Raw genomic sequence first — 72,089 nt, 5'->3', positions numbered from 1 at the left:
AAAAAAAAAGTTCAAGTTGGATAGGAGTTAATGGGAATATTATCTAACAACTTTGGGGTATATTTAATAAAAAGTGAAGTTAGAGATGGCCACAGTCCTCTACTCTGCCACTCTCCATTCATTTCTATGGGATTTTTAAAGGAGTATTTATCTATGGGTGAAAGTGCAAATTCATAATTTGATAAATACGTCTTTCAAAATCCCATAGAAATGAATGGTGAAATTAGCAGACTGTGGCGGGTTTTTTTTTAACTTCACTCTTTGATAAATATACCCCTTTATTTTTGTTTTAAAGTTTACTGGGAAAAAATGAAACAGAAATAAAAAACACATATATTATTATAGAAAAACTGATCCTTGCAGACTTTGCTAATGGATGGGAATAACACAGCATGCGATATTTTTTAGCCTCATTGAAATAGAATGGGGGGTCGCAATATGTCATGAAATCTAGGGGTGTGTTTGGAGGTGTGGCCACAAAGTGGGTGTGGTAACAGATGTTGCACATCTGTTAGGGGCATATTTATCAAGGGTCGAATTTAGAGTTTATGGGAGTTTATAAAAACTCCCATAAACTCAAAATTCTAAAAAAAAAACGACCAATCAAAATTTATTAAAAAATTCGAATTTTTTAAATTCGGGTGAATAGGATTGACCCGCAAACTCTAATCGAATTTGAATTAAATTCGATTCTAGTTTTTTCACCAAAAAAAAACTACCATGACTCCAAATTGATTGTAGTAGGTCCCCCATAGGCTAAAATGCTAATTCGGCATCAGTCAAATTTGAATTCTTTGAAATTTTGAAATTCGAATTTTGATTTTTTTTATAACTCAAATCGAATTTGGACTATTCCCTAGCTGAATTACACTTAAATAAACTAGAAATTCGAATTTAAAAATTCAAATTTTCAATTCGACCTTTGATAAATCTGCCCCTTAATTGTGTTCATCTTTCTGCTGTTCAAGTGTTGGGAGGTGTGCAACAATGTCCTGGAGAAATTTATACTACTTACACTTCCAGTGCGACCGTAATTGCCTTTTATGGAAATAACACACATAAATACAAAATAACTGACATCTATTCGTTAAATATTCCTTGTCATTACAGACCCAGAGAACCCAACAAATAATTCCATAACCCCTCTAGGAGTAGCTGTGATTGTGCTTGTGATTGTGATATTACTTTTACTGGGGCTTTTCATCTACTGGAAAACTTGTTTGAAGAAAAGTAAGTAATGTATCAGCATTTTATGTTTCCAGAATTCAAGTACACAAACTATACATTGTATTTCATTTTATATGAGTGTAGCATGGATATTAGAAAGCATGGAAATGGAAATATTATGATATTTAGTATTAAGTGATATTTAGTGATTCCGCAAGGAATTCGATTCAAAGGAACTAGAAAATTAATGGTAGGAGTTTCAAAAAAGTTGTTGCTCTAAAGATTGGTACTACCAAGATTACTAAGATTGTGCTACCGTATGTACTCGAGTATAAGCCGACCCGAGTATAAGCCGAGGTACCTAATTTTAACTACAAAAACTGGGAAAACTTATTGACTCGAGTATAAGCCTAGACACAACTACAGCCCTGTCTCCCAGCAGCGCACATTCCGCCAAAGCGACCCCCCCCATCGATCAACCGGACTTCTTTGCAAAGTTGATGGTGACAGAGAATTGCCAAACGGATTACTGTGTGCATTGTCCCACTGTCCCACTACCATGTGCAGAGGGTGCTGTGTGATATTTCCATCACTGTTAATCTTTCATATAACCAACAGAGGGCGCTGTGTGATATTGCAGTCACTGTTATTCTTTCATATAACCAACAGAGGGCGCTGTGTGATATTGCAGTTACTGTTATTCTTTCATATAACCAACAGAGGGCGCTGTGTGATATTGCAGTCACTGTTATTCTTTCATATAACCAACAGAGGGCGCTGTGTGATATTGCAGTTACTGTTATTCTTTCATATAACCAACAGAGGGCGCTGTGTGATATTGCAGTCACTGTTATTCTTTCATAAAACCAACAGAGGGCGCTGTGTGATATTGCAGTCTCTCCCCAAGTGAACTGTTGGTATATAAATGATTAAAAGTGACTGCAATCTCAGCTACTGCCCACTGACTCGAGTATAAGCCGAGGTAGACTTTTTCAGCACATTTTGGATGCTGAAAAACTCGACTTATACTCGAGTATATAAGGTAATTGAAAAAATGGAATTTATCCTTCACTATCACTGGTACTTTATAGTAATTCCTAAAAATGTGTTTATTTGTTACAGAGCCCCCAAGACTCTCTCCCATTACGGGAGCAGAACATTTGGTGCATATGAACAGGGCGACTCTGTCCTGCCAGATCTCTGGGTTCCGACCCAAACCCATCAGAATTACATTGTGGTTGAAAAGAAAAGGGGGAGAAGAGATGGAAATTGACTCCTGGGATTCTGAGTCTGCAAAGACAAAGGAACCATCTGTGGATACTGAGACAGAGAGACAAGGGTTAATGAGTAATGTGAATGTGAGGATGGTTCCTGTAATAACAAGAAGTAAATTACTAATATCCAACTGTCAGTGCACAATCCATATAACTCCCGACATGCACAAAGATAATGGGGCAGAACTGACAGTGCAGGTCACTCACATTACTCTGATCTCTCCCATCTCTGAGTCCTGTCGGCTGCAGGTCACAAGAGGTACATTTTATCTTGATTTTTGTCATTTATCATTGCTTTTCATTCATTCCTGAGTGGCCTCTATTTGTTGTTATTCTAAAACACCCATATTTATTTTAATTGCCTCCTATTTCTCTTCTCTTATGGTATTGTAATAGGCAGACGAATGAAGACCATGTAAAGGAGACCTCCAGCCTACAGATGGCTGCCTATTATATTATTTATTCTCAAACAATGTAATAGACCCACTACAGACTATCAACAGAATCCCACATCCCCTTTAATGACAATTTACCAGTGGCACAGCCATTGGCCAGAAGTTACTGTGCCCTGAAAACTTACAGAAATTAAAAATTCAGCTAAGATTCCATTCTTTTCTCAATCTGTTTGGTGGAGCTATGAGAAATAATCATAGATTCTTTCCCCCCTCTGTGAGACACTATGGGGCTGATTCACTATGGGTCGAATATCGAGGGTTAATTAACCCTCGATATTCGACTAGGAATTGAAATCCTTCGACTTCGAATATCGAAGTCGAAGGATTTAGCGCAGATAGTACGATCGAACGATTCGAAGGATTTTAATCCAACGATCGAAGGAATATCCTTCGATCAAAAAAACTTAGGAAAGCCTATGGGGACCTTCCCCATAGACTAACATTGACTTCGGTAGCTTTTAGATGGCGAACTAGGGGGTCGAAGTTTTTTCTTAAAGAGACAGTACTTCGACTATCGAATGGTCGAATAGTCGAACGATTTTTAGTTCGAATCCTTCGATTCAAAGTTGTAGTCGAAGGTCGAAGTAGCCCATTCGATGGTCGAAGTAGCCCAAAAAAACCTTCGAAATTCTAAGTTTTTTTACTTCGAATCCTTCACTCGAATTTAGTGAATCAGCCCCTAAATCTACATGCATAACAAAGAAAATCATAGGCTGTAAAAAGGAACACTTTGCCCAAGGGTAATCTAGTGACTGTGTCAGAAAAAAGAATTATCTGAAGTGTTCAGTTCATTTCACACAATCATGTAGCTTCCAGTGGCCCCTAAAATAGACCTTTTCAAACTTTTTGCCCTCATGTTCCCGTTTGTGCTTCAGCATGTGATAGTAGCCCTCCCTAGCTCATGTTACGCTTATACATAATGCTGCCAATATGCAGATTTCGGGGTGAGTGCCCATCTGTGCCCTGTGTACCCCTGGAACTATAGCAGGGTGACACCCCAATGTTTCTATATATCTGTAACCTTGTTATGAGCTAAGGGGGCCCAGTCTGAAGGTCAGTTAGGGGGAGATTTGGGGTGAGTGTTTATTTGTGTCCTGGGTACCCCTGGAACTATAGCAGGGTGACTGTTACCCCAATGTTTCTATATATCTGTAACCTTGTTATGAGCTAAGGGGGCCCAGTCTGAAGGTCAGTTAGGAGGAGATTTGGGGTGAGTGCTTATTTGTACCCTGGGTACCCCTGGAACTATAGCAGGGTGACACCCCAATGTTTCTATATATCTGTAACCTTGTTATGAGCTAAGGGGGCCCAGTCTGAAGGTCAGTTAGGGGGAGATTTGGGGTGAGTGCTTATTTGTACCCTGGGTACCCCTGGAACTATAGCAGGGTGACACCCCAATGTTTCTATATATCTGTAACCTTGTTATGAGCTAAGGGGGCCCAGTCTGAAGGTCAGTTAGGGGGAGATTTGTGGTTAGTGCTTATTTGTACCCTGGGTACCCCTGGAACTATAGCAGGGTGACACCCCAATCTTTGTATATATCTGTAACCTTGTTAAGAGGTAAGAGGGCCCAGTCTGAAGGTCAGTTAGGGGGAGATTTGGGGTGAATGCTTATTTGTACCCTGGGTACCCCTGGAACTATAGCAGGGTGACACCCCAATGTTTCTATATATCTGTAACCTTGTTATGAGCTAAGGGGGCCCAGTCTGAAGGTCAGTTAGGGGGAGATTTGGGGTGAGTGTTTATTTGTACCCTGGGTACCCCTGGAACTATAGCAGGGTGACTGTTACCCCAATGTTTCTATATATCTGTAACCTTGTTATGAGCTAAGGGGGCCCAGTCTGAAGGTCAGTTAGGGGGAGATTTGGGGTGAGTGTTTATTTGTACCCTGGGTACCCCTGGAACTATAGCAGGGTGACTGTTACCCCAATGTTTCTATATATCTGTAACCTTGTTATGAGCTAAGGGGGCCCAGTCTGAAGGTCAGTTAGGGGGAGATTTGGGGTGAGTGATTATTTGTACCCTGGGTACCCCTGGAACTATAGCAGGATGACTCCCCAATGTTTCTATATATCTGTAACCTTGTTATGAGCTAAGGGGGCCCAGTCTGAAGGTCAGTTAGGGGGAGATTTGGGGTGAGTGCTTATTTGTACCCTGGGTACCCCTGGAACTATAGCAGGGTGACACCCCAATGTTTCTATATATCTGTAACCTTGTTATGAGCTAAGGGGGCCCAGTCTGAAGGTCAGTTAGGGGGAGATTTGGGGTGAGTGTTTATTTGTACCCTGGGTACCCCTGGAACTATAGCAGGGTGATACCCCAATGTTTCTATATATCTGTAACCTTGTTATGAGCTAAGGGGCCCAGTCTGAAGGTCAGTTAGGGGGAGATTTGGGGTGAGTGCTTATTTGTACCCTGGTTACCCCTGGAACTATAGCAGGGTGACACCCCAATGTTTCTATATATCTGTAACCTTGTTATGAGCTAAGGGGGCCCAGTCTGAAGGTCAGTTAGGGGGAGATTTGGGGTGAGTGTTTATTTGTGCCCTGGGTACCCCTGGAACTATAGCAGGGTGACACCCCAATGTTTCTATATATCTGTAACCTTGTTATGAGCTAAGGGGGTCCAGTCTGAAGGTCAGTTAGGGGGAGATTTGGGGTACCCTGGGTACCCCTGGAACTATAGCAGGGTGACACCCCAATGTTTCTATATATCTGTAACCTTGTTATGAGCTAAGGGGGCCCAGTCTGAAGGTCAGTTAGGGGGAGATTTGGGGTGAGTGTTTATTTGTACCCTGGGTACCCCTGGAACTATAGCAGGGTGACTGTTACCCCAATGTTTCTATATATCTGTAACCTTGTTATGAGCTAAGGGGGCCCAGTCTGAAGGTCAGTTAGGGGGAGATTTGGGGTGAGTGTTTATTTGTACCCTGGGTACCCCTGGAACTATAGCAGGGTGACTGTTACCCCAATGTTTCTATATATCTGTAACCTTGTTATGAGCTAAGGGGGCCCAGTCTGAAGGTCAGTTAGGGGAGATTTGGGGTGAGTGATTATTTGTACCCTGGGTACCCCTGGAACTATAGCAGGATGACTCCCCAATGTTTCTATATATCTGTAACCTTGTTATGAGCTAAGGGGGCCCAGTCTGAAGGTCAGTTAGGGGGAGATTTGGGGTGAGTGCTTATTTGTACCCTGGGTACCCCTGGAACTATAGCAGGGTGACACCCCAATGTTTCTATATATCTGTAACCTTGTTATGAGCTAAGGGGGCCCAGTCTGAAGGTCAGTTAGGGGGAGATTTGGGGTGAGTGTTTATTTGTACCCTGGGTACCCCTGGAACTATAGCAGGGTGATACCCCAATGTTTCTATATATCTGTAACCTTGTTATGAGCTAAGGGGGCCCAGTCTGAAGGTCAGTTAGGGGGAGATTTGGGGTGAGTGCTTATTTGTACCCTGGTTACCCCTGGAACTATAGCAGGGTGACACCCCAATGTTTCTATATATCTGTAACCTTGTTATGAGCTAAGGGGGCCCAGTCTGAAGGTCAGTTAGGGGGAGATTTGGGGTGAGTGTTTATTTGTGCCCTGGGTACCCCTGGAACTATAGCAGGGTGACACCCCAATGTTTCTATATATCTGTAACCTTGTTATGAGCTAAGGGGGTCCAGTCTGAAGGTCAGTTAGGGGGAGATTTGGGGTACCCTGGGTACCCCTGGAACTATAGCAGGGTGACACCCCAATGTTTCTATATATCTGTAACCTTGTTATGAGCTAAGGGGGCCCAGTCTGAAGGTCAGTTAGGGGGAGATTTGGGGTGAGTGATTATTTGTACCCTGGGTACCCCTGGAACTATAGCAGGGTGACTGTTACCCCAATGTTTCTATATATCTGTAACCTTGTTATGAGCTAAGGGGGCCCAGTCTGAAGGTCAGTTAGGGGGAGATTTGGGGTGAGTGCTTATTTGTACACATTTTCTCCAGAATCTTGTTAAAATTTTAATTTCTTTGATTTATTTAAATACATAAAAGTTGTCAGTATTGGTTCTTCATATCAAACAAGTACTGACGCGTTTTGTGCCTCATTTCTTGGCACTTCCTCAGAGTATGACACAACAATTTAATCCATCCGAGTTTCAAAAATTTGATATTTTTTTATAAATGTTGATTGGTCAAATTTCGAATTTTTGGGAGTTTTTAAAAACTCACATGAATTCAAATTTGACCTTTGATAAATATGCCTCCCCGTGTCCCAGCTTGCTCATTATGTGCATGAGAGACCCCACAGCTCTCCAGGGCCACGGGCTGGAATAAATGAAGAGCCAGTTCACCCTCTCTCATATCAGTGCCCACATGCTTGAAAAATATTCTAAGATTAGATTTCCCTGTAAACATGAAGATTTACTTTCTGACATTTCCCCAATATTCAGTCTCTTCTTCATTAAAAAAAAACTCACCATCAATGTGATTGTTTCTATTATCCAGCCATGTTCCATCAATGTATAATTGTACACTATTTGTTTGTCTATTAAGTTCCCCCTAGTTTGTGCAAAATCAGATCTCCGCTCCGTATCCTCCATGGAGAACCCCTGACTCTGATCTGTCCCATCAATGGGTTCAAGCCAAAGCCGCTCCGTGTTACTTGGCTGAAAGTGGATCCGAGGGGTCGGGAAACAGAACTTCTCAGCTGGGATCAAGGTACCATCAACATCAATGATACCAAATATTCCCATGAACTGCAGGAGACTGAGAATGAACATCATTCCAACAGTTTTTCTAGTTTGTTGACAATAAGACCAACAATAAAAGAAGATCATGGAGCAAAATATATCTGCAGAACGTATCATTATGCAACTGATTCCCGAGTAGAGGAAACAATGGAAATGCTGGTTTCAGGTAATCCTAAAATCTATTTATAATCATAATAAATCACAATGTTTGACATGGGGAATACACGGTTCTTTGTTGCTCTCCATAAGTCAGAAAAGGACTTGATGTCTAAAAGCATAAACAACACATGGAGCTTCTTGTAAGAGTTTGGGATTTCAGCCTGGGGATCTTGATTGAAATCAGTGCGCAAACTATGCACCATAGTTAAAATGCGGCCCAACTAGTTATTTATGCATTGACAGAAATATATATATCATTTGACTAAAACCGTCTATACTTGTTAGCATTTGCTTCGTCTGCCCATATATCATTACTAATATGTATTATGTGATACTTATCTCATTGTATAGCCCACCCAGTGCTGGATCCGATACAAAAATCTCCAAAAACTCTGTTTTTTGGGGAAGCAATGACGTTATCCTGCAGAATCCATTCCTTCCACCCAGAGAACCTGATTGTTTCCTGGTATAAAGAAGATGAGCTCTTGCCATCAAACCATGGCCTAATACTCACTGATCCCAATGAATTGTTTTATTTAACCAGTCATGTCACATATAATCCACATGAGGAAGACCGTGGTAAAATCTTCAGGTGTGAGGTCAGTCATCAAAGTTTTGAACACCCTAAAAGCGTTTCCTGGGAACTGCAAAAGCAGAGTAAGTACAAAGCTATCGGCCGTGTGTATTAAGTCAGATCCGCAGCAATTCTGGGTGAAGGCATCACTGTCTATTCTTTAATAGAGAACATTCTACTTAATGTTTCCCTGAATAGTTCAGCTATACATTGTATCCTACCTTCTGACTCCAACCAGGTTGGTGTTTCACTTTGATACTCTAGACCAGTGATCCCCAACCAGTAGCTCATGAGTAACATGTTGCTCTCCGACCCCTTGGATGTTGCTCCCAGTGGCCTCAAAGCAGGTGCTTATTTTTGAATTCCAGGCTTGGAGGCAAATTTTTATTGCATAAAAACTAGTATAGTGCCAAGTAGAGCCTTCTGCATGCTGCTACTCCACATAGGGGCCACCAAGTAGCCAATCACAACCCCTATTTTGCATCCTCTGGGACTTACTTCATGCTCATGTTGCTCCCCAACTTATTTTACATTTGGCTCACGGGTAAAGGTTGGAAACCCCTGCTTTAGATACTGCTTGTATATTGTAGTTATCAGACCTGAATATGAATATTCTCTTTCAGACTTTGTAGTTGTTAAAGAAATCGTTTGCAAGCCAGATCCCATGGAATATGGCGAACCTCTAACCCTAAGCTGTGAAGTGATTGGTTGTGAAGATGATGACATCACAGCAAAATGGTGGGAGAATGATAAGCCAATAAAGAGACAAATGAAAGCAGAAACTCTAACCAACACAGAAGCAGTCTTCTTTCTCCTTACACTAACACCTACTGCTGAGCATTGTGGGAAATTATTCACCTGCCTGGTATTCCATAGGAAAAAACGGCGAGAAATTAAGAGAAATATCTCTCTGAAACTGCCAGGTAATGTTTTATAATGCAGAAACCTCTCTTTTCTTTATTTACCCACTAAAGTGGCCTGATAAGGGTGATTCTGTTGTTGTAAAATGCAAGACAATGTAAGGAGCTGTATGATAGTTCTCTACAGAGGTGGAGAAGAGTTTGAGGAGGCCTCGGGGACACTAGATTCCCACTCAAATTGAAAATTTCATTTTGCATTTTGGTATTGTCAAACTCAATGTGGAATTGTTTGAGTCTCACGCTCATTCAGTTAACCTTACACCTTATGCCCTCTATTATTACTATTCTTAGGGTGGAATCATGCAGTATGCAGAGCTTTTTTTTGCTCTTACAAGGTAGAAAAACCCAAACTAATGATTCCCAATTCTATTTTAAATATGTAAAAGTGCAGTGTAAATAGTAGAATATAGAATACACACACTCTCATCACTGTTGACCTCATGGATAGTGTTTCTGTAGAATGCAATGTCTTCTATTTGGTTCCTCAGGCTTTTCAGTGGGAGGCTCATGATTGTTGTGATCAAAATCCATCCATTTTCTTGCTGGTCTTCCTTTTGTTCCATTCAATTCTTTCAGACCTACTGTAATTGTAGGGTTGCCACCTTTGCTGGTGGCTAAACCAGAACACAGGGGATGGGCAGATAGCACTGGGGGTGGGGCGGTGATGTAAGAACAGACATGATGACATCAGAGGTGGGCACGATGATGTTGGTGGAATTATGACACCAGGGCGAGGCTATTGCATCAGTTTTCTCAATGTTGTAAACCGGACATACAGTTTTGATGTCCAGTTCAAAACCACACAGGTGGTTACCCTATCTCTTATCTATATTCTTCAATCCTTTAATTAGAGGTATGAGATCTATTATACAGAAATCAGTTATCCAGAAAGCTCTGAAATACAGCAATGCTAAAAACCGAACTGTTTGGATCAAAGTGGCAACTCTATGTTAATGTCTGTTGTGAATTGTGTCTTCTCATAGAGGTGAGTTTTTTTTAACTCCCTTAAATTTGAATGAATTCAAAATTCGACTTGGTGAAATTAGTTAATAAAATTGGATTATTAAAACTCGGACAAATTTAAATGACCCGAAAAATTCGATTCGAATTTGATCAAACTCGATTCGAGTTTTTTCTCCAAAAAAAACTTGAATGTCAGGAAGGCTGCATCTCCAAACATCTCCAAATTGATCCCTGGACCTCTCCATTGACTTAAACAGTAATTCGGCAGGTTTTAGGGATGAATAGTCGAACTTAGAATTCTTAAAGGGCCAGAGTATGATAAATCTTGAAAATCTAATTTGACTTAAATCGAGTTTGGGTAATTCCCTAGTCAAATTAGACAGTTTTGACAACAAAAAAAAAAATTAAATTTGAATTTTCAATTCGACCCTTAATAAAACTGCCCAATAATGTTGCACAACCTCAATAATTCCCACTTCTTCCCTTTCAGACAAATTACCCGTTTTATCAGAAATCACAGCATGGCCAACATTTTTTGAGATCAAAAAGGAGGCTACTTTCAAGATAACAATCTCTGGATTCTCATCTAAAGTCCTCCAAGTGAGATGGCTAAAATCCTTCACAGCTCTTACAGAGAATATAGTGACCACAGAGCCACAAATAGGAAAGGACGGGTTATATTGTTGTACCAGCAAAATTAAATACACTCCGACCGATGCAGATCTCAACATGTCTATCCGATGTGAAGTCACTGCCAGTGGGGAGACAAAGAGAAAGGAGTATCTGTTTACTCTTAAAGGTAAGTTTTTCTTTTATTACTATTGGAGAGGAATTAATAAATAGGGTAAGTATGGAGAGAGACGATTGTAAGAGAACAAGATTAGACCAACCAATGACACATCATTTTTACTTGCAATATAAAATAGTAAGTTAATAACCAAAAATATCAACTGTTGCAAAGTCATCTATGCAACGTCCAATTTATAAAGTGTGTGTGTTTTTGCAGATATATGATAGACAATCAATACGATTGATCTCTATGTATGGTATCTATTATACTGTATCTTTCAGGCTCTGTACATGTTAAGGATATAGAGTGCAGCACACATTCCCCTACATATGGAGAACCCCTAACCCTAAGCTGCGAGGTGATTGGAAGCAACGCCCAAGACATCACAGAGGAATGGCAAATGGACAACAATCCCATTAAGGAAGAAATGAGAGCAGAAACCCAAACAAATGAAGATTTAGTCACATACCTTCTCTCATTGACGCCTACAGCAGAGCATTGTGGGAAATTATTCACCTGCCTGATAAATGCCAAGGATCTGGCTCAGCCGATTAAGAAAAGCATATGGCTGAAGCTGCCGGGTAAGATTTTTAAGACCAGAATACGTGTTGAGTTTTATTTTTCTTGTTGACGAAAAACAATGGAATTTCCACTCACAATGTAAAAAGCAACTTCATCAAAGGTGGCAAGTAGAAGTCAGAGTTTCAATGAGTGTTGGATACGTTGTATATATTCTATATATTCTTTTCCAGACAAACTACCTGATCTATCAGAGGTGGAGATCTACCCAAGAAGACTGACAATCCACAAGGAATCCAGTTTTCAAATAACCATCTCTGGTTTCTCTCAGAAGAACCTGAAAGTCAATTGGTTCATTTCTTCTACTCCTCTCACTGCAAATATAGAGACCACTGAGCCACAGATTGGAGAGGACATGTTATATTGTTGCACCAGCACCCTGAGGCACACCCCGACTGCCATGGACCTCAACACATCAATCCGATGTAAAGTTACAGCCAATGGGGAGACTAGGGAAAAAAACATTCGGTTAAATGCAGAAGGTAAGTTGTTCCCTTGACACCTGCAAGAAGCACCAGTAACATCCTTAAATCTGCCACTTACATTATTATAAGTTTAGCAGCACATAATGAATTATGTTGCCAAGAAACAATTGGGGGCTGATTCACTATGGGTTGAATATCGAGGGTTAATTAACCCTCGATATTCGACTAGGAATTGAAATCCTTCGACTTCGAATATCGAAGTCGAAGGATTTAACGCAAATACTACGATCGTACGATCGAAGGATAATTCCTTCGATCGAACGATAAAATCCTTCGAATCGAAGGATTTTAATCCAACGATCAAAGGAATATCCTTCGATCAAAAAAAGTTAGCCAAGCCTATGGGGACCTTCCCCATAGGCTAACATTGACTTCGGTAGCTTTTAGATGGCGAACTAGGGGGTCGAAGTTTTTTTTAAAGAGACAGTACTTCAACTATCGAATAGTCGAACAATTTTTACTTCGAATCCTTCGATTCGAAGTCGTAGTCGAAGGTCGAAGTAGCCCATTCGATGGTCGAGGTAGCCCAAAAAAACCTTCGAAATTCGACGTTTTTTTACTTCGAATCCTTCACTCGAATTTAGTGAATCAGCCCCCAAGTTACAAAATACATTTTAGAATTAATTCTGTGGACAAAAAAATTATTTGGTGGAGAAAAAATAATTTTATTGATGCAAAGTGCAATATTTTAGGTTTACAGACCCTCATATGTAATAAAAGGCACTAAGTTTGCCTAGGAGCAGTAACCCATAGCAACCAATAAGCTGTTTGCTTACAGGTGACCTGTAAAATCCTACCTGCTGATTGGTTGATATGGGTACCTGCTCCTGGGTAAACTTAGTGCCTTTTATTACATAACCCCCAAAGTGTTCTAGATGCAAAATTTCATCCCTACGCAATGACTTAATTGGTGGAAATGTGATTATTAATAATCCCAATTTGTAACCCCTCAGCCAGTTATGAGACCCCATCCTACATGTAGGGATACCAAAGCTTACTGTGCTGTGATGTCTGTACACCAGAAACATCATTTACCACCTACTCCCTGCTCTTCATGTTCATGTTCATGTATGGCTTGGAATTCCATCTCGGGCCTTTGTTTGCAGGAACCTGTGGCCTTTAAACCGTGGTTCTGGCAATACAAAGTTCATAAACCTTGTTACCATAGTAAGAGCACATAATTCCCAAGATACACCACAAAGCATGCATGTCATTTGAGCCGAATTACTAGTGGCAGAGTTTTCATCTTTGTCTCAACAATTCCACTTCCAAGCCACGCTAGCTTGGTGTTTCCTATGGACTCAATCAAGTAGAGTAGATATTTTTCAAGGACAAACAACAACAAAAAACACACGATGTCCAATGTACAAGAAGCCCATCAACCACACAAACTACAAATATTACCTGTAAAGAGAGAGTTAATACCTCTTTTACCTGGACAACAACCACCATAGGGTTACTTTGTACCTACAATCCTGCAGAACATGAACTCAATGTAGAAGTGATACTGATCTCCTTCCAGCAAGTCTCTGTTTTCATTAACCTTTAACCTTAGAAATCCCTTTTTGAGAGTTTCTAAATTATTTAAGTTTTTCCCATAACTTTTTAAGATCAGTGTCATTGTTATCAGTTTTTATTCTAGGTTTTTAAGAACATGATATGGAATCAATGAATTACAATTCTTTCCTTTTGGAATTCCCAAATAGAGCGCCCAACTAGATGAAATCTGAATCCATTGTCAGACGTGTTTCTTGGCTTTAGAGCCTTATCAATTGGTTTATATTTGTATTGTAAAGCGTAGAAAGAAATATGGAGGCCCTCTGATCTCTTCTCAGCCGGTCCATCATGGCCATCTGCTGTTCTTCTCATAACGCAGAATTCAGTTCAGTGGCCCAGAACATGCCATTCTCACATTCAGCCCTCTGACTACTGGCCCCTGCCTCAGTCTAAACGGTCAGACTGGGGAAGATAGAAAGACTCACTCGCTGTTTGTCTCTTTTCTGCAGGTTGGAATACTACAGAGATGCTACAGATATTTGATAATAAATATGTGTCATGTGATTTGTTATCTTTTAGACTTTATTTCCGTTAAAGAAATCACTTGTAATCAGGAGTCCCCAAAATATGGAGAAACACTAACTCTGAGCTGTACTGTGACCAACTGCAATATCCAGGATCTCACAGGGGACTGGCAACTGAACAAGCAACCAATCAAGGGGGCAACGACAAGCAAAACCCGAAACAGCACAGATTCAGTCTCGTTCATGCTTGTGCTAAATGTGACAGCCGAGCATTTTGGAAAATTTACTTGTGAAGTGAAACACAAGGATCTGCCACTGCCGGTCCAGAAATCAAAATATCTTCATTTACCAGGTAGGAGTGTTGGCCTTGGAAATTTCTCTCCTTTTAAAGCAAATGGTGAGGGAGGATCAAGCCTTTGACTGAGACCAATGCCCACGTAGGAGACACTTTCCCCAAGTAATTCCCCCATGCAGAGAGTTGCATGTAACATGTTACTCACCAAGCCCTTGGATGTTGCTCCCAGTGGCCTCAAAGCAGGTTCTTAATTTTGAATATCTGGTTTGGAGGCAAGTTTTGGATAAAAAAACATTTCTACTGCCAAACAGAGACTCCTGTAAGCTGCCAGTCCACATAGGGGCCACCAATTGCCCATCACATCACTTATATGTTACCCAGGGAACTTTGTGCATGCTTATGTTGCCTAACTCCTGTAACTACACTAAACTTGAAACTGGTACTGGGGAATGTTCATTGATCAAACCCCTTTCTTGTGTTTGCTCTAACAACCGTTCTTTTCATGGAATATATCCCAATTTTCTCTCCTAGAAAAAGTACCGACCTTATCAGAGATCACAATGTACCCAGAACAATTCGTAGCTGACAAAGAGAGACGATTTAACATCTTCATTTCTGGGTTCTCTGACAAGAATCTACGAGTTAAATGGTTCAAATCATTCACCCCACTTACAGCAAATATAGAGACATCAGAGCCACAGATTGGAGCGGACGGGTTATATTTTTGCTCCAGCACATTGAGCTACACTCCAGTCGGCATGGACCTCAGCATGTCCATCAGATGTCACGTTACTGCCAGTAATAGAAATTGGGAAAAGGAGTATACGTTCACGGCCAAAGGTAAGATATTCCATCGTTACTGATTTTGTATCAGGATAAAATTTATTGGCTGCCGGGTTTTGTTCTTACAGGCTGTTTAATATGACAAAGCCACTTGTTTGTATTTATACGGTACCATACGTATGTTTGGTATGTCATTTAGGGATTTAGTTGCCGATTAAAAGAATTTGCTTAGTTTTATAAAAATGTATTTAACCAGACACCATCCTCTCACTTTATAGACTCCTTATATGATAAACCTATTTGGGGATTTCATTTGTACAATCTGAGATTCTTTTCCAATTTAGACATTCAATAAAAAGCGTGATCTCATTGTACATTTTGTGCTTTGGTCTGAGCAAACCTTGTGTTTCGGTGCATGGGGTGAGCTCTAGTTCTGACTCATGACCATGTGGTGAAGTGTTCATTATAGACTTGTTCATTTTTATTCTATAAAATTACTCCTTTACAAGCAGATTTTTTTTTTTTAAAGGGATTCCATTGATAATAAAGCCAAAATGAACAAATCCAATAGTAAAAAAGTTAGAATTGTTCATAAAGTCACTATTTTCTTGGCTATAAAAAAAGAATGTTGGGCATTAAATCTGCCAATAAGAAACATTATTGTGTACTACAAAGGCTTTATGTTTTAACTAATCCAAGAAATGTCTCTGCACTATTTTATTTTAGGACCTGCACCTGAAGCTGCTTCTGATGAAGGAATAAAGGCAGAACCAAGAGAATAACTGGGAGAACATTAATGCACTGCCCTGTATCCTAATCCCAGTGATACTTGCTCTTTACTCAGATGATGGTGCTAAGAGGGAACCTGTAGCATTCATTTTTTTTAATGGTCAGAAAACAGGTCAAAATGGTCCCTGGCATTTCAAGTACAAAGAGGCCCAAACAGCCCCCCACAGGCCCAATAAATAGTGAATGTCTATGGGATCTTACAGCAGCCCCTCTGGCATTAGCCAAAACCACATATTGCCAGTCCGGGCCTGGCAGAACACTAAAAATGGACAGAATACATTTCAGGCCCACTTGCCCAATGAACTTGCAAAAAAAGTATTATTTATGTTTTTTTTTTATTATTATGTCATTTAATTTCTTGCATGCTACCCCCCCATAGCTTCTACTTATACTCACACACAAGTGGGCACTTGTATATACAACTTTTCTTTGCCTTCATTATAGTCTCTTCACAATCACGTTGGTGTAGGCAGTAGTGATGGGTGAATTTGTGCCGTTTCGCTTCGCTGAAAAATTCGCGAATTTAGCGCAAAATTCGCGAAATGGTGAAAAATTCGCGAAACAGCGCCGGCGTCTCATTTTTGACGCCAGCGCCCGTTTTTTAGGCCGGCATCCGTTTTTCGAAAAAAATAATTTTTGACGCTGGCGAATTTTTGCCGCGATTTTTTGCAGGCATTTCGCGAATTTATTCGCTGGTGGCAAATCACGCAAATTCGCCGCGAATTTGCGCCTGGCGAATAAATTCACCCATCACTACTAGGCAGTCTCCCCTTCAAATGCCACATATGCAGGTGACGGGGGAGGATCTAGTCCACGGATTGAAACCAAGCTTTTATATTTTGATCATAGGTAAACAAGTTAGGGACCGCCGTATGGGGTTTACCTTGACGTGTTATGGCGGCTTATCAATTTTATGATCATAACTTTGTAACTAACAACCATGTTTTTTTTATTTTGTTAGAGAGGGGATTATTGTGTTTAAATATGTTTTTATCCCAATAAAAGTCAGAGGATAAGCTTTAATACCTTACAACGCTCAGTTACAGCAGGAGCTTTAGCACTGCCCAACATGTATTACTATTATCTTATCAAGGGCTTAATATTATACTCACACTCCACTGTGGTGCAACAAGACTCTTCCTCACCTTGTAGGTCTACCAGATTTTCACTTAAGGTCTTAAATTTGTAAAAGACTTATACCCTTAAGGTCAACTTTTAACGATGGATCAAATACGAGCGACGTATGAATCAAAGCATTTAATTCAATGATAAGAGCAAGGGCAAATTCCCATTCTGCACCTTCAAATACCTCCTAAAGCCCAAATTGAAACACGCCCACACCAATTTAATTTCGAATGGAAATAAATTTATTGGCCACAGCTTTATTAAACATACATAAATAAAACAGTGTATTAAACAATCGAACATTACATGACAATAAAATGACATGCACATATTAATACATGAAAAACATTTTAACTGTTCGACCCTGAGTCCCTGGCAAGTTAACCCAGAAAATGCCCACTATAATGTACCGGCCACCATCCACCAAATTCTCCCAACATGGTGGGTACGCAAATTAATTTCGGGCCATACACCCAATAAACAGAACTACCTCCCAGAGACCCCTTTGCTCTTAGAGAGGACTTTAATAACAACTTCCATAACATTACCATCCGGATTAACATCAGTTTATTACTCAACATCCCATTCACCTGCCAGGGACCCGCCAAAGTATACGGACTTGATCCCCCTCAAGTCCGCATACCCCGCCACACCTCTAGAGCAATTTCCAACCCTTCCCGCAGGCCAAAATTAAATACATCCATACCCAAATCTGTCAGATGTATCCCATCTTGATGAAGCTAATCCGTTCCTTCCTCCAACAACCTATGCCGCACTGCAATTCCCCCTTGCTGCCTCACGAATTTCGAAATGGCCATATTGACCTTCACCCGGACTCTCTCTATCGCCGTATGTGACCGCTCATATCTCCAATACCTCCTCGGCACCATCTGGGACCATAGGATAATCAACTCAGGGGCCCTCACCAATAACCATAACAAATCCCTTTTCATTGCATGGATGATTTCCCTCATGGGAACTGAACCTAGGTCGTTACCCCCTACGTGTAATGTTAAAATATCCGGAGGCCCCCAAACCTGCAGGAGCTCCTCTACCTGTGGAACAAGTTGACTCGACAGCATGCCTCCGCGGCCATGCCAATAAACATCCACATCTTCCTGTGGCATTCCCAAATAGCTGCCACCCGCTCGACACAATGCTCTATTCTCTGCTCTCACCACATAAGAATGCCCCAGCAGCCAAATGATGCAGCGCCGTCCACCTGAAAAGAAGAAATGTAACATAACATGCCCTAAAACAGATAAATTCACATCACCAAAAACAAATAGAAAAAACCATTAGATCATACCAAATGCGGTCTAATGTACGACCTGAATCTGTTGGATTCCCACCTCCCGATTCTTTTTATTGTTGCCTCACCCAAGCCACAACGTGCTGCCTCAGTGGCCGCCCCGATCCTGAAAGAATGTGAAGGGTACCCCTTTCCTTGCAACCCCAAACCCACCAAACACTTCCGAAAAACCGCCACAAACTGAAATTTAGAAAGTACTGAATCATCCTCATGCACCAACAAAGACTTCCGTGATGAACGACGAACCCGCAAAAAATTCTGACAACAGTGCACAGGACATGTATCACAGCCCTGATCTCTATACAAATGAACCGATAACCCCTTACCAAACTTGTCGGTTTTGGAGTCAAATATGGTTTAGTGCAAACTGTCCTCCAACAAAACAACCTTGTCAATTTGAATACCCCCTTCACTACTTCTCGAAGCACTCACAATCTCGCCCAACCTAAAAGCCCCATAAAAGGCTAAAGAAAAAGCCAACTGAAAAAGCTTGATCTCATAAACCGAACTCCCCACCACCCCCAGCTGCCCGAACAAACCCCCGAGCAATCCGAACGTGACCGGCTTTCTCCTGTCCCCTTGCATTCTTCTCCATCGCAGGCCCTTAATCACTTGCCGCACAATAAAGCACTTCGTAACATCCACCCAACCTCTCAACTTAAATAAAAATGATAAGGCAGCCAAAACCTTACTGACTTTCGAGAAAGAGCAATCCTCCCCCAAATTGGCCAAAAACCATAACAATAAATCCAATTTTACCCCATCCTCCAACGGACCTGATACATACCTTTCAATCCACCCATTGGTTCCAAACCCCATTATAATAATCCCAAGTAGAGGGCGCTAAAGAGTTCTTCACCCAACTAGCCAATCGCCGAATGGAATTTTCCATAGATCCTCCAAAAACTGCGAGGGGTTCCGTTGTGCCCCCGGAACCAGTTGCCAAAAGCGATCCATCTGCAAACGAGAGAGGGCATCGGCAATTCCATTACTTTCTCCTGGCACATGACAAGCCCGAAACCAAATGTTAAAACCCAAGCATTTCAATACTAAGTAACGCAAAAGGTTAATAACTGGTACTGAATTAGCCGTGATATTGTTTATTGCCAAGACTTTTTTATTCGCCAACTTCTCCCCCCAGGTTTCAACTGCCACCACAATTGGGAATAATTCCAAACAAGCCAAATTTTTGGTTAAACCTGCCTCAACCCAATCTTGAGGCCATTGCCCCACACACCAAAAACCTTGGAAGAAGGCTCCGAAACCAATTGCACCAGAAGCATCGGTATAAAGCTCAAGCTCCCTACTGGACCTTGACTCCTCAAGCCAAAGGGAGCAACCATTGAACTCAGCCAAAAATTTCTGCCACACCCGCAAATCTGCCTTATGATCCCTGTTTAGCCGTATAAAATGATGCGGCTGCTTAATTCCCGCCGTTGCAAGGGCCAACCGACGACTAAACACTCTGCCCATGGGAATGATCCTGCAGGCAAAGTTTAATTTACCTAGCAAAGATTGCAGCTGTCTCAAAGTCACCTTCTTGGCATGTAACATGTACTCCACCAAACTAAAAAGATCATCCACTTTTTCCTTCGGTAGCCTACACTGCATGGCCTGAGAATCAATTTCAATTCCCAGAAATTTTAATATGCTTGCTGGACCCTCCGTCTTCTCCGCAGCCACCGGAACCCCGAACTGAGCAAAAACCGACAAAATGATCTGAAGAGTAACTAAACACTCCCTCGAATGGGCTTTCCCTACGCAAAAGAAATCACCCAAATAGTGTATGATGGAATTGGACCCCGCTTCCTCTCTAACCACCCACTCCAAAAAAGTGCTAAAAGCTTCAAAATGGGCACATGAAATGGAACATCCCATAGGAAGACATCTATCAATGTAAATCCTATCCTCAAATTTACAACCCAAAAGATGCAAGCAGTCAGAATGCACTGGGAGCAAACGAAAAGCAGACTCAATGTCCACTTTGGCCATCAGTGCCCCTGCGCCGTATTTCTGAACCAGTCCAATTGCATCATCAAACGATGCATAGCACACGCTCGACAACTCCGGTGCTATACCATCGTTGACCGACGAACCCTTAGGGTAGGAAAGGTGGTGTATGAGCCGAAACTTGCCAGCCTCCCTCTTTGGAACAACCCCCAACGGTGAGAACCTTAAATTAGTTAAGGGTGAAACTAAAAACGGGCCCGCCATCCTACCCAACTGAACCTCCTTAACCAACTTCTCCCTCACCACCTCTGGATATTGTGATGCCGACTTAAGGTTTTTACAACCCCCCCCCCCCAATTCACCAACTTTAAAAGGTATCCTGAAACCAAACAAAAAACCCTCCTCAATAAACAATGCCTTATCCCTGCTGGGATATCTCGCCAACCATGGACCCAGCTCACTTACTCTGATTGGGCTCATCCCTTTTTCCACCACTATCCCCTTGTTTGAACCCACCTTGACGCTGTCTTTTAAAACACCTGGCCGCTGGATGGTTGGAGCCCCCGCAAACTGAACATTCATGCCGAAATTTACACCCAGTTCCCCATTTGCACTGGCCTTCATTAAACTGCCAACACACACCTTTTTTAAGGGGGGCTGTCGTGTTGGCGGCGCCCTGACCGCCGACGCTTGTAAGAAAAGGCTGATGACCCACATTCCCCGCATTAGACCCGGGTTGCGCCTTCTGTGCTGCCATAACCCTTAACCACACACCAATATCCTTGTGATCCCATTGTAAACTTGGCCTGACTGACATCCGCTGCCGAAATTGTTCATCATACTTCAGCCAGGCCGTACCACCATAAACCCTATAAGCCTCCCAAATGGAATTCAAATAACAAAAAAGACCCGAACAGTGCTCAGGGTGTTTTTCACCTATGACACTCACCATGATCGAAAACGCCTGCAGCCAATTCCCAAATGTACGTGGAATTAGCCTATAACGTCTCCTATCCTCATCCTCTTCCTTTCTATGTTCCTTTCCCTTTTCCCACTTCTCAACATTAAAACGTTCCAACGGTAACAATGTGAATATATCAATATTCTCCCTCTTCCAAATCTTTTCTCTCACCTCGGTTTTTAAATGCGCACCAAGAGGACCCTCAAAGCAAATATAAGTATGCCCTTTTGCCGCATCCGAAACTGGCAATGCTTTTGGAACTCCCTCTTTTTTCTTCTCCTCCTCTTTATTACCAGCCTCTCCACCTGCTGTCACGACTCCGTCAGTACTGGTGCCCTGCTCCACCGCACTTAATGTGGCACCCACTTGCACACCTGTAACCGCTACCACTTCAGCCCGTGCGCCGACACTCTGCACCCTTGCTGATTACTTCCCTTGCGATCCGGGAACCCACACCGCCACTGGGTTCGAACTCTGACCCGTGTGCCCTTCCCATTTGCTCAACAAGTCTTTCAAGCCTGCCATAAAACCTGCAAAATTTCCCCCACCACCCCCAACAACACCACCCACATTAATAACACACTCACCCGCCACATGGCGTGGGACCGACTCCCCTGACGTTCCAGGTGTTGCTGTCCCGCCATAGCTGTTTTGTTCTGTAGTTGCTGCTGCCTGAGTAGTAGTGGCGTTGCCGCTGCGGCCGTGAGCCAGGCCAGTTCCTTGATTGTCATCGCTGCTTTGCCCCCTCAGCCTGCTGCCGTCCAAAGTCATCTGTGAGGGGAGAAGAACAGAAGACACTCCCCTTGCCCACCCCCCACTGAGCATTGGTGCCGTTAAGTTCAGTTCCCCAGTGTCACAACAGTCAACAGACCCACTGGCCGCAACACCTTCCTCTCTGGCCCCCACTTCATGAGTGCTCCTGTTGCTCTCCTCTTGCATAAAAACAGTCCCACTTCCCCCAGGGCCGTCTCCACCAGGCCCCTCAAACCTCTCTCCTGACCTTGGTGCCTGTTCTGCCTCTCCACATCCAATCTCGATCAAACCTGCACCATCTTGTACAACTGGCCTCAGTCTGGGTCCTGCCTCACGTCTGCCTGTCTGACTGCTCCTCTCTGCGCGCTCTTTGCCTTTTCCTCTCACCTGCTGCACACCAATCGCTTCTGGCATCTCCCTCACCGCTGGCTGCTGTGCTGATGGACTCCTCTTGCGCCTCCTAATACACGGACCGCCATCTTCAGAAATGTGCACACGCTCTGGAGGGCGCGCTCTCCACATCCGCAATGGCGCTGCCTTCGACGCAAAGGGAAGAGCCGCCAATTGCTCCTGGACCCATGCGTCCCCCTTCTCACCAGCCTGGCTCGCTATCCGCTGCAACAGATCTGCTACTGACGCCATGCTGACACGACCTGTCACTCCGGTAACTGTCCAAACGGTCCCAAACTCCTCCGTTGGCTCCGCCCCCCACTGCTTACATCACATGTCACTGCTGAATCCCCTTAAAGCTACAGCCTGCGTTGCCCTGCTCCGATCATGCGCATTGACGCTGCACAAGGCAGCTCTGTGCTTCCTTTGCGGTGGCTGCACAGACACCATTTCTGAACCCACAGATTTCATTACTTTCCTGGAGACCAATCTGCAAAAACAGGAGATTTCAAAACCCTTGTCTATCATTTATCAAACCCTCCAAAACCAAGACGATAAACAAATGCTGAAATGATGGGTACAAGACATTGGTGACTTGGATCCGGATAAATGGGCGCAGCTTCTGAGAGACTTATTTCTACCATTGCAACTAGAGATAAGCTGATCCAAGTGAAATTTTTACATCGTTCTTACCTAACCCCAGAACGATTACATTGCATTGCCCCTATCAGGGATATACACTGCACAAGGGGTTGTGGACACCATGGTACTTGGTTCCATATGCATACCCCCCCCCAACATTTCAGACCAAGAAAGAGGGACATAACTGGTCGCTGCGCGCAGCGATTTTTTTGGCCACACCCGCTTGATGGCCACACCCCCTAAAGGCACTCCCATTTATAAAAACACACACAAAGTGTGCACTAGCATTTTTAAAGCAGACAAAGTGGACCCCATTATTTATGTGTGTGGCAGAAGCATTGCTGCATTTAATGGCCCTCTAACCCCACCAATAACCCTGCTCAGTAAGTGCTCCCCTAATTACATTAAAAAATGATAATGTAATTTTGAAAGGAAAAATTACTCAACAAAGTTTTGTTGCCCTTTTTTCTTATTTTTTTTTTTTAAATTTCAAAATGACATTAACTGAAAAATGTAGCCCCCCTTTATGGTTTTGCTCATTCAAACGCAAAGTTTTAGCCACTGACGCCAAAAGTTGATTTTCAAGTTTAAAAAGCAGCATCAGTGAGTCAGCCGGCAGCGACACTCTTCAGTGCTGAGTAGGGATGAGCGAATTTGATCCGTTTCTAAAAACAGACATAAAAAAAACTGCTTTGTATTATTTCAGTTCATTAAATGAAAATTATACCCCTGAACAATAGAGGTATCTGTACAATATGTTAAGAGACACCTATGACTAAGTGCCGGAGGATACGAAACGCGTAAGGTGGACCATGTGGGGTCAGTATGTATCTAATTTTTGAATGTAATCTTGAATAAACATTTTGTTTTTACTAATGAAAAGCCTTGGGACATATATCTTTCTATACAACCTTTTGTATGTTGATTGGCTGTGAACTGGGGCAAGTCCCTTTGGTTTGACTGAAGATATACAGAGATATCCATGGATAGCCAGGGAAAATGGAAAATTCAACACCAACTTACCGGAACTTTCTTTTCCTGGCTATCCATGGCGGCATTCCTGCTTTCCCACCCCCCGTGTTGGATTAACTGCTAAGATACAAAGTGGGACATTCACTAAGAATTCGTAGTTGCGCCAGGTGTAATTTCGCCGCACTTCGCCAGGCATATTTTCGCCAGCGCTATGCAAATTCACTAAAATCCAAAGTTGCGATCAGGGGTAGCGTAAGGTTGCAAAGTTACGCTAGCGATGGTTAATTTGCATACGGCGCCAAATTCAAATTTCAATGGAAGTATTCGTAGCAGCACTACACAAGCCTGGGAAACCTTCAAAATGTTTATTTTGCCCTACACATGTGCCCACTGTCTAGGTAAGTTGCCATGAGTCAGGAAATGTAGGGGGGAAGGAGGGGAGCCCCAAAAATTTTTTCGATCTTTTTCAGCCTATCACCCATAATGTAGAAAATACGCCAGCGTTTTTTGGGACTTAGAAAAAATTGTGACTTTTTTTGAAGCAATCCCTATCTACTCTATTGCGCTTCGCCTGGTCTGAGGTGGCGAAGGAAGTCTAGCGTAAAAGGTAGCGTTCAGTACACTGCACAAGTTAGTGAATTTGCGTAGTTACGTCCGTTGCGCAAATTCGCCAGGCGTAAGGGTGCGAAGTAACAGACGCAACATGCTGCATTTTTCCTGCGTTCGGTGCCTACACGCGCCTGAGTGAGTACAGCCCCATTTCAAATAATGACTTGCGTCTATTCCTGCGCTCCCCTGCGGCTGAACGCCAAAAAACGGAACGCAGGGGAGCGCAGGTCAGAACGCTCATGTGTAAGAGCCCTTATAGTGAATTTATTTGTAAGTCCTGTGAGTGTGGTCCCCTACATTTCTGGGTTGTGTTTCTATGTTCAGTGACTTGCACCCGGGCACTTAATGGATTTTTTTTGTTGTGATTCCCGTTTGCATTTCTGGATTCTATAAGGTGGATTTCAGTCGCATGATATTGATACGTGTTGCAGAGGGATACCCAGCACAAGAAGGGTTAATATTCCCTCTCAGCCAAGTCATTAAGTGGCAGCTGAGAAACCTGCATGTGAATTGGGCTTCCCATTGACTTCAATGAAATGCAAATCCAAAGCAAAGCGAAAAACATGGCACTTGGCAGATTCCTTTAACAAAGTCAACTGGGAAAAGTGTTGTAGTGGTAAAACCCCAAATCTGAAATAATGTGTCACAACAAAACATTGCAAATTTGTTTCTCAATTTTTTGGGTTAAACGAGACAGATTTGCCCATCACTCACCAATAAAGCTGGGGCAGATCGGTTGCTATATACTTGGTATCACTATACAGAGCTGTACAGGCCAGACTGGGAGGAATAGGAATGTACTTACCAGTTCCCGGCAGTGAGAGAGAAATGATCAGAAAGCAGGTGATTTTGGGGGGGCTCCAGCTGGTGCCCAGTATCCTCTGTACTATCAGGGGCCCCATACCTTGTCCTTGAAATAAAGGAATAGAAAGAACAGCAATGGTTCCTACAGCTGCAACATGATGGGTTACAGGAGGGGGGGGCAGGAAACCAGAGAGCGGACAGAGTCGCAATGTATTAACGGTAAATACACGAAAATGAACAGATTCTGTAAGTGGCAAAACTTTTTTAAATGTAGTTAGCTCCTCCAGCAAAATCCTGTACGTTTCCTTTTCAAAAGGGCTAACAGATTTTTTAAATCTTTAATTAAAAGAATTAAATATAAAGCAGTCATTTTGTTTCCCAGGTGCCCTCAGCCATGTGATACCAGTCTCTCTTTACTGCTGCACTATTACTGCTGGACTGATGTCAACCCCTGATGGCTCAAACTGTTCATGCAATGACGCAAATTCACTAAGCGCCGAAAATACGCTAGCGACGCCTTCGATGCACTTCGCCAGGCGAGGTTTCGCCAGGGCGCCGCTAATTCGCTAAAATCCGAAGTTGCACTCAGGGAGGTGAAAGGTAGCGAAGTTGCGCTAGCATTAATTTGTCAAGCAAAGCAAAGTTACGCTATCGATGCCTAATTTGCATACGGCGCCAAGTTAAAGTACAATAGACGTATATGTAGCAGCAAATACATTACACAAGCCTGGGAAAGCTTTATAAAATAAAATAGAGTTGTTATTTTGCCCTATACATGTGCCCACTGTACAGTTTTGGTGCCATATGTTAGGATATGTAGGGGGGAAGGAGGGTACCCCCAAAAAAAATTCAGCCTATCACCCTTAAAAAAGTAAAAGACGCCAGTTTTTTGACAAACTCCCATCTATTGTATTGAACTTCGCCTGGTCTGACCTGGCAAAGTAAAGTCTGGCGCAAGAGGGTTAGTGAATTAGCGTAGTTACGTCCCTTCGCCATATCGCAACTTCGTCTGGCGTAAGGGTGCGAAGTAGCGCTAGAGTAGGTCCACTCCGCTAACGAATTTACGCCAGCGCCCGTTAGTAAATCGGTGAAGTAACGAAATGACGTCACGCTGGTGAATTTGCGCTAGCGTTAGCTGCTTTGCACTTTAGTGAATTTGCCCCCTAGTAGGACAAGGCAGTTGATTAAAAGACACGTCTTTGCTGCTGGGGAGCTAAGGCTGGTGCAACACGCTGCTACTCGAGGAGATTAGTCGCCCAGCTACAAATCTCTTCATCTTGGGGCGACTGATCTCCCTGAAATGCCTTCCCATCGGCTAGAATGTAAATCGCTGGCAGGATGGCACCTTGAATCGTTTTTGCTTTCCGAAGTCGCCCGAAGTTTCCTTGTGATGCAACTTCGGGCGACTTCGACAAACGAAGCAATCCGAGTGCCATTCCGCCAATGATGTACATTCTAGCCGACGGGAAGGCATTTCAGGGATACAGTGAATATTATCTGTTAACAGTGCTCACGTGGCCTCCAATATATAGGTAAAAGATATAGAAAAATAAGGGAAAGGGTAAGGCAACATGTAAACCATATACAAAAGGGTTGTATTAAACATTCTGTATCCAAGCAAAGTGCCTGTCTGGTTTACTTTGGTGTGGCATAGAAAGAGTTAAAACCCATAAAGGAAAAAGAGCATTGGAAGTGGATGACCAACAGCTTTACCTTTTGAGAGATGCAAAATGTTTGTGTGTGAGTCTCTAATAGACAACCAAAGCCACCGTGATCTAAAGTGTGGGTATTAACTGCACCGACATTCTCTCTTCTTTGCTCACTCAAGGTGCAAGAGAGGGGGAATGAGTGATTCATTGGTGGGAGGAAAGGAGATCTCACCATCAGCATAGGAAGGGGTTCTTTACTGTAAGGACAGTCAGGTTATGAGATTCCCTACCAAGAGAGGGGGAATGAGTGATTCATTGGTGGGGAGGAAAGGAGATCTCACCATCAGCATAGGAAGGGGTTCTTTACTGTAAGGACAGTCAGGTTATGGGATTCCCTACCAAGAGAGGGGGAATGAGTGATTCATTGGTGGGGAGGAAAGGAGATCCCACCATCAGCATAGGAAGGGGTTCTTTACTGTAAGGACAGTCAGGTTATGGGATTCCCTACCAAGAGAGGGGGAATGAGTGATTCATTGGTGGGGAGGAAAGGAGATATAATCATCAGCATAGGAAGGGGTTCTTTACTGTAAGGGCAGTCAGGTTATGGGATTCCCTACCAAGAGAGGGGGAATGAGTGATTCATTGGTGGGGAGGAAAGGAGATCTCACCATCAGCATAGGAAGGGGTTCTTTACTGTAAGGGCAGTCAGGTTATGGGATTCCCTACCAAGAGAGGGGGAATGAGTGATTCATTGGTGGGGAGGAAAGGAGATCTCACCATCAGCATAGGAAGGGGTTCTTTACTGTAAGGATAGTCAGGTTATGGGATTCCCTACCAAGAGAGGGGAACGAGTGATTCATTGGTGGGGAGTAAAGGAGATGTCACCATCAGCATAGGAAGGGGTTCTTTACTGTAAGGACAGTCAGGTTATGGGATTCCCTACCAAGAGAGGGGGAATGAGTGATTCATTGGTGGGGAGGAAAGGAGATCTCACCATCAGCATAGGAAGGGGTTCTTTACTGTAAGGGCAGTCAGGTTATGGGATTCCCTACCAAGAGAGGGGGAATGAGTGATTCATTGGTGGGGAGGAAAGGAGATCTCATCATCAGCATAGGAAGGGGTTCTTTACTGTAAGGACAGTCAGGTTATGGGATTCCCTACCAAGAGAGGGGGAATTAGTGATTCATTGGTGGGGAGGAAAGGAGATCTCATCATCAGCATAGGAAGGGGTTCTTTACTGTAAGGACAGTCAGGTTATGGGATTCCCTACCAAGAGAGGGGGAATTAGTGATTCATTGGTGGGGAGGAAAGGAGATCTCACCATCAGCATAGGAAGGGGTTCTTTACTGTAAGGACAGTCAGGTTATGGGATTCCCTACCAAGAGAGGGGAATGAGTGATTTATTGGTGGGGAGGAAAGGAGATCTCACCATCAGTATAGGAAGGGGTTCTTTACTGTAAGGGCAGTCAGGTTATGGGATTCCCTACCAAGAGAGGGGAATGAGTGATTCATTGGTGGGAAGAAAGGAGATCTCACCATCAGCATAGGAAGGGATTCTTTACTGTAAGGACAGTCAGGTTATGGGATTCCCTACCAAGAGAGGGGGAATTAGTGATTCATTGGTGGGGAGGAAAGGAGATCTCATCATCAGCATAGGAAGGGGTTCTTTACTGTAAGGACAGTCAGGTTATGGGATTCCCTACCAAGAGAGGGGGAATGAGTGATTCATTGGTGGGGAGGAAAGGAGATCTCACCATCAGCATAGGAAGGGGTTCTTTACTGTAAGGGCAGTCAGGTTATGGGATTCCCTACCAAGAGAGGGGGGGAATGAGTGATTCATTGGTGGGGAGGAAAGGAGATCTCACCATCAGCATAGGAAGGGGTTCTTTACTGTAAGGACAGTCAGGTTATGGGATTCCCTACCAAGAGAGGGGGAATGAGTGATTCATTGGTGGGGAGGAAAGGAGATCTCACCATCAGCATAGGAAGGGGTTCTTTACTGTAAGGGCAGTCAGGTTATGTGATTGACTATCAAGAGAGGGGGAATGAGTGATTCATTGGTGGGGAGGAAAGGAGATCTCACCATCAGCATAGGAAGGGGTTCTTTACTGTAAGGACAGTCAGGTTATGGGATTCCCTACCAAGAGAGGGGGAATGAGTGATTCATTGGTGGGGAGGAAAGGAGATCTCACCATCAGCATAGGAAGGGGATCTTTACTGTAAGGACAGTCAGGTTATGGGATTCCCTACCAACAGAGGGGGAATGAGTGATTCATTGGTGGGGAGGAAAGGAGATCTCACCATCAGCATAGGAAGGGGTTCTTTACTGTAAGGACAGTCAGGTTGTGGGATTCCCTACCAAGAGAGGGGAATGAGTGATTCATTGGTGGGGAGGAAAGGAGATCTCACCATCAGCATAGGAAGGGGTTCTTTACTGTAAGGACAGTCAGGTTATGGGATTCCCTACCAAGAGAGGGGGAATGAGTGATTCATTGGTGGAGATGTCACCATTAGCATAGAATAAGGTTTCTTTATTGTATTGCCACTCAGATCTGCACTAAATCAGGTTTGTGGTGCTGTACACAGAGGTTTTTCAAACCTGCCTCACTATATTTTCACGCAAAGGGTCAGTTTCCTGCAACAAGTTATACCCTGACTTACAGGAAACTGATGGTCTCATTTTCTCAGAAACATCAATTTCAGCCCCATTATTAATACCCAAGCTGCAGGGAACAGGTAACAGCAACTCTCAACAAGGGTTGTCTGGTTGCCTTTAGTTGTTTTGTGCCAGTAGTTAATCAAGTTTCCCTTTAACTGGGCATAACAGTATATTCAAAATTATTCATATTACATTCCTTCAGCAAATAAAAGTAATAGTAATGGATCCAAGTAGTAAAAGGTATGGTAGGCTCACCAGGGTTTGGAAGAAAAGGTGCAGCCTGCTGCAGAGGTAGAAGAGACATCCTTGTCCCCATTTGTTATGTTTTGGTAGCCGTGGATGAGTAGAGTATAACAGTGCTTTATTAGCAGAGTCATGCAGGCATTACACAACAGTAAGCTTTCTCTTTTAAGCTGACCAGGAAGTATACACAGTATAAGTATGAGCACAGTGACATCTACAGGTCATTTGCATGAACACCACACATCCCTTTTCCATATGGCTTCTACTAACCTACCTATCACTCATTGGCACAGAAAGGCAGAGTTTCAACAGTCACTTTCTACTGAGTAGACAGGTGCCACTTCATCAGGCTCTGGGGTCAATACTACTACATACAAGGTTGGATTTAGTCACTTGTGTTCCTAGGGAAAATCCAAACCTCTTACTTAACTGTTCAGGATTCATTAAGGTCTGGCATGGTGCCGAAAGACTGGCCATTTGCTAATGTGGTTGAAAAAGGGATCCCGTTCTCAGCCTCAGAACTATATGCCAGTTAGTCTGACATCAGCGGTAGGAAAGCTTTTCAAAAGGGGAAATAAGGGATAAGATACTGGACTTCATTGCAAATCATAATACTATGAGTTTGTGCCAACATGGTTTTATGTGTAATAGATCTTGCCAGATTTTACTGTTCAGTGCAAAGAGCCCATCTATGACATTTGCCTTTTCTCCCCTGTAACTGCCCTCTTGTGTAAGAATACTTACTGATCCGCGGCGCAGCTCCGTCCTGCAGGGATGACGTCACGCAGATGCGCACAGCAAGGAGCTCGGCCTGTTTACGGCGCAGGGCGTCATGACGTTGGAGTCTTGATGCAGACGTCCCAATGCTGAGGTCAGGTATTTAAACCAATTTTACTCTCTATTCTGTGCCTGGTTATCGTGGTTTTTGCCTGAAGCCAACTTATTCTACTTATTGTAAACCTATCGCTGACCCCCATGTATGACCCCTGCTTGTTCCTGATTTCTGAACCTCGCTGCCTGCCCTGACTTCTGTTGTGTTGTCCGGCAGAGTCAAAATTACTTGGGATATCGACATTTCTGCTGTAAATAAATCATTTCATTGATCCCCTATAGCCCCAGATCGAGTGTAACCCCTTTAGCTACACAAAGATTCTCTCACACACAAACAATAGGATTCAAATATAAATAAATGACAATGATACTTAATATGGGCAGGTTTCACGTGATTTTTATTGGCCAGTAACACAAAGATGTTAAGTGACGTTACAAAACTACCCTTAAAACTGCCTTATTTTGGTAAAAAAGTTTAATAAAATGCACAAAAATATATATTTCAATTCAACATATTCATTAGTAGAGAAAATAAATACTTTTAATAACACACAGTGAGCAGAAGTTGGTTGTTTTGGTGTAAACCATTCATATCCCTAAAGTGCAGGAGAGCGGTGTTTCCTTTGGGTGAGGAAAGGTGCAACACGATTGGACGAGAGACTGGTGTGTAAGTGTAAGTGTGTGTTTAGATCACAGCAATATTGAAGGGTTAATTCGCAGTTAATACACATCTGCTTTGCTCAGTCACATCGAATTTAGTCATTTTAGAAAGATGTGGGGTCTTCTATAACACTAGTTTTTTTCATTTAGGGATCCATTGGGCACAACATGACCCCCCAGGGCACATATACAGTATATTGTGTGATACAGAGGGTGTGTGTCATTGAAACTCTTACACTCACACAAATAGAATGTGTATCTGCAGCTCACACAATACATACAGTAGATACTTTACTATCACTCCCGTGAGTCTGACTTCAATCACATTTGTACAGTTTCCCAGCACGACCCCCTGAGCTTGGACCCCAATTCCCAGCATGACCCCCCTGAGCTTGGACCCCAATTCCCAGCATGACCCCCCTGAGCTTGGACCCCAACTCCAGAAGCTTAATCACTGGCAGGGAGAAGGGGTGCATTGGCGCCTGTTACTGTGTTGTAGGATTGTGTATGGGTGCCAATACCTACAATCAGTGTGTGTCCATTTGTGTAGTTGTCCTTGTGAAAAGAAATCAGCCTTCTAGTGTGTGATTTTGTCGAGTCTATTTGATGTATGAATATTCCATCCCAAAAACACAGCATCTCCCAAACATTCATCGTCCTGCTTCATCATCCAGTCTCAGCCAATCACAGCCTTGATAACAGAAACCCCCAGCTTTTACTATTGGTCCAGGTTGTCTCTGCTTCCTCCTGGGTAGTGTAAATGTAGCTTTTAAAATGTCTGCCATTTCCCTGCTGGGAGTTTTCAGAACACAAACGGCAGCAGATAAAATACAGTAATACTGACATATCTATACAGAATATCTATTTTATATCTACAGGAACCCCACAAACACCCACTGGCACCATGGGTTACATGTGCAGGGTCCCAATGAGAAAGAGCCACAGTGACCCCAATATATTGTTGTATTAACTAGGAATTGTTTCCCTTCCCTCAAAAACCGAAAATCTCTACCAGATGCCCTTCTTTTTAATGGCGACTCAAGTTAAACAGAACCTAGAAGAGCTCAAGCTGCCAAGAAATATGGCGGAGTTCTACTTTACTGAATGTTTTCCCTTCACTCAGTCATCAGCAAATAACCGGAACATTCAATGCCTCTGAGATCCCTTTAAAATCTCCCTTTAAAATGAGACCTCAAGGAAATGTTCCCTTGGCAGAGGTTTCAAACTACATGTGATGATCTTTTATGGAGACCAGTAGATGAAGGCCCACACGCCAAACAAGTAATAGGAAGAGATGCTCCGTAAATCCAGTGTCTGATAAGGGTTTCTCTTATGCCATGGCCCATGACTAAGTAGCCCAATTCTTAGTTCAGGATTTGCCTTACAAATAGGAAATGGCTCATTAACAGCCTCTTATCCAGGAAATTCTTGGTGCCCCTCTTGGTTCCTTGAGTTCTCTCTTTGTTTTACCATGATATTCCCACTAATTCTGGATATCTATGGAGAGAGAGAGTCAGGAGAAAGACTGGATGTAAACATCTACATCATGGAAGCAGGTCAACATGACAATGAGTGTTCATGAGTCAGAACTAGAAGAAGGCAGATCTTTCAAGTTTCCTTGTGATGGCCAACAGTATCAACAACATATGGCTGAATAATATATTTTGGGAGGTGTTAACACCAAGCAACCCAACGGGCTTCATCATGAAAAGGGCAAAGGATGTATATAGAAGAGAATTGCCTTAGGGCAAACATGGAGTGGGGGCATCTTAATCTACACAAATCTATTAATGCTGCTAAAGTGCTGGACAGGGGTGTTGCTGCCATGAAGCAAGTTAAAAAAACTTGTCCCACAAGTTACCAGGGGTGGCAAAAAGCTGCTTCTGGTGACTATAAGAGCCAAAATGTCTGCCCCGAAGCTCAGAAAGGTAATCACAGGGTATTTGAACGATATCCAGACAGCAGTGTTGTAATTGAGCCTCAATATAAAAGGCAATTGAAGTGACCAGGGGTCCTTGGAGATGCTAATTGTGACCTTAATAGGAACAGTTAAGAAATTTGCCTTTGCAATTATTTTGCTTTTATAATATTCCATAAATGAGTGAACACTTACCCAGCGGCTGCTCTAGATATATCGATTTCTTAATCGGTTGAGGTAGATCCTTGTACCTAAGGAGGCAGGTGAATAATTTCCCATAATGCTCTGCCGTAGGCATCAATGTGAGGAGAAAGGAGACGGAATCCGGTCCTGTTTGGGTTTCTGCTCTCATTTCCTTCTCTATCGGAGCTCCTCCCACTTGCCATTGAGCTGTGAAGTGTTGGGCATTACAGCCAATCAGCTGGCAGGTAAGAGTCACAGGCTTCCCGGGTTTGTTCTCCTCCTTATTGTAAGTCACTTCTGTAACATCAGGCAGATCTGAAATGGAATCATTAAGGATCAGATCAATTTTATTAGTATGGAGACAATTCTGGTCTGGGGGATTATGTAATAACATTTGCACAAGGTCTAGTAACCCATATAAATCAACCAGCAGTCGTTTTTATTGGACATCTCTTTGGAAACAAAGAGCTGATTGGTTTCTTTTAGTTACCAGACCTGGTGCTAATTTGCAAATACTTTGTCCTAATAATGGGCTCTACTTTGTAAATGAAAGTCCTCTCAAGGTCCTCTCTTCTTATTATCCAAGAGCAGGAACATGCAAAGTCTAACTAGGGTAAGACTACAGAGGTGCAAGCTCCTGGGGAAATAGGCAGGGGGCACAATCAGAGAGGAGAAAATGGTTGGGAAGAAGAGATTGTTATGTAGCATTTGAATTTTAAGGGTTCAGTTTTAAATCAGTGAGGAGACAACTCTATCTGGTGATGACCCAACAACAATAGACAGGAAACTTGATACAGAGGGGCTCCTTCATCAACAGTGCCCCCTATGGGAAGAGAATATATAGAATTTACCTTTCAGTTTCATGGTAAATGACCTCTTAATAGTCTTTTTTTTATGAGTTATGTCCACGTGGAATTCCACCCCATGGTGGCTCATAGTGGGAATGAACTGCATTTCTGTGTTTTTTGTATAAAGTTCTGATTCTGGGTCTTTCTTAATGACGTTTGTAGTTGATTCAATGATTTTCTGCCTCTGATACCACTGGATGGTGCACTTTTCAGGGTATAATTTCTCTATAGTACAGGATAATGTTGCAGGTTGGTTGCACTCAGGAACCTCAGGGTCACACTTTATGGCACTTACACTCGGCTCACTTACTGTAATAGAAGCAGAAACACCAGGAAGTGGGTTATGGGATTGTAGGAACTGGATCACGTTATAAAGCAGATAGAGATAAGGGAAACTGAGATAAGGGAAACTCCATTTCTTCAATGTCTTGATGAAGGACAGCAGAAGCCTTTTAAAAACCCAAAGGCCTAAATAAAGTAAAAAGGCGTGGTGGTCACCATCACATTCTACTTGAAGTCTTCTTCTAAGAGCTCTCACTCCAGGAGCACATGAGGTCGAATTCAACCCAGACCTAATTTCAATTGCAGTTGCTCCTGGGATAAAGACATCAAGAAGGCATTGGCCAACTCCGCTTTTATTTCATAAGTATGGTAAGGCAGCAGTATGGGGGTTCAGTGGCATGCTTTTCAGGAGATGAGAGAGTGACCTCTGATGAAGGCTCATGGTTTTAAAAAAAAACATTTTTCTCCTATGGTTTTTTTTTTCCATTGTACAAGCCATTGGAATGTAAATAATGTGGAGATTAGTTCCAGATAGACCAAACAAACTCATAATATAAATGGGATCAGGTTCTACTTACTCAGATATTTCAATTTCCAGAAAACACACTTAGGATTTTGCAGACTCTGATGAGAGACCTCACACCTGAACTTCTTGCCAATGTCCCTCACACAAGGGGTGTAGGTTATACGGCTGGAACAATAGAACAACCCATTGTTATCAGGGAGTGCTGGACCATTGTGTGATGACAAGTGCTCATCGTCCCTATACCAGTCAACTTCCAAGGTTTCTGGGTGGAAGGAATGGATTTTGCAGAAGAATTCCATAGTTTCGTTTACAAATAGAATTGGATGATTCCTGTTTATGGGATCCATAGTTGGGACAACTAAACACAGTAAAACAAAAAGGTTAATGATTTTTTTGCATTGACTACAAAGAATTCCAATTTGCACTGATCACTATGCAACAGCCACATGCAGCTGAAATTCAATGTCAACAAAAGTAAAATCATACATAAATGAGTTCAGTGGGGTCCACTGTACTTGCTCCCCTAAATTCTTAGCCCACTGCCTTCCAGGGAAGCATGCAACTGTCTAGGTCTCCCACTGGGACTGGGCATCTGCCAGGCCTCACTTCTCTCTTCCCCTGATGGTGGACCTGATACACTTAATGGAATTTAAGTTCTTTGATAGAGAAGGACCAATGGGAACTTGTAGGTAAACTAACATGGTTTAGCAACAATGTCCATCGGAAAACTGACATATTACAAAAGTGGGGTGCACTTTAAAGGAATGGGAGATTTACAATGGTGGAACATGCTTAACAGTTACAAATCCATGTAAATAACTTACTGTATAACCTTGATGTCTACTAGAGAGGAGACAAAGACAGGAAAGAAGAAATAGCACAATAAATATCATGGTACAGTTGGGCAAATACAGAAAATACTAAATGTTGGAGAAAGCTGCCAAAATGCAAACTGTTCTTAGTTATAAAGACCGGGATATGGGTTAGTGTCAACTGATACGCCCAATTGTAGCTGTATCCACCGCACATAGTTTGAGTTTCTCCTTTTTGGTTGCATCACTCACTCACAATCACTAATGTATATTAATTTCTACTACTTTACCACCACTTACCTGAAACCAACATTTGCATATTTTTCTCTGCCCGGGATTCCGTTGCATAATGGTGAGTTCTGCAGATAAATGTTGCTTTATGGTCCTGCAAAGTTGGCTTCATTGTCAGAATACTCAGAAAGCTGTTCGATTGGTCTTCATTGTTGGTCTCACATAACTGATGGGAATATTCAGACTCACTGGTTGTGCCACGATTCCAGCAGAGAAGTTCTGTTTCCCGACCATTGAAATCCAATTTCAGCCAAGTAATAGAGAGCGGCTTTGGCTTGAAGCCATTGATATCACAGATTAGATACAGAGGTTCCCCACGGATAATACAGGGAGGAGATACGATCTCAGATAATTTGGGTTTTACTGGGAAATGAAAAAAAAAACTGCTGTTATCGATACCGTATCATATACCATAACATAGAATGATTTTCATTTAATAACCTTTAAAGGGTAACGTCAACCAAAAACGGTTCTTTTTGCATAAGGAAAGAAACAGAAACAATGTAGTAGAAATCAGTCAATAATCCAGTGCCCACAATGCCTTGCACACTTCTGTTATCTCCCTTCTTCTCATCACAGAACATCCAAGGCGATTTATGGAATTTGGAGTTTGGCTGGAGGCCACATCTTGTGGCAAAAAGTGCTGTTCTACAAGTTACAGAGTAAGGCACCTTTGTGCTAGTAGCACTTATCATTTTAATCAATGTTTGGAATAGCCTAAGCCTTCTTCAAGTGTAGTAGCTAAACTTCCAGATGAGTAGAGTACAAATATGCCTTCTGAACATTGTCCTCAGACTGGTGAGAACTCCTTCCAACAGATGTTGGAGAAATGTGGCCAGTGGACAACAGACTGAAATATTTTCTGAAGAAAAACTGAAAAAGTTGCATCTATAGCAGTTGGGGAATCTAATAAGATTGGAGTCAGATGAAGGTCCAAGATGGTCTCAGCTATATTGATTTTGTTTAAGGTGAGCAGATGTCAGTAACCCATCAGGTGGTGGGTCATCATGAAAATCCTGCAAATAATGTCCAGGAGTTGTCATTTAATTCTGATAATTCCCTATACAAATGAAATTCAAGGGGATAATGTTCCAGAAGAGCAAGGTGAGAGTAAAGATGACATAACATCTAAGGATCCCTGTGTCAGTCTTACTATGGATTCCCCAGTGGCAGTTCTGCCTTGGAGGAGATGGAAACAAGCAAAGGTGATGCTTCTCCACATGTACACTGGATTCCTATGGACATGTATTTTTGACTTAAGGAAAATTACATTATTGTAATTTAATATTGTTGTTTGGACCAACAACTGTCACTCTAGCCTTTAAAAAAATAAATGAGAAAAAAACCGACTCACCTCCATTCACCTTCAGAGGACAGGACACAGAATCTGGGAGTCTCAGGGCAGAGTGAGTGACCCTCACAGTCAGTTCTGCTCCATCATCTTCCTCTATGTCTGGAGTTATATGGATTGTGCACTGACAGCTGGATATTAGGAATTTACTTGTTGTTATTACAATAACCATTTCCACTTGCAGAGGTCTCTGTGCTGGGGGCAGATTAGCCTCCCCATTTATCAATAACCCTTCTCGCTCTTCTAACACAATAGCCTCAGATTGTTTCCCTCTCTTTGCACTCTGAACCGTTTGTGTCCCCGAATCCCAGGAGTCAATTTCCATCTCTTCTCCCCCATTTCTTTGCAAACACAATGTAATTCTGATGGGTTTGGGTCGGAACTCGGAGATCAGGCAGGACAGAGTCGCCTTGTTCATATGCACCAAATCTTCTGCTCCCGTAATGGGAGAGAGTTTGGGGGGCTCTGTAACAAATAAACAGAGGATTGAGTAACTCTTTGTTTATATCTTTTATATCCAAATAATTTGCACTTCAGTCTCAACTGCATTTGGGTTTGGAGCTGCCCTAACCCCAATACACTGAGCATGCTCAGATCGCCTCCTTCAGGTAAACAGCGAGAATGTGAATGAACTGAACAGAATTATAATAAAGTGTATAAAACATTATCATCCATATCAGTGACAGAATCAATACTCATGAACATAGTAGTTCCAGCTATACCTTATAAAGTCCCAGGAGGCATTGAGCTTCATTATTCGACCACAAACAAGGTGTATCAAGGCTCATAACCCAACATTTAATGGGCAGATTTATTCAGGTTCGAACAGTAAATTCAAATTTTTTTGTGTGTCTAAATTTACAAATTCGAATTTAAAAGCACCAGTTTGAATGTACAGTTCTAATTCGATAATTCAATACTTAAAACCTGCCGAATTCATGTACAGTCCGTTGACCCAGTTGAAGATGTTAATTCCTTTCCTGACATTCAAGGTTTTTTTTGGAGGAAAATTCTATTTGAGTTTTGTTCGTATTCGATTAGAATATGGATCAAATTTTTGGGTTGTTCCTATTTGATCGTATTCGCTAATTTTTCATAAATAAACTCGCATGCCAGTGCGAGTACATTCAAATTTATTAGCGTAAAAAAATTCACATCAATTTGAAATTTGACCTATGATAAATAACTAGTGAAGGTCGAATTTATTCGCCAGGCGCGAATTCGCGGCGAATAATGGGGGATTTTAATTACCCAGATATTGACTGGAGCAACGGTACTGCCAGATCAGTTAATGGGAACAAGTTTATAAACTGTTACATGACAATTTTTTAGCACAGGTTGTTGAGGAGCCAACCAGAAAAAATGCTATTCTGGATCTAGTGATCTCTAATGAGCCAGAACTTATAGCAAATGTGCAAGTCATTGAACCCCTGGGTAATAGTGACCATAATGTTATATCTTTTAATGTCTGGTGCAAAAAACAAAAATATACTGGGGCAACAAAAACCAGGAATTTTGCCAAAGCTAATTTTAGTGCCTTGAGGGCTGCCCTACAGAGTATTGATTGGGGCATTAGGTTTTCAGCTAAAAACACAGAACAGAAATGGTTGTCCTTTAAAATGATATTAAATCATTACTGTTCTCAATTTATTCCCTTAAGGACTAAACGTAGAAGCTCTAAGAATCATCCTGTGTGGCTTAATACAGAAGTAAAGAAGTTAATGGGAAAGAAGAGAAAGGCATTTAATAACTACAAATCTGTAGGGACAGAAGCTGCATTTAATGAATATAAACACTGTAATAAATGTTGTAAATCCGCAATCCGGAAGGCTAAGAAAAGAAATGAAGAGTTAATTGCGGTGGAGGTGAAAATTAACCCTAAAAAGTTTTTTAAATATATTAATAGTAAAAAGATGCAGGTTGAGAGTGTTGCTCCATTAAATAATGGTACCAGTATGGTTGTAACAGATACAGATAAGGTAAATGTGTTAAATCAGTTCTTTTCATCAGTGTATACAATAGAGGAGTGTGAGTTCCCAGGCTCACTTAATAACTGCACTAATGGCTCAGCTCAATCTAGTCAGTGGCTGACTCAGGATATGATTCAAAAAGCTTTAATACAAATTAATGTGAACAAGGCTCCAGGGCCTGATGGCAGACACCCCCGGGTTCTAAGAGAGCTTAGTTCAGTTTTAGACCAGCCCTTATTTCTGATTTTCTCAGATTCACTGTCATCTGGTATGGTGCCTATGGATTGGAGAAAAGCTGATGTCATTCCAATATTTAAAAAGGGATTACGATCTCAGCCTGGCAATTATAGGCCAGTAAGTCTGACATCTGTGGTGGGCAAATTATTTGAAGGCTTGTTAAGGGATCACATTCAAAATTTTGTCCTAATGAATGGCATTATGAGCAACAATCAGCATGGCTTTATGAAGGATAGGTCATGTCAGACGAATTTGATTGCATTTTATGATGTGGTAAGTAAGATTCTGGATAGTGGGGGGGCAGTAGATGTGATCTATTTGGATTTTGCCAAAGCGTTTGATACTGTGCCCCACAAACGACTGCTTTCTAAACTAAGGTCTGTTGGGCTTAATGAAGTCGTTTGCACATGGATAGGAAACTGGCTACAGGATCGGGTACAGAGGGTGGTTGTTAATGGGACATTCTCTACTTGGAGTAAGGTTCTTAGTGGGGTCCCCCAGGGCTCAGTATTGGGTCCACTTTTATTTAACTTGTTCATTAATGACTTAGGGGAGGGTATTGTAAGTAATGTATCAGTGTTTGCAGATGACACAAAATTATCCAGCCCAATTAATTCCATCCAGGATGTGGCACTTGCAACAGGATCTTGACTAACTGGCAATCTGGGCAGCTAAGTGGCAAATGAGATTCAATGTTGATAAATGTAAAGTCCTGCACCTGGGATGTAACAATATCCACTTATACCCTTAATGGGACTGCACTAGGCAAATCCATAATGGAGACGGAGCTTGGAGTCCTTGTAGATAATAAACTTGTCTGTAGCAAGTAATGCCAGTCAGCAGCATCAAGGGCAAATAAGGTCTTGACTTGTATTAAATGGGGCAGAGAGTCACGGGAGGAGGGGGTCCCACTGTATAGAGCACTGGTAAGGCCCCATCTAGAATATGCCCTACAGTTTTGGTCCCCATCACTCAAACAGGACATTATTGTATTAGAGAGGGGACAGAGAAGGGCAACTAAGCTGGTAAAAGGTATTGAAAATCTTAGCTATGAGGAAAGACTGGCCAAATTGGGGATGTTCACTCTGGAGAAGAGGCGCTTAAGGGGTGATATGATAACTATGTATAAATATATAAGGGGATCATATAACAATCTAATGCTTTATTTACCAGTAGGTCTTTCCAGCTGACACGAGGTCACCCATTTCGTTTAGAAGAAAAGAGGTTCCAGCTAAATATTGGGAAGGGGTTTGTTACAGTGAGAGCTGTGAAGATGTGGAATTCTCTCCCTGAATCAGTTGTACAGGCTGATACATTAGATAGGTATAAGGAAGGGTCGGATGCTTTATTCACCAGTAGCTCCTCCCAGCAGACAGGAGGGAGCCAATGAGATTAGAGGAGGGAAAGGGGTGTTACAGGGAGAGCTGGGAAGTGAATCAGTGGTACAGGCTGATACATTAGATAGGTATAAGGAAGGGTCGGATGCTTTATTCACCAGTAGCTCCTCCCAGCAGACAGGAGGGAGCCAATGAGATTAGAGGAGGGAAAGGGGTGTTACAGGGAGAGCTGGGAAGTGAATCAGGGGTACAGGCTGATACATTAGATAGGTATAAGAAGGGGTTGGATGGTGTTTAGCAAGTGAGGGAATACAGGGTTATGGGAAATAGCTCATAGTCCAAGTTGATCCAGGGACTAGTCCGATTGCCATTTTGGAGTCAGGAAGGAATTTTTCCCCCTCTAAGGCAAATTGGAGAGGCTTCAGATGGGTTTTTTTGCCTTCCTCTGGATCAACTGGCAGATAGGTAGTTAATAAACAAACAAACAAAAAAAAAAAAGGTTGAACTCGATGGACATGTGTCTTTTTTCAACCTTACTTACTATGTTACTATTAATAAATTCGCGAAACGCCCGCGAAAATTTACCTGAAAAAATTTGCTCGCGTCAAAAAAATATTTCGCCGCGCCAAAAAAAAACGGACGCCGGCGTAAAAAACAGGCCGTTTCACTAATTTTTTGCCGTTTCGCGAATTTTTCGGTGAAGCGAAATGGCACAAATTCGCCCATCACTATAAATATCCCCCTTAATCATATATTCCTAGTGCAGGAATATCACAAAGAATAATATGAGTTGTGTCTCCCCCCCCCCCACAGACTGAGCAGGTTCAGGGAACAGTTTATAGACCCCACACACCTGTAGGGAGGATTAGACTTTATTTTTCTTACCTTTCTTCAAGAATTTCCAGTAGAGAAAGTAACAGAGACCTAGAAATAAAACTCCAAGAAATGTCCCAACCAGAGCTGCAATAAGTGTCTTATATTCATGGGGGGGCTCTGGAAATGACATAAAATAAATCTGTTAAGGTTCTCAATCATCCAGGTCATGGTATTTCTATAGTAATAAGTGTCCTTGAAGATGTTTCGCTGGTCATCCAACTGTTTTTCCCAATTCAGAATGACCCGATCTTGTTCTAACAAATCCTGATGAAACAACTAGAGAGCTTAAAGGGATACTGTCATGGGAAAACATTTTTTCAAAACACACAGTGCTGCTCCAGCAGAATTCTGCACTGAAATCCATTTCTCAAAAGAGCAAACAGATTTTTTTATATTCCATTTTGAAATCTGACATGGGGCTAGACATATTGTCAATTTCCCAGCTGCCCCCAGTCATGTGACTTGTGCCTGCACTTTAGGAGAGAAATGCTTTCTGGCAGGCTGCTGTTTTTCCTTCTCAATGTAACTGAATGTGTCTCAGTGGGACCTGGATTTTACTATTGAGTGTTGTTCTTAGATCTACTAGGCAGCTGTTATCTTGTGTTAGGGAGCTGCTATCTGGTTACCTTCCCATTGTTCTGTTGTTTGGCTTCTGGGGAAGGAAAGGGAGGGGGTGATATCAGTCCAACTTGCAGTACAGCAGTAAAGAGTGACTGAAGTTTATCAGAGCACAAGTCACATGACTTGGGGCAGCTGGGAAACTGACAAAATGTCTAGCCCCATGTCAGATTTCAAAATTGAATATAAAAAAAATCTGTTTGCTCTTTTGAGAAATGGATTTCAGTGCAGAATTCTGCTGGAGCAGCACTATTAACTGATTCATTTTGAAAAAAATTTTTTTTCCCATGACAGTATCCCTCAATTCACTTTTTATTGCACTGCCACAAGAGTTGCGACGTCTTAGAAAACTCTCTCACGCACAACAAGAGATTTCACTATTCCTAAATGTCAATTTGGAGGCAGGGATTTGCTCCCAGGCCATAAATCATAGGGAGAGGTCAAACTGTGCCACAAGGTGTATGAGCAAAAAAATGAAGGGAAACCTTTGCATATATATAATAACGTTTTCGGGCAGTAGAATTCTCATTGAGGAGTTTCCTTGCTTCCATAATTAGGTTTATTGGCAAATTCTATAATAAACCTGGGGGGGCATCTTTATGTTTGGGTTTAGAACCCCTTTAAGTAGCCTCATGAGCGTTTTCATTTTTTTTTCAACATTAGAATTAATATTCTGATTCCAGGTTTTTTCATTTCCCAATACGCAAATATTAAACCAGGATATTTTAACCCCAAACTGCAATGATCACACCCAGTAATGCCCAGACATCTCATATGCATCCAAACCCACCATCCTTAGGTCTCCAAATTTTAAAGGTTTTAATTTGACCATCCTGCCTAAAATAGGGACAATTTAAGAGCACGGGGTTAGCAGCACAAAAATACAGCATCAGTCCCCATTAACTTAATTAAATAAAGCTTATTTATGAATAAATTCAATTATCTCTGGTTATTTCTGGTTATTGGCTTAAAGGGTCACTAAACCCTTCTGCACTGCTCAACCAAACTTTATTCGGCTGCTACTGGACTACAAATCCCAACATAATATAACAGGCGTCCCTTTAATATAAAATACAGTGAGTGTCTGTATCAGAATTACCTGTTACTGAGAGAGTGAAATTGAGTTTCAGTTCATTCTCCAGGGATCTGTGCTTAATGATACACAAATACCTTCTCCCATCATCCTCCAGTGATGGACTTATTGTCAGATGATTTATAGCATTGAACGTTCCATCCTCATTCCCGGATGTGTCTCCAGTACAACTGTCCTTATCCAGAGAGATGCAGTTGGTCTCACTGAGCCGTTTCACCCACTGAATTGTTATATCTTTGGGGTAAAACCCATTGGCTTCACATTGAACTCTCTTCTCCGTTCCAATCAGAACACTGCCAGCAGGAGGTTGCAAACTGCCAGTTGGTTGCACTGCACAGAAATAATAATTATTTAAGTAACATTGTAGCATTACTATGATGCTTCGGCATCCATACTGCTTTCTTGACTGCTGCAATCTCATATGTTAAGGGGGATTCTTTTCAAAAATCTAATTTCTGCTCTTACCAGTGGTGGATTTTTGTCTGTTCCTCGTAATGACACCTTAGACCAGTGATCCCCAACCAGTAGCTCGTGAGTAACATGTTGCTCTCCGACCCCTTGGATGTTGCTCCCAGTGGCCTCAAAGCAGGAGATTATTATTGAATTCCAGACTTGGAGGCAAGTTTTGGTTGTGTAAAAACCAGGTGTACTGCCAAACAGAGCCTCGGTGTTGGTTGACAGTCCACATAGGGGCTACTAAATGGCCAATCACAGCACTTATTTGGCACCCCAAGAACATTTTTTCATGCTTGTGTTGCTCCTCAACTCCTTTTACTTCTGAATGTTGCTCACGGGTTCAAAAGGTTGGGGATCCCTGCCTTAGACAATGCCTTGTGCCAATGCAGAAGAGCATGAAGTTCACCAGTTACCTGTGCCCTTATCTCTAGGCACTAATATACAGGGTGTAGCAGCTGGGAACTAAGTGGCATAGATATTTGTCAGGAGGAGGGCAGGACTGGGTGTGCCAATTTGTTAGTAGTCCCTTCCCTTTCCTTATAATGGTTTTTGTTAAATCCAGGCCAGCACTCCTCTTCCCCGTTAAAGAGTAAACATTACATAAGCCAGGCTTTAAGGTGGCCATAGATGCAGAGATCCGCTCATTTGGCAACATCGCCAAACGAGCGGATCTTTCCCCGATATGCCATTAACAAGCATGGCTATATCAGGGGTAATCTGATTTTTCAGCCATATGGCCGAACGATCCGATTACGATGTGCCGTGGGCTCCGGCGGGATCGGTCGGGTCAAAATCAAACCTGACTGATCGACCAAACGACGATCTCCGCCGGACGAAAGATGTCGGCACATGCAACACACGGTCCGAAAATCGTACGAATCCTCGATTCGTACGATAGGATCTGTGTGTCTATGGCCACCATTAGAACAAAGACAACGATGATAGACAACACAATTTACGACAAAAGGAGGTACATTGTTTTGTTGGGTTGTTTCTTGTAACATTGTTGTGGAGATGGGGCAGATGATTGTATCAAGTGAGTTGATATTGCTACAGTTTTCTTGATATGGAAGTATTATGTGGCTTATTGTAACATGGGATTATGCTGTTGGGTTTGAGTTTAGGGAGCGCTACACTGTGCAGTTCTTCTCTGTAGACTCCAGATAAGGATGTTCCACTTCCTCTAATGTAACACAGCTGCATCCATTACATTTCTTCTGATATGATTGATACTAAACATTGTAATAAGCTGTAAATTATGACTTTATGAGGCAGTAGATCAATGACACTTACCTGACACCTGCAGAGTAGAATGTCCCCATTGTTTATTAGGGGTATAAAAGACAGTGCAGGTATATTCTCCTTCATCTGTGAACTGAACCCGGGGTAAGTGAAGTGCCACATTGCCTCTTATAATCTCACTGTCTGATATGTAGGATCCCGGCCGGGTGGGGGTGTGAGTCCCAGACACATACAGATAAACTTCGTCACTTCCATTTAAGGTTTTCCGGATCCAGTGGACAGAAAGAAGGTTCAGATCCAGTTTTTCTTTGCTGAAGTCCGAGAAAGTACATGGGACAAACACCTCCTGGTCCTTCAGCGATTTAATGGGAGTGTTGCTCATTACGACTTTCAGACAATCTGAAAATAAAGAAAAATAAATGCAGCGTAATCATTTCCATATATTGTTTCTAATGACCACGACATAAACCTTCCCAATTCCCACCATATCTGGCCTCCTGCCCCCCCCCCCACTGACCCTGTCTGAACAGGTTTTGGAACCACTAAAATTTAACAACCAATTAAAAAAAAGGGCAAGTAAAGCTAAAATGTCTCTTACAATAGTGAGCCTGTAACTTACATAACGAGCAATGAAAATGAATTCCCACTCAGTTAAAGTCACACATTCATGAATATTCAGGGGGTGATGATGATGATGATATAGGGGATGAGAGATGAGAAATGAACCAGACAAGCTTTAGACATTCATCAGCATTACAGGGTCTGTAAAACAGCACAGGGACTTGCCTAAAGCATTTTCTAAAACGATAAATGACACAATAATAAATTGTGCTTTATATTATATTGTATGGGCCAAATATTCACTCCATATTTGTTCCCTTGTATTCATTTCCTGGCTCCTCTGCTCACAATATTCCCTATAATATAGTTGTACCCTAAACCCTTGACCATACCTCCCAACATTTTGGAAGTAAAAAGAGGGATAAAAAAAAAAATTCGCACGTAGCACAGCAATTTTTTTGACCACTCCCCTTTCTATGGCCACACCCCCTAATTACCATGTTCGGTTTACAAAATTTGGCAGGTTATGAAAGTTTGAAAATATTTCTCCTTATCTAAACTGTGTTTTTGTGTCTCAAAATTGTTACAAAGTATCTTATTTGCACCTGTTGGCTGTTCTGGGCTCTCTGCTAAAAGCCAATTAAGTGAGAAACTTTGTTTCTTTTTCTGGCTGTTCAGTGCAGAGAAAAGAGGGACTTTCCAGTACAAATGAGGGACTGCGGGTTGAGCTGTCAAAAGAGGGACTGTCCCTCCGAAAAAGGGACAGTTGGGAGGTATGCGGCTTGACTGTCAGACAGGGAGGAATGAGAAAGTACTTACCAGTTGTCGGCAGTGAGAGAGAAATGAGTAGAAAGCAGATGAGTTTGGGGGGACCCCAGCTGGTAGCCAGTTCCTGCTTCACAATCAGGGACCCCATGTTTTTCCTGCTTTCCCATACAAGTAACGAAGCAGAACCCCACCCAGACCAGCAGGGGAATTCTACTTTCACTTTCAGTTGAGTTAAATATTAGTTCAGTTGGAGGGAGGGAGGGAGGAGGAGAGAAGCAGGGCTGATACTCAAGCTGAGTGGAAATTAAAGGAGACATAAATGACAAATTAATTGAAATCTGAGGGATAGAATATTGCTGGGGCAGGAGTCGGAGGAGGACAGGGGTGGGATTTGGAAAGTAAAATGGAATGTGGAGATCAGCTGAATTACGCTGTTACCCCTATTATGTAGTAGTTGAACTATGCACATATCTTACTATACTGACTGTGTGTGAGTCTGTCTCAGGTCTCTGGAGTGGCTACGCCTATGATGTAGTAGTTGAACTATAGCCAAGCACATTAGTAAGAGACTGCTATCAGCTGACTGGTACAATATAACAGCTAGGAGGAGCCTGACTATTATCCACACACTTATTAGGGTCACTACTACATCGGGGGATTGTGTAACTTCATATTTCAGAGTAAAGATATTAATCAGCCTGTTTCCTTGGGGGGAGGGGCTTATGTTAGGTGGGCGTGCACTGTACCCACGAATGTATTTATAAGTGTAAGGAAAATGAGTGATTGACAGAGCAGAAGATGGAGAGAATAGAGCAACAACTTAAAGATGGCGTCTAGAGCTTTTAGCAACTCAAGGAATGTGATTTTAACTATATATAGTGTGTTAAGTGCAGTAATGATGTATTTTTACCATATATAGTATGTTAGTTGCTAAAATGTATATACTTCTTATATGCTGTGTGGGGGAAACATATATAAAGCTTCATTTGGGGGGAGGCTCTTTGACTTGTGCCTGGACTTCAGAGTATCTGGTTATGTTGGAATTGAGCCATTTTATGGAGGATCCCTCAGCGACTGTATCAATAAATCTCTTATGTTTCTTTTACTTGTGTGTGTGTCACTTTAATCACAGACTGAACAAGAGCCCAATCTCAAAACAATAAGTCTCATATACACTGAGTTACCATTGTTACTATATATATATATATATATATATATATATATATATATATATATATCTGTTTGTTATATTCTACTATGGGAAGGGCCCCTCATACGTGTAGTAGTTACTAAGGATACTCTTTGACTTTGGTTCGGTCAGAATACTGAACCAAATACAAACTCTAATTTACATATGCAAATTAGGGCCAGGAAGCATGGGCATCTACAGATGGGGTGAGGCCTCTCCTTGTACTTCATAATAAAGGCTATTCTCCTATATATATATATTGTTTTGTGCTTTTATATATGAACACATTTCTTAAAATTACCATTAAAGGGGTTGTTCACCTTTGTAACAAATTGACAAATCTAACAGTTCACATGAACAGAACAAACTTTTCCATAGAAATAGTTAACAGAAAAAGTACAGTTCCACACAGACCCTGTGCTGGGAGGGGGTCACTGACCCCCAAAAACACTAGTGTTCACTTCCTCTTCCTTATATGACATCACACATTGTACTGGCAGCTAACTTAACTCCTATTGGCTATGTCTGCTGCCAATCTGTCACTGCTTCCTGTGCTGGGGAATTTGAGCAGCATTCAGGTACTGAAGAGAAACTGTTACAAGTTTGTGAGAGGGAGGGGGAGTGTGGGCTTGTGCTGCAGAGACTTCAACTGTGCAGATGGGGGGGATCAAGGTGCTCGGGACCTGGAGTTTTACGGATAATGGATCTTTCCATAATTTGGATCTTCATACCTTAAGTCTACAAGAAAATCATATAAACATGAAATAAACCCAATAGGCTGGCTTTGCTTCCAATAAGGATTAATTATATCTTAGTTGGGATCAAGTACAAGGTACAGGTGTGGGACCTGTTATCCAGAATGCTCAGGACCTGGTATTTTCCGGATCAACGATCTTTCTGTAATTTGGATCTTCATACCTTAAGTCTACTAGAAAATCATATAAACATGAAATAAACCCAATAGGCTGGTTTTGCTTCCAATAAGGATTAATTATATCTTAGTTGGGATCAAGTACAAGGTACAGGTATGGCATCTGTTATACAGAATGCTTGCGACCTGGGGTCTTCCGGATAATGGATCTTTCTGTAATTTGGATCTTAGTACTAGAAAATGGTGTAAACTCTAAATAAAGCCAATAGGCTGGTTTTGCTTCCAATAAGGATTAATTATATCTTAGTTGGGATCAAGTACAAGGTACTATTAATTATTACACAGGAAAAAGAAATCATTTTTAAAAATTTGAATTATTGGATTATAATGGCTACTATGGGAGATGACACTTGTACTTTCCAGAAATATATTATTATTTTTTTGGGGGGGGGGGGTCCATGTATTATTTTGTGTATTTACCTCATAAAAAAGGTAAAATATTTTTCTGGTATAGATCCCTATATCATGAAAAATATAACTTTCATTTTTTGGTATTTAATCCCCCGGGAGAGCGCACAAAATGTTCAAAAAACCTACCTGCCCTCATCACTGCTCTGCCTGTCACTTAGGGCTCACACCTCACCCTTTTAAAACCAAACACATATGAAATCCACAGCCTGCATGGCTAATTAGCAATTCATTTAGATGCATGATACATGGCTGCACAGAAATCAGTTCAGTCTGCAGCATCTAAATGAGTTGATAATTAGTGGTGCTTGCGAAGCAAAGCATCACTACTGTTATCTTGCAAACTTATTTTTATTCTTCTTCCGTATGAAAGTTTGGCGCGTAACTAGTCCCGCACCGTTTGTCCTAGACCCATGAATGAGGTGTCAAATCGTGCGGCTTAATCGGGAATGGGGTGGTATGACTTTTCTAAGGGGTGGGTGGTTAATTGCCCCTTGCGGGGGCAATTAACCACCCCGAAAAGTCCCATAGATTAACATTGAGGCCAACTTTTGACGGATTCTAGCGCAGAGAGGGAATCTTGTAGAAACGTTAAATTTACCACATTTGAAGAGGTTTGCGACCTGTGTCAGATGATACCCCACACGAGGGTATAAGTTTTACCCCCGGGGCAGGAGAGGTCCCCAAATTTGCCCCATTGACTTATAATGGGGAATTTATCGAATAATTAGTTTGTCGCAGACCCATGAATGAGGTGTCAAACCGTTCAGCTTATTCGGGAATGGGGTGTTGTGACTTTTCTGTCCTATTTTGGGGACCCAAAAAAGTGAGCGGAGCCGCAAACAACCAATCAGATTTTCCCTGTTGACTTCAATGAGAAAATGTAAACAGCTGTAATTCTCACAGTAATAAAGCCAGAGCTCCCAAACTTGGCACCGTGGGTCACTGGGTGACTGCGGCCAAAATTTACAAAAAGTGGGCGGAGTCTACAACAGCCAATCAAATTTCAGCCATTCAATTAAATAGGAAAATTTTAAACTGCTGCCGCTCTTAGACGGTTAATGGCAGCCTCCTCAAAGTTGGCACAGTTGGTCACTGGGGGACTGGGATTAAAATTAAGAAAAGTGGGTGGAGCCAAAACCAACCAATCAGATTTCTTTGATTGGTTTTAATGGGAAAAATTAAGAAGGCTGCCATTCTCTCAGTATTGATGTCAGGGACCTTGAATATCACAAATGTGGTCGCTGGGGGTTTCCACTTCAAGTTTAGAAAAAGTGGGCGGAGCCACCAACAACCAATCAAATTTCATTCATTGATTTTCAATAGAAAAAAATAGAAATGCTGCCATTTTTACACATTAAATGACAGCATTCCCAAACTTTGGTATGTTAGTCACTGAGTGACTGTGGTTCACAATTAGGAAAAAAAGGGGCGGGGCAACAACAGCCAATCAGATTTGGGCCTGAGTTTTGCCACGGCAAGCACCACTCACATTTTCTTCAGGAAATGTACCTCTCTAGTTAGCCATGCAGCCTGTGGATTTCATATGTGTTTGGTTTTAAAAGGGTGAGGTGCAGCCCTACTGTCCCTGCTAGATGTGTAAGTTACATACGTTTCTAAGCAAGTCAGTGCTGGTTTTTGTTGCAATTTTGTAAATAACTGACATTATGCTTAATGCCAAAGGTTGCCAAACAATGCTGCTCCTTCCTTTTCTGCAGTATTTGTCTGCATGGCTGTGTGATTGTTTGTTGCAAGGCAGGTTTGTTTATATGCTGCGTCTGTTAACCTCTGCCATTACAATTGAGTAATCAACCAATGACCATTCAAATTATGTGACTGGTTACAGTTCACAAGCACCCAATCAATTACTAGGAGGAGGGCAGTATCAACATCCAATAGGAAACAAGTAAGGGCAAAGCCTGGGCATGATGATGTCATCATATAGGAAGTTCTTGGTGTGTCAGGTTCAAGATAGGCCACTCCCATCACTTCAGAAAACTGGTCTGAGAGACAGGGACTGAGTTAATAGCTATAAAAATTAGCTTTTACATTGGCATTTTTACTTTTTGTTATGGAAAATGGTTTTTCTAACACATTGAGAGCATTGTTAGTGGTTTCATAAGATTTGTACATTGAAGGTGAACAACCCTTTTAAGAACCTGCAATAAGTTTATAAAAGGCTTACATCTTATGGTCAGCACCCTTCAAATAATGGACCATCCCAATAGCTCCGCCTCCTTCCCTCTGTGAGACACTTCCTGCTCTTCAACTATGTGAGGAATTAGCTCCGCCCCTTCCCTCTGTGAGACACTTCCTGCTCCTTAACTGTGGGAGGCATAAGCTCTGCCCCTTCCGTCTGTGAGACACTTCCTGCTCCTTAACTGTGTGAGGAATTAGCTCCGCCCTTTCCCTCTGTGAGACACTTCCTGCTCCTTAACTGTGTGAGGAATTAGCTCCGCCCCTTCCCTCTGTGAGACACTTCCTGCTCCTTAACTGTGTGAGGAATTAGCTCCGCCCCTTCCTTCTGTGAGACACTTCCTGCTCTTCTGTGTGTGTGAGGAATTAGCTCCGCCCCTTCCCTCTGTGAGACACTTCCTGCTCTTCAACTGTGTGAGGAATTAGCTCCTCCTCTTCTCTGTGTATGGTCACAAATACTTATATAACATGAGAGACATTCATTCTGTGTATTAGAGATAGTTTTGTATACAGAATGTATTTGGGACAAACGGCACCCCATACACTCTAGCCTGTGGCTCGTTTATTTGACTGGATACTTTGCACATAAATCAGTGAGTACAATGAGGATATTGAAGGTATCAGACTGGTGGGCTGCACTGCTGACCATAAGAGCTGACAGTTAGTAGATGTGTCTCTGCAGTACATAATATTGGGCCATAGAAACCTACTGTATAGAATTGACTTTCCTTTGCTGAGATACTAAAGTCTGGATTATAAACCCTTGTACTGATCATTCTTGTGAGAAATTCAGAGGTACCAGCCTTGACCCAAACTGATCCAGATGCATCTTGACCACACCCACCCCAGTCTGTGCTAGCCCCTCCCCCTGCAGTGTTCCCCACTCCACTGTATTGGACAATATTAGGTGTTGGGTTCTATGGAGCAGGTACGTTCAGTTTTGGGGGTAAATTGCTGATGGTGCCTTTGTCTGCAAATGACACTTATATGAGAGAAAACAAGAACAAGGGTTAAATGATTGAAAATGATGATTTAAAAAAATAATGCTGGAATGAGGCCTATTTATACTGCTATTGGACTGATTTATTAAAATGTGTGATTAAATGTTTTTTTCCCAAAATTCAAATTTCTAAGATTTATCATCCAAAAAAATCTCCTTAACGCAAATATAAAAATTCCAAAGCTGTAACCCGGGGACCTTCTGTGCAAGTCAATGGGCTGTTAAGAAATGTCCCCGAAATTAAAGTGATAGAGGCTTCAACTTATTCCTCATGATTTAACACAACTGAGTTTTTCCACTTTACAGATTTGTGTAATTGTGCTGGAAATCCAGAAAAAAATGAATTTCATTTGGAAAATGTCAATTTCGGTAAATGTGACGGAACCGGCCGACCGGCTGAACTTGATGTTCCAGTTTACATACAGATTTGGGGTGAGGGGAAGGGCTGGGGCATTGCCATTATATCACTCAACTCTGTTTGTTAATAATTCCTTTGCAGTTCAAAATGCAGCTGGGGTAGATGTTGGGTAGATGGGCAGGTTTCTGGGGTAAATAAGAAAGGCACAGGGGTAGATGGGTAAGGTGGGGTAAATGACGTAGATGGGCAGGTTGATGGGGTAAGACCTCACCCTGACGAAGATTCCTGTGCGGAATTGAAACGTTGGTCCACCAATAAACCTTTCAAAGATTTAATGTTTTGCTTAGTTTGATTGATGATGGAGTGCTGTCAACGATGGAGATATATATATATCATTTATATCACACATGATTAGAACCATAAATCTTCACTAAAATCATATTAAAAATATTTAAGATATTTTGGAAAAAACATTTTGCAAAAGTGAAAAGTTCTGACCCATTAAAAGACAATGAGTTGGAGCCAGTTCCCTTAGGGGGTTATTTACTAAAGTCCAACTGCAAAAATCACCAAAAATGTGTGACTTTTTTTTTCTAAAATCTGACTTTTAAAAAAATCACAAATTTTTTCGGAATGTATTAAACCCAGAGGATGGAAAAGTCCGAATCTGAAAATCCGGCATCTTAGACCTGTCGAGGTTCCATATAAGTCAACGGGAGAAGTCGCAAGGATTTTTTGATGTGCAATACCCTGAAGTTTTCATGTGAAAATTCCAAAAAAAAATTGAAAATTGGATGAAAAAATCTGGAAAGATTTAGAAAATCTGATTTTTCCCCCGAAAAGCAAATTTTCAGGAAAATGTAATAATAAATAAGTGTAAAAAACCAGAGTTGATTGGAGTTTGTAGCAGAAAATATTGAGATAAATTCGGACTTTGATAAACAACCCCCAAATTGACCGCAATGATGTCTTTAGTACAATAAACACGGCTACTATCTAAATACATAAGTGAAAATGTGTCCTGCTTCATAAAATCTATATAAAGGAGGTTATTTATTAAAATTCAAATGTTAAAATATCCAAAAATTCGAATTTTTTTGTTCAGCAGAAAACTCGAATTTTCAGAGGAAAAAAAAAAACTATTAATAATTATTAATTATTCGAGATTTATTATACAGGTATGGGGTCCGTTATTCAAAAACCCGTTATCCAGAAAGCTCTGAATTATGGAAAGGCTGTATCCCATAGACTCCATTTTATTCAAATAATCCAGGTTTTTAAAACCAATTTCCTTTTTCTGTGTAATAATAAAACAGTCGCTTGTACTTGACCCCAACTAAGATATAATTAATCCTTATTGGAGGCAAAACCAGACTATTGGCTTTATTTCATGTTTATATGATTTTCTAGTAGACTTAAGTAGGGATGTAGCGAACGTCGGAAAAAAAGTTCGCGAACATATTCGCGAACTTGCGCAAAAACGCGAGCGGTTCGCGAACGGTTCGCGAACCCCATAGACTTCAATGGGAAGGCGAACTTTAACATCTAAAAAAGACATTTCTGGCCAGAAAAATGATTTTAAAGTTGTTTAAAGGGTGCAACGACCTGGACAGTGGCATGCCAGAGGGGGATCAAGGGCAAAAATGTATCTGAAAAATCTGCCTGTGTGTGCTTGGAAGAGATAGTGTAGGGGGAGAGCTGTTAGTGATTTCAGGGACAGATGATAGTAAGCTTGCTGGCTAGTAATCTGCTTGATACTGCTCTGTATTGGAGGGACAGAAGTCTGCAGGGATTTGAGGGACATTTTAGCTTAGGTAGCTTTGCTGGCTAGTAATCTACTGTTCTCTTTAAACAACTGCCATACGTTGACCTTGTAGGCATTGTTTGCCCAGTTTTTTTGGACGCAGCCACTGAAGCACAGTTGCCAGAAAAAATATGCCATATAAATGCTGAAAATAGTCATTTTTTGCCATACGTTGACCTTGTAGGCATTGTTTGCCCAGTTTTTTTGGACGCAGCCACTGAAGCACAGTTGCCAGAAAAAATATGCCATATAAATGCTGAAAATAGTCATTTTTTGCCATATACGTTGAGTCAAGGTATGGCAAAAAATGACTATTTTCAGCATTTATATGGCATATTTTTTCTGGCCTCTGTGCTTCAGTGGCTGCGGCCAAAAAAACTGGGCAAACAATGCCTAAAAGGTCAACTTATACACTACTACAGCGATGGATACGGATTACGTAAAATATATGAATGCTGCTTGAAAAAAGTGACTCCGGTGTTTTTTCTGGAGACGGTAATATTATGGATATTTAGACAGAATGTGAACAAGGTCACACAGCTCGATGGCGGGTTGAAGAAAACAGTGTGCAAATAATGCCTACAGGGCAAATAATGCCTAAAAGGTCAACTTATACACTACTACAGCGGTAGTAAAATAAAAAAAAGTAAAATAAAAAAAAAATGAATATTAAAAAAAAAAAATTAAAGTTGGTGCTGCTGAACTACTAGGAGCAGCAGATTAGCACACCAGTCCCACTCCCCAACACTGCTAGACTAATAGCACTGGGCTCTTATAGTAGTAGTAGTAGTAGTAGTAGTAAAACAACAAAAAAATAAATAAAAGCAGTCCTTACAAGGACTACTGTTATTGCAGCAGTCAGCAGATGAGATCAGAAGCAGGACAGCTGCCCACTGCAGCTACATACAGAGCACTGCAGTAGAAGGTAGATTACTAGCCAGCAAAGCTACCTAAGCTTAAATGTCCCTCAAACCCCTGCAGACTTCTGTCCCTCCAATAACAGAGCAGTATCAAAACGATTACTAGCCAGCAAACTTTCAACTGTCCCTGAAATCACTAACAGGCAGCAGCTCTCTCCCTACACTATCTCTTCAGCACACACAGGCAGAGTGAAAAAAACGCTGCAGGGCTTCGGTTTTTATAGGGAAGGGGAGTGGTCCAGGGGAGAGCTTCCTGATTGGCTGCCATGTACCTGCTGGTCTGGGGTGAGAGGGCAAAAAAAAGCGCCAACAATGGCGAACCCAAAATGGCGAACGTCGCGCGACGTTCGCGAACTTCCGGCGAGCGCGAACACCCGATGTTCGCGCGAACAAGTTCGCCGGCGAACAGTTCGCGACATCTCTAGACTTAAGGTATGAAGATCCAAATTACAGAAAGATCCGTTATCTGGAAATCCCCAGGTCCTGAGCATTCTGGATAACAGGTCCTATGCCTGTATATGTAATCTGCCAGAATACTATATATGTAACAATACATCATTATTGAGTATATATTATCAGTTAGAATCTTATATATGGTGAAACATTAGTGTCACATTCCTGGAATTATTCCCAGCTCTAGGCTCCATCATTCCGGTCGGATTTCTCTATTTCATGCTCATGTGAATCACTGGCTTTCATTGATGAGTGAATTTTTCCGCCACCAATGGATTAGTAGTGAAATTCGACATTTCGTCATCTGCAAATTTATCATCAAACCTGCAGCAAAAATTCACTGCGTTAGAAATTTGCGGCGAGAAAAAGTCACCAAGACAAAAATGTTGCTGAGACAAAAAAGTCTCCATAAGAAAAATGCCCATTGACTGTATTCGGTGTGTAGAATAATGTTTATTATAATATATATAATTACTTTCATCTCCAGTCCCTTGTTACATTGTTACATTACTTGAGATGCAGCTGATACACATTTCCTCTTTATTGACACAATTGTTGACTATTATATTGTTTCTCTATGAAGATGTGATTATTATTTTTTTTACTATTCAGTTAATACATCAGTTGATCAGTGTAGAATTCAGCAGCTCATTCAGGGAAGTGACACAGAGCTCAGCCGGGAGTGCCGGGAGTTTCTACGTCGTGTGACTCCTCCCACTGCAAAACTGAAAGTAAATTCCATGTCCCTCGGCTGAACAGGGAAGTCGCCATGAGAGAAATAAGTTTGTGATTAGGAAATGTTCCCCCTGAGAACTTATTAACATAAGGGATGGGACCCCCAAAGCTGCAGGTGGAACAGACCATCAATATGGGGCCCCCCAGTTTCTTCTGGTTCCTACTGATCTCTCTGTCACTGACAGGAACAGGTAAGTGCAACTAATATTTCTGTATAACGGGTCTCCTCTCTCATGGCTGCGCCTGTTGCTTTTATAATAAACTCAGAGCCGCCATTAGAGGGGCACAGGGAGCCCAGAAATACTGAACTGTAATTTGTGGGGTGTGAAAGGGGCACAAGTAAGTGAGGAATGGAGTCTGTGTAAAACTGTGCAGCTCTGTATAGTAATACTCAGTATCTAGTGACACATCTGCCCCAGCTTTAAGGTGGCCATACACTAGACCAGTGATCCCCAACCAGTAACTCGTGAGTAACATGTTGCTCCCAGCCCCTTGGATGTTGCTCCCAGTGGCCTCAAATCAGGTGATTATATTTGAATTCCAGACTTGGAGGCAAGTTTTAGTTGTATAAAACCAGATGTACTGCCAAACAGAGTCTCAATGTTGGTTGACAATCCACATAGGGGCTACCAAATGGCCAATCACAGCAATTATTTGGCACCCCAAGAAAATTTTTCATGCTAGTGTTGCTCCCCAACTCCTTTTACTTCTGAATGTTGCTCACGGGTTCAAAGGGTTGGGGCTCCCTGCACTATAACACCTGCTCATTTGGTGAGGGATCTTTCCATGATATGGCCACCAAAGGGACAGTGATATCTCATTCAGCCCTAAGGTCCGATGGCAATAGCCACCAATGGGATGAGCACAACATCAAGTAGCCAATGTGGTCCTCGATGGGAAGGAAAAATCAAACCTGCCCAATTGATATCTGGCAGATTTTTGGTCATTTATTGATTGGGAAGATCCATAGGATCCCCCCATACATGAGCCGTTAAGCTAAATTTGTCAAAAGGACCTGAATCAGCAGCTCAAATCTCCCCGTGTATTTCCCCTTTATTCCTTACAGAGAGGTGTGGGCCCTTCCAATGTGGGGGTGCAGATATATAAAATAATAGTGAGTATTTAGAGCAGGAGATTGGTACAGGGTATCATGTGACAGGAGATCTTCTCAAGGGAATGCTGGGAATATGGGGGATACAGAACAACATGACGGAGGTTATTTATAAGAAATTAGAAATGGGGGGAGGTTCAGACAGGTAATGGACAGAGGAAGGAAAGAAACGTTGGTTAATCCAGTTGCAAATTCAATGTTTGTTTAAATGAAACTATTTTCTGTTACAGTTTTATTAAACAGGCGACTATTTCTGGTCTCTCTGAATATGATATATATGAATATTTATACCATTATGCTTATTGTTATCAGCTGAATATAACAAAGTGGCCAAAGCTTAATATCTGTGTGTGTTTATATATAAGGTTCATTAACAGTGGAAATGGGGGAGTCGCCTGTGAAATCCTTGAGGAATAAAGAAGCGATTATCCCATGTACTATAAGTGACTGGGGCCCTGGAGACATGAATCTCCCCAAACTGTCAGTTGAATGGACCCAAATACTCTTGAATGGAAGTGAAGAGCAAGTTTATCTGTATGTGTCTGGGACTCCCACCCCCACCCGGCCGGGATCCTACATATCAGACAGTGAGATTATAAGAGGCAATGTGGCACTTCACTTACCCCGGGTTCAGTTCACAGATGAAGGAGAATATACCTGCACTGTCTTTTATACCCCTAATAAAGTAGTGGGACATTCTACCCTGCAGGTGTCAGGTAAGTGTCATTTATCACCTGTATCTTCATTTTCCTAAAGTCAGAGGACAGAATTTAATGTCTTTACTCAGCATCGCCCCCTCTGGCTGCAGATGGTGGGAGACATTTGAACCAATCACAGGGCAGGTTTTGTCCAATAGACACTCACCAGTTGCTCAGGAAACAGAATCTTACAGGGCACTTGGTAGTGATGTCATATTATTTCAGGCAGCCAATCAGCTTCCTGCTCTGTCACCAATGACATCCTTGGATGCCACCTCTCTTACCTGCTCAAGTACAGGTGATGTGCCTGGATTCTAGCAGAGATACCCACATCACATACAGTCATTCATATACACATATTAAATATACAGGTATTTCCCATGGCTGTTTTATAAAAAGACAATAAAAATAATATTGTGAAACCACAAGAACATGAAAGGGTTACTAAATTGTCTCCCTTTGCATTTTCCTGCGATTAAGCCGAATCACCACGAGTAAATATTTTACCTGCAGCGACAATAATGTTATTCAATGGCAACTCATTTTCGGGAGATTTGTCATCCTTGATAGTGTAAATGTAACTGTGGACAACAAATCTTACGTTTGCCATGAAATTTAAATAAGTCAGCGTTTAACCCCTATCTGAAGGGCTCACACAAAGGGTGTCTTTTAAACAAACTGTCCTTTTTTTCTCTCAGCACCATCAGTTGGATATAAACTTCGTTTCAAATTACTGAAACTTGTGGAATTTTTTATTTGCAGAGATGTGAATTTCAGTTGTTTTCTACCGTTATCTAAAAAGTGGTTTATTGTTATTGTACTATTCTTGTATCAGTTGATTTAATAACGAGAGGCCACAAGAGACACTGCTTGTTTTTATGACTTACGCTATTTTAATATTTTTTTTTCTGGTCTAATTATTTTAAAATTAATATTGATTTATTTGGATTATGATTTGGATGAGACATTACTATATGGGGAATTGATACACAATTGATACAAAGTTGGAAAACTGATCAGATAAGAAGGTTTTGGGGCAGAATTAATAAACGTTGCTCTTTGTTACACTTGTATCTAAGACAGAACTGATACTTCTACAGGACGATACGTACAGGGAATGACAGGAGCAGTTTAGCCCAATAGGGGCAGTCAGCCAATATCATTGGCTCCCTCCTGTCTGCTGGGAGGAGCTACTGGTGAATAAAGCATCCGACCCTTCCTTATACCTATCTAATGTATCAGCCTGTACCACTGATTCACTTCCCAGCTCTCCCTGTAACACCCCTTTCCCTCCTCTAATCTCATTGGCTCCCTCCTGTCTGCTGGGAGGAGCTACTGGTGAATAAAGCATCAAAGAGTGTATTGTTTGATCCATTTATATAGGTGTTCGAGTATCAGTTTATTGTACAAAACAGATCACTTATTTCTTTCTATGCAGCTCCCCCAACTGCCAGTCTGACACCTACTGATATCACAATGGAGCCTGGAATGGAGAAGACAGTTGTATGTAAAGCCAATGAGTTTTATCCCAAAGACATAACTTTCCATTGGATAAAACACATCGCTGGTTCCAGAGTTGGTCTGTTACAAGAAGACGGAGTCTCTTACACTCACCCAAAAAAGAACAAAGATGAAACCTACAATCAAACAAGTTTTCTGCGGATTAACCCAACACTAGAAGATAATGGGAATATATATTCCTGTAATGTGTCCCACAGATCCATGGAAACTGATCTGCACTTCAATCTCACTCTCTCTGTGACAGGTAAAGTCTCCTATTCTCATTTATTAGTTGTTATAGGTGTTAGACAGGCCTCTCTTGCCTATCAGACCCAATGAGAGCAAAAGGGTTACCGTATATACTCGAGTATAAGCCGAGTTTTTCAGTCCCCAAAATATGCTGAAAAACTCTACCTCGGTCAAGCACAAGAACGGTCACCGGCGCCTAAGAATAGTCGCCGGCGCCTAAGAATATTCGCCGGCGTCCAAGAATGGTCGCCGGCATCCAAGAATGAGACGCCAGCACCTCCAATGGGACCAGAAACCCTCAATTTTTTGATTGAAACTTACCAGAAGCTGCTGCATTTCTAACCCTAGGCTTATACTCGAGTCAATAAGCTTTCCCAGTTTTTGGAGGTAAAATTAGGTACCTCGGCTTATACTCGGGACGGCTTATACTCGAGTATATACGGTACTTGAGTTTTGACTTGAGATTTTTAGCAGATGTGGCCTTGTCTGGACAAAACTGAGTGGGACCAGACTGGGGACATTGAGAATGTAGGGAAGTAATGGTGGTCAGGATCTAAGGAAGGTCATCAAAGGAGACAAATTGCAATTAGCAGAGTTTATTACAAGGAACCACAGTCCAACTTCACATCTGAATGTCTGTCGGAGGGAGAGGCTTCCATATAGAATCAGTATGTTATACAGAGGGGACAGATAACAGTATGGAAAGAGCTCACATTATATTGTATAGGTAGGTGGTGATTAGAAGAAGAGCTGACGCTCTGTTGTACAAAGAGGGGGGCAAGGAAGCAGCATGAGATGAGTTGACATGTTTTAAAGAGGGAGTGGTGACCTTTCAAGAAAAGCTGAAATGAAAGATTATTAAAGGAGCCACACGCAATATATATATATATATATATATATATATATATATATATATATATATATATATATATATATATATATATATATATATATAATGCAGGTGGGGAGTCTAACCCATTTATTGTAACCACAAGTGCATCTAAACTTTTGCTATACTTATGAGAAACCAGAGAGGTATGTGACTGGCAGAAGAGCTGGAACTCTTTTATGGGCGATAGGTAGATTGTAAAATGGGAATTGTTGGAACAGAATATCATTTCAGACAAAAATATAGAACGTGAATTAGTGTGGCCTGAGTAAATAAACAGGATTGAGACTATGGAGAGACCTGATTCTTCTACAGAAAGGTGATGGGATGTGGGGGGGGTTTCTCATGTTACTTTGTAACCCAAAATTCTAGCAGGTCACATGTCACCATGATTTCATGTAGGCTGGGGGCCTGAAAACCATTTTGTGTTGGGATGGGGTTTGAAGTTCTGCCCCTAACAGGATCTTAAGTGGGAATTGGACTGAACGCCCCAAATCCACTGGTGGCAAGTGACAGAAAAAAACAGCACTATCCCAGCTTTCATTTCAACCAAATTGTTATCGTAAAAAAAAGGACATAATTGTTTGATGACAGTTATATATTCTAATATTTGCCCGATGCTTTGAGGAAAAAGAAATGTCAAGATTGTCTCTTGTTCTGGTTTATTGTGCAATGAGTGAATGGGGGCTGCAGTGTGGTCTTCACCCTTCATTTATGTCTTTTCTTTACTCCATATTTATATTGTATTTTATCTCATTACAGATCCACCTGACCAAACAGGCACAATTATTGGAGCTGTGGTTGTAGTGATACTTCTAGTCCTTCTGGGTCTGTCCATTTGTATCTACATGATGTTCTATAAGAAAGGTGAGATGTATAACTCATACACGGCCACTAAACTTGTATAAACAAAAATGTTTGCCGCCCATAGACCGTCGGGGACATTGTGCCAGCGACTCATTTTTGGCGAAGCAAAACGGGTCATATTCGCCCATCCCTAGCCACATCTTGAGAAGGGAGTTGTCTACTATTTGTTATGTGTCTTTAAGCTTCTTAGTGTAGAGTTTCTGGACACACAGTTGGGGGGATCATAGTGACAAATCTGTTTATTTTAGGTTATACTTCTCCTTTCAAAGGTGTCAAAATGAGCAGATTTGCATTATAAACCCTGTTACAATCATGTTGCAAGATTCCCTGCAGTATAATTATATTATAGGGTTGTATGTGCATTTGGGGGGCTCCGTGTGTATCTCACTTTTATATTAATACCCAGAGTGATGTCTGTTATCACTAATACATTACAGTGACATGTTTATGTTTTAACAGAGCCCCCAGAACTTTCTCCCATTACCGGAGCAGAACATTTGGTGCATATGAACAGGGCGACTCTGTCCTGCCAGATCTCTGAGTTCCGACCCAAACCCATCAGAATTACATTGTGGCTGAAAAGAAATGGGGGAGAAGAGTTGGAAATTGACTCCTGGAATTCGGAGACACAAACGGGTTCCTCTGCCCCAGTGTCACATCACAGAGAGGAGCAGCGTGTGGTTATTGTACCAGAGAGAGAAGGGTTAATGAGAAATGGGAATGTGAATAATCTGCCCCCAGCACAGAGACCTCTGCAAGTGGAAATGGTTCCTGTAACAAAAACTAGTAAATATAGAAGAATTTCCTACTGCCAATTCTTAATCCATATAACTCCAGACATAGAGGAAGATGATGAAGCAGAACTGACTGTGAGGGTCACTCACTCTGCCCTGAGACTCCCCATCTCTGAGTCCTGTCGGCTGGAGGCCAGTGGAGGTAAGTGGGTGACCCCTGAGTTTCTTGTTGCCCTGAGTCTGTATATCTGTACTCTATATCAGTTAGTATTTTGCCACTCATACTCCCTATATAGTAACGTGTTACTGAAAAGTACATTTCGGAATTGGAACACTAGTATGTATCAAACAAGGCTAGAGTTTATATTAGAGGGAAACCATGCAAAATCTCTGGTTCCTCTATTTTCAGGGTTTTCCCATATATATATATATATAGTGAATAAAGTACCCCCTCTTGTAAAATACAAGGATATTATAAGTTACCGAGGAGTTTCATGACCATATAAAAGTACGAGGCCGAAGTGTTTTTATACAGGTCATGGAACTCCGAGGTAACTTCTAATATCCTCATATTTTACAACTGGGGGTACTTTATTTATTATAATACACAAATTTTAGTGAGTCATGTGACAGAAATGACATCAGAACTCACCGTTTATAACTGATGACATCACTACTCACCGTTTATAAGGATATAATTTACAGGATATGCATGGCTTTTGTGTATTATATATATATAATGTCTGACAGAAGTGTTCCCTACATACTACTATATATAATAAAATCCTTTATGCCCCCATAGTAACAACTGTGAGTCAAGTCATTCAAATTAACTAACAGGATCAGGCAGAGCCACCAGGACCCCGGGGCAAATCCTGAAGGGCTGCTATAAGGTCCAATAGAAAGGCCGTATTTAGGGGGCTGTTTGGGCCTCTGTGTGGGCTGATTGGGCCTCTGTGTACCTGAAATGCCAGGGCCTATTTTTATTCTCAGTCCGGACCTGTCTAGGACCCAGTGGCTCTGGACTGTGGAGGATCCTCATTATATTTGGGTTTTGGAGACTGAACTCTTTGCATTGACACTGGCCATGATCCTGAGAAATAGCTCAATTCCCTGCTAAAAAGCGAGGCAGAGCTGTTGATGTTCATTAGAACTTTGTTTAATTTGTATACGTTGTCACTGAAACATATTACTGTATACGTAAGAGAAATCCACCCCAAAAAAACGGACTCTTCCTCACTCAGTGTTACTCATCTCCATGTACAAATTCCATAGCATGTTATACCTGTACTCCTGTATTACTCCTGTATTACTTCTCTGACTGAATTCATTCTTACAGTTATGATCCTTTTTACTTACTCATCACATTTCCTTTTTTTAGTTCCTCCCAAATTATCAAAGATTGTATCCCCTCTCCGAATCCTCCATGGAGAACCCCTGACTCTGACCTGTCCCATCTATGGCTTCAAGCCAAAGCCGCTCCTTGTTACTTGGCTGAAAGTGGATTCCAATGGTCGGGAAACAGAACTTCTCAGCTGGGATCAAGGTACCACCAACATTAATGATCCCAAATATTCCCATCAGCTGGCAGAGGATGAGAGAGAAGAAGATGATATGAATTATTTCTTAAGCAATCTGACTCTGAGGCCCACAGTGAGGGCAGATGATGGAGCTCAGTACGTCTGTAGGACTCATCATTATACAACAGAACATACAGCAGAGAAACTTATGGAAATGCAGGTTTTAGGTAAGTACCTATTGTATATACTGTCATAAATTATATAGGAGGCATGTTACAGCCTTTGTTTCAAGAGATAATGAGCTGTATATCAATATCTCACCCTTCCCTGTCTGTCCCAAAAATAGAAACTAATGCATGAGTCAGATTGCAAGCTCTGCTGGTCGGGTGCCTCTTTATTCCTATGTCCCAACACTTGAGACACAGTTTTAAATGTAATTATGTAAAATATTATTTAGGTTCTAGATTAAAGTGCTGTGTGCACGAGTAACACTTTATAAATAGAAATACACACACACACATATATATATATATATATATATTCTACTTATTATAGTTTTGTCCCTATGCATTATTTTACATTGTATATAAATATATAAAGTATATACCTACTTAGGAAACTCTGCCCTCTGTGTATAACCATAGACTTTGGGCCTGGCTTTCCAATGCTTGCTTGTTCTCAGGTCATATAAATATAAACAGTGAGGAGACCCAGTCAGGGCAGCAGAAGAAGACCAGTTTCTTTATTCCTTGGTATATATAAAGTACCCCCTCTTGTAAAATATAAGGATATTATAAGTTACCGAGGAGATTCATGACCATATAAAAGTACGAGGCTGAAGGCCGAGTGTTTTTATACAGGTCATGGAACTCCGAGGTAACTTCTAATATCCTCATATTTTACAACTGGGGGTACTTTATTTATTATAATACACAAGTTTCAGTGAGTCATGTGACAGAAATGACATCACAACTCACCGTTTATAACTGATGACATCAGAACTCACCGTTTATAAGGATATAATTTACAGGATATTCATGGCTTTTGTGTATTATATATATATATATATATATTTTTCAAACATTCATAATGAAAAGTGGCAACTCTAGCTAGAAAGAGCAACTGTGTAAGTTCTGTGATAAAACACCTTTAAATCAAATGAGTAGAAATATAATTACAAACAATGGGATCAAATGAGGTGATTCCACTATAAAATGCACAGTTAATCTGGATGACCAGACAATAAACAATGAAGGAAACAATCAGTTTATTACAATAATTTAAAAAAAAAAAAACCCACTCTAATAAAAAAAATCCTCAGGGCACAGCGTCCTTTAGAAATAGTAATCTAGTTGTATCTGAAGCTAATTTATACACAGGGCCGGATTTGCATAGTGGGCGCCCCTAGGCCCACTACCATTTGTCACCCCATGTCCCCTTCAGGGGGACAGGAGCAATGGGGATTGGGGCACGGGAAATTAAAATCCCCAGTGTTTTTGAACCAATGTCAGTGTGGTTGGGCAGCATGCCGCCCCCCTAAAATCCTGCCGGCCTAGGTGGCCTTTCCACAAATCCGGGCCTGTTTATACACAAGTCAGTGAATCCGCTATAAAAAAAAAAAAGCAGAGGAACTTTTTGCACAGTTCTAGCACACGTTCCCCTGAAAACCCCAAGGATGAAGGTAGGTGAGACAAAAATAAGGGAGACAATAGGGTTAGCGTGTTATGTAGGGTGTCTCCTCTCGGCCCCCTCTGCAATTCCATACAACACCCTATCAATCTCTCATACACCAGATCCATCCCAAGTGTCCATCCCTCAGCAGACACATCAAACTCACCTGGAATGTATGAGTAGATGTATGAGTAGATGTATGAGTAGATGTATGAGTAGATGTATGAGTCGATGTATGAGTAGATGTATGAGTAGATGTATGAGTAGATGTATGAGTAGATGTATGAGTAGATGTATGAGTAGATGTATGAGTAGATGTATGAGTAGATGTATGAGTAGATGTATGAGTAGATGTATGAGTAGATGTATGAGTAGATGTATGAGTAGATGTATGAGTAGATGTATGAGTAGATGTATGAGTAGATGTATAGAGCACCTAATTAAAGGAAATGTTTTATTATCTGTCCATGAGCGCATTATATGTATTCATTTGAAGTTGGACAATGAAAGGCGACTCTCAGTACAACGTACCCTAAGCAGATACTTCAATCACTGTTTGGCACTTTCATCAGGAACAATAAACATGACTAAGCCATACATGCCTCAAAACATTTAAAATCACATATTCTTCATTTAGCTGTTCCAGAGCTGGATCCTATACAGATATCAGCAGAGATTCTATATGTTGGGGAAGAGATGCAGTTGTCCTGCAGAATCCATTCCTTCCATCCACAGACATTGGAATTTTCCTGGTATAAAGAGGATGAGATGTTGGAATCATACAATGAAACAATTAATTCTGATAACCATGGATTGTTCTATTGTACCAGTCGTACAACCTACAGCCCCTGTGTGAGGGACATTGGGAAGAAGTTCAGGTGTGAGGTCTCTCATCCAACTCTCCAAAACCCTAAATGTGTTTCCTGGGAACTGAAACATCTCAGTAAGTAGCACCTGATTCTATTTATGTTCTGTGTTCCTGATTTCTACTATTTCCTATTATGTTTCTGCTGATAGGATGGGAGGGGAGTTGAAGTAATTTCTAAACCAAGATTTGTATCCCAATACTTTTATTATATCACACATTTCTGTATAATCGGGTCACACACTCCTTCCCATCTCTCTCTGCCCTGTAATGCATTGGCTAAACGAATTCAGTTCCTACATCCCATAATCCTCTGCTTCTGTTTATATTACAGTAAGTGAGCCGAGGGTAAGTGCCATAAAGTGTGACCCTGAGGTTCCTGGGTGCAACCAAACTACAACATTATTCTGTACTATAGAGAAATTTTACCCTAAAGACCTCAAAATCCGATGGTATCGGGGGCTGGAAGTCATCAAGTCAGAAAGTGATCCAGAAGGTGCCAAGGAAGACCCAGAATCAGGACTTTTCTCCAGAACCACAGAAATACAGATCATTCCCACTATTAATGACCACGGGAAAGAATTCCACATGGAGATAATTCACAACTTCAAGATCAACACAAAGGATTTTACCATGAAACTAAAAGGTAATTAGAAGGTTCTATTGCTGTAGATGTGGGGAGAGCTGATTACTGGTAAGAACATTATCCCATTCAACCTGTGGAGACCCAATCATAAAACATAGAGAGAGAAAGTGCCCCAGGGAGGGAAACTAAGATGATCCATTGTCTAAATAACATCAAGGGGCTGATTCACTATGGGTCGAATATCGAGGGTTAATTAACCCTCGATATTCGACTAGGAATTGAAATCCTTCGACTTCGAATATCGAAGTCGAAGGATATAGCGCAGAAAATTCGATCGAACGATCGAAGGATTTTAATCCAACAATCGAAGGAATATCCTTCGATCAAAAAAACTTAGGAAAGCCTATGGGGACCTTCCTCATAGGCTAACATTGACTTCGGTAGCTTTTATCTGCCGAACTAGGGGGTCGAAGTTTTTTTAAAGAGACAGTACAGTACGATTTTTACTACGAATCCTTCGATTCGAAGTCGTAGTCGAAGGTCGAAGTAGCCCATTCGATGGTCGAAGTAGCCCAAAAAAACCTTCGAAATTCGAAGTTTTTTTTACTTCGAATCCTTCACTCGAATTTAGTGAATCAGCCCCCAAATGGCTTTAAGGGGACAGTTCAACACTGGAAGAATGGAAGATCCATTGGACACAAAAAAACACATGAATTTTGACAAAAACAGAACCCTACATTGATCGCAGTTTATTGTTTCTCTTACTGAATATTTAGCAAGTGTCCTGCAACACACGATATTAAGAGCAAGTGTCTATTGTGGGCACAAATGAGTTAATGGGGTTATCGGGGTATCAAGTCATTGCTGTTGTCCCCAGTGTGTCACTGTAAGTCCCCAAACCTCCATGTTCTGCCAGAACTTTCCTTTTTTTTTTATATTTCAGCCCATTTCATATACTCAGCCACTAGCAACGAGTGTGTCCCCCCATGTAGAAACTGGGGGTGATATAAAAAAAAACCCACATTCTGGGCCAGATTTAATAATTGGGATGAGCAAACATTTTTATTAATAACTGTTTGAATTTTTGTCTTGACAAAAAAAAACCACTGTCTATCTAAGATGCTGTCTGGACACATATTAATAGATGATATCACTTTCCCTTTTCAGGGCTGCCAGTTATTGGAGAGATCTTTTGCAATAAGTATCCCCCAAAATATGGGGAACCCCTAACCCTAAGCTGTGAGGTGAGTGGATGTAATGGCCGAGATGTCACAGTGGAATGGCAAATGGGAAATGATCCAATAACAATGAGAGCAGAAACCCAAATAAAAAGAGATTCGGTCTCATTCCTCCTCACACTGACGCCTACAGCAGAGCATTATGGGAAATTATTCACCTGCCTGATAAAACACAAGGACCTTCCTGAACTGATTAAGAAGAATATTTGTCTGAAGTTCCCAGGTGAGTTCTTTGTGTCTGTGGGATATTTTGGGAGAAGATCAGGGAAGTAACAATAGAAAGATCAGGGCACTGGCAGGGGAATTGGGGTCACAATGGGGGGCACTATGGCTACATATCTGCTCCATGTAATTAACTGCCCATTTTAGTATCTTGACAATTTTCGAATCATATAAAACCAGCCACTAAAAATGTGACTGTGTCTATAACTATGGTAACCAATGGTAGTCACGTCCAATCAGAGCCGGACATTTTTCATGAACAAAATCATCGTTTTTTTTAAAATGTTGTTTGGCATGGGAAACTAATGAATGGTTTTGTAGGGTTTTGAAGATATTAATTGGGAATTATTAGAAAATCATCTGCAGTTTTTGCATTTTATTCTCCTGTTTGTAACCACCCACAGCTCTAAAAGAAGTTGCACCAAAAAAAGATTCAGCAGAAGTGGATGGGCCAATAATCGTTCCAGCAGAAGTTTGTGAGATTGAGTGTGTGACCCCCAACCCCAGGAAGGGACAGTCGCTTACCCTTCAGTGTAAGATTAAAGGACAAGATGTGGAACATGGAGACTTTTCCTGGAGTGATGGAAAGTTCCCCATTAAGGAAAATCTCATAGACAACTCCAACCTCACTGATGGCTCCGGCAGTATCTCCAAGGTGACCTTCACACCTGAAGATGATCATGGGGAAATCAGATTTGAGGCCACATTTAACTTAGTAACCACTGAGAGAACCTTCCAACTGCCATGGGTGGGGGATTTGAGACAGGGGGTCTATTAAAGCCCCTATTTAGAACACTGAACCTAAAAAAACCCATTTATATGTGATGCTTGATGTTCTACCATGGACTAGAAATGCCTAAAAGGGGAACACTACCCCAAAATGTTTTTGTTGCACAATGTGACATGTCCGTGTCATATGATGTCAATGGTTTCTAATGGGTTTGTGTTCCACCTGAGGAAGGGGTTGTTCCCCCAAAAGCTTGTGCCTCATTTTTCTGCAATAAAAGAGTTAAAGGCATTTGCCGGCGTATGGGGGTGAACTTCTTCTTACTTAAAGGGATCCTGTCATCGGAAAACATGTTTTTTTCAAAACGCATCAGTTAATAGTGCTGCTCCAGCAGAATTCTGCACTGAAATCCATTTCTCAAAAGAGCAAACAGATTTTTTTATATTCAATTTTGAAATCTGACATGGGGCTAGACATATTGTCAGTTTCCCAGCTGCCCCCAGTCATGTGACTTGTGCCTGCACTTTAGGATGGAATTACTTTCTGGCAGGCTGTTATTTCTCCTACTCAATGTAACTGAATGTGTCTCAGTGGGACCTGGATTTTACTATTGAGTGTTGTTCTTAGATCTACCAGGCAGCTGTTATCTTGTGTTAGGGAGCTGCTATCTGGTTATCTTCCCATTGTTCTTTTGTTTGGCTGCTGCGGGGGAGGGGGTGATATCAGTCCAACTTGCAGTACAGCAGTAAAGAGTGACTGAAGTTTATCAGAGCACAAGTCACATAACTTGTGGCAGCTGGGAAATTGACAATATGTCTAGCCCCATATCAGATTTCAAAATTGAATATAAGAAAATCTGTTTGCTCTTTTGAGAAATGGATTTCAGTGCAGAATTCTGCTGGAGCAGCACTATTAACTGATTCATTTTGAATTTTTATTTTTTCCCATGACAGTGTCCTTTTAATAAAACTTTCCCATGATTTGGTTTTTGGTACTTTTATACAGTAAGATACATTTTGTTTTTTGTGATTCCAACTGCCAACAATGGGGAGGATTTGGGGAATTTTTGTTGCAGGTATAAGGTACAGAAATCAATCGAGATTTTCTCCCAGGCCTGTGAATTCCCCCCTCCCCCTCTCAGATGGATAAAGTTTACTGATCTAACCAATCCCAATTTCTATTTTGAAAAAGGTACAAAATCTTGAATATGTGCTTATTTGTTATAAAACTGTCATTTCAAAAACGTAATTGTGTAAATATCTGTAAAAAAACATCTCTAACTAGGGATGCACCAAATCCAGGATTCGGTTCGGGATTCTGCCTTTTTCAGCAGGGTTCGGATTTTGCCAAATTCTTCTGCCCAGCTGAACCAAAACCTAATTTGCATATGCAAATTAGGGGCGGGAGGGGAATTGCGTGACTTTTTGACACAAAACAAGAAAGTAAAAAATGTTTTCGCCTTCCCACCCTAATTTGCGTATGCAAATTAGGATGCGTTCGGTATTCAGCCGAATCTTTCGCGAAGGAATCAGGAGTTCAGCCGAATCCAAAATAGCGGATTCGGTGCATCTTTATCTCTAACACAGTGAAATAAGATTTTCAATCAGCCAAATTTAGAATTAATCACAAACACTCCCACTGAAAAATAGCTGAAATTTTACTACTACAACATTTTGAGGTTTTTTTTTTGCACTTAATAAATATCGAAAATTCGAGTTTCAATATTTCACATTCATGATGTTTGGCACAAATAATGACCGGCAGTAAAATCCTGAATTAATTTCTATTAATGTAAAATAAATGTAACACAGAAGTGTCAGAATGAGTGTCACTATATGGAGCTTGTGTTACACACGGGGGCTCATTTACAGCTGCCGACACAGTGTGTAAGGGGCCCTCCAGTCATTAAAGGCACAGTACACTCATTTCTTAAAAACGTAATAATAGTTTTATTTGACAGTCACACATTACTCACCAACCAGGGTACAGAATAGTTTCTCTTACAGGTTTACAGGTGATTCACATTCCCCACATTGCATTGGACTTGCGCACCCAGCCTTAAGGCATTTCCCGCACCACCTATAGGTCAGACAGTCGTACGTTCTACGAGCCCTCCAACTCGTTTTTCGTTGTGCCACCTCCCTCCTTTGGCCAGCGGGCCACCACAGCAGCGCCCCCTAGCTTTTCCGGGTAGGATTTTCACCTCGGCCTGGGTTGTCCGCAACTATAACTTTTCCCTATCTGTGGTTGAACCATGGCTACTAAGCCTCTTACTCCTGGGTGGGGTGCCAGCTACCCTTTCTAACT

General features: G+C 41.6%; 3 protein-coding genes across 5 annotated transcripts in view; 2 read left to right on the top strand and 1 right to left on the bottom strand.

Annotated features, from left to right (window-relative positions):
• LOC121402884 overlaps positions 1–16,139 on the top strand; it is a 30,856-nt gene extending 14,717 nt beyond the window's left edge. Inside the window, exons 4-14 of the mRNA XM_041589643.1 lie at positions 1,111–1,230; positions 2,290–2,700; positions 7,428–7,790; positions 8,135–8,440; positions 8,981–9,280; positions 10,731–11,039; positions 11,312–11,611; positions 11,783–12,091; positions 14,171–14,467; positions 14,942–15,250; positions 15,920–16,139. Coding sequence (XP_041445577.1) covers positions 1,111–1,230; positions 2,290–2,700; positions 7,428–7,790; positions 8,135–8,440; positions 8,981–9,280; positions 10,731–11,039; positions 11,312–11,611; positions 11,783–12,091; positions 14,171–14,467; positions 14,942–15,250; positions 15,920–15,975 — 3,080 coding nt within the window. The 3' untranslated portion in view covers positions 15,976–16,139. The remainder of the gene's footprint in view (positions 1–1,110; positions 1,231–2,289; positions 2,701–7,427; positions 7,791–8,134; positions 8,441–8,980; positions 9,281–10,730; positions 11,040–11,311; positions 11,612–11,782; positions 12,092–14,170; positions 14,468–14,941; positions 15,251–15,919) is intronic.
• Positions 16,140–31,273: 15,134 nt separating this feature from the next.
• Positions 31,274–47,130, bottom strand: LOC108713706. Of its 2 annotated transcripts, XM_041589650.1 has the most exons (11): positions 46,963–47,050; positions 46,202–46,344; positions 45,634–45,981; positions 43,891–44,214; positions 42,183–42,290; positions 37,757–38,218; positions 36,412–36,765; positions 35,352–35,657; positions 34,495–34,800; positions 33,656–33,958; positions 31,274–33,039 (listed from the first exon to the last, which is right to left on the bottom strand). In XM_041589650.1, the coding sequence occupies exons 3-11, from the start codon at positions 45,962–45,964 to the stop codon at positions 33,026–33,028; spliced, it is 2,508 nt and encodes an 835-aa protein (XP_041445584.1). In that variant the 5' UTR covers positions 45,965–45,981; positions 46,202–46,344; positions 46,963–47,050; the 3' UTR covers positions 31,274–33,025. The 2 variants fall into 2 exon arrangements, with proteins under 2 accessions (XP_041445584.1, XP_041445583.1); XM_041589649.1 differs by lacking the exon at positions 46,202–46,344 and having other exon boundaries at positions 46,963–47,130.
• Positions 47,131–48,653: 1,523 nt separating this feature from the next.
• On the top strand, positions 48,654–70,073 carry LOC108713703. 2 transcript variants are annotated; one of them, XM_041589646.1, is made up of 11 exons: positions 48,654–48,678; positions 56,783–57,096; positions 58,382–58,732; positions 60,153–60,479; positions 62,115–62,219; positions 62,679–63,155; positions 64,335–64,700; positions 66,782–67,087; positions 67,344–67,655; positions 68,763–69,056; positions 69,469–70,073. In XM_041589646.1, the coding sequence occupies exons 2-11, from the start codon at positions 57,000–57,002 to the stop codon at positions 69,831–69,833; spliced, it is 3,000 nt and encodes a 999-aa protein (XP_041445580.1). In that variant the 5' UTR covers positions 48,654–48,678; positions 56,783–56,999; the 3' UTR covers positions 69,834–70,073. The 2 variants fall into 2 exon arrangements, with proteins under 2 accessions (XP_041445580.1, XP_041445579.1); XM_041589645.1 differs by having other exon boundaries at positions 69,460–70,073.
• The last annotated feature ends 2,016 nt before the right edge of the window (positions 70,074–72,089 follow it).

The sequence above is a fragment of the Xenopus laevis genome, chromosome 4L (genome assembly GCF_017654675.1).
Source record: "Xenopus laevis strain J_2021 chromosome 4L, Xenopus_laevis_v10.1, whole genome shotgun sequence".
Classification (NCBI taxonomy): domain Eukaryota; kingdom Metazoa; phylum Chordata; class Amphibia; order Anura; family Pipidae; genus Xenopus; species Xenopus laevis.
This window is presented reverse-complemented; position numbering and strand designations above follow the sequence as displayed.

Coding starts and splice junctions, on each gene's coding strand:
- LOC108713706 (XM_041589649.1), bottom strand. CDS start 47,059: ATGGGGTCCCTGATTGTGAAGCAGGAACTGGCTACCAGCTGGGGTCCC. Junction 36,766..37,756: donor TCCTCTGAAGGTGAATGGAG/GTGAGTCGGTTT, acceptor TTCATTTCCCAG/TAAAACCCAAATTATCTGAG. Junction 33,959..34,494: donor ATTTACCATGAAACTGAAAG/GTAAATTCTATA, acceptor ATTCCATTTCAG/ATCTGCCTGATGTTACAGAA.
- LOC108713703 (XM_041589645.1), top strand. CDS start 57,000: ATGGGACCCCCAAAGCTGCAGGTGGAACAGACCATCAATATGGGGCCC. Junction 57,097..58,381: donor TCTGTCACTGACAGGAACAG/GTAAGTGCAACT, acceptor TTTATATATAAG/GTTCATTAACAGTGGAAATG. Junction 67,088..67,343: donor CTGGGAACTGAAACATCTCA/GTAAGTAGCACC, acceptor TTTATATTACAG/TAAGTGAGCCGAGGGTAAGT.